Source organism: Myxine glutinosa, chromosome 1, assembly GCF_964187855.1.
Source record: "Myxine glutinosa chromosome 1, kmMyxGlut1.1, whole genome shotgun sequence".
Taxonomy (NCBI): domain Eukaryota; kingdom Metazoa; phylum Chordata; class Myxini; order Myxiniformes; family Myxinidae; genus Myxine; species Myxine glutinosa.
The window spans coordinates 373,597,430-373,669,518 of NC_136261.1; the positions used below are offsets into that span (position 1 = coordinate 373,597,430).

At 47.6% G+C, this 72,089-nt stretch overlaps 1 protein-coding gene across 1 annotated transcript; it reads left to right on the plus strand.

The window, feature by feature from the left end:
• The first annotated feature begins 9,662 nt into the window (after positions 1–9,662).
• Positions 9,663–56,806, plus strand: LOC137419405 (E3 ubiquitin-protein ligase TRIM50-like). The gene is made up of 8 exons (XM_078770180.1): positions 9,663–9,813; positions 19,149–19,598; positions 22,596–22,691; positions 24,139–24,372; positions 24,760–24,782; positions 35,231–35,358; positions 37,482–37,535; positions 56,147–56,806. Exons 2-8 carry the CDS (start codon positions 19,188–19,190, stop codon positions 56,671–56,673), a joined length of 1,473 nt encoding a protein of 490 aa, XP_078626306.1. The 5' UTR covers positions 9,663–9,813; positions 19,149–19,187; the 3' UTR covers positions 56,674–56,806.
• Positions 56,807–72,089: the final 15,283 nt, after the last annotated feature.

Below are 72,089 nucleotides of genomic sequence, written 5' to 3' on the forward strand. Positions count from 1 at the left end.
CCGCTGTGATTGCGCGACTTGTTTAGTCGGCGTGGCAAGTCTCATCAAGGTCGAACGCTCAGCTCGGGGCCCACGGAGAGGGGCGATTCAAATCAAGGCCGTGCGAGGCGCGCGAGGCGCCATTTGTTCCACAGGCGAGGAGATAAGCACATTCAGCATTGAGCGAGTTCGCCGGCCCCGCGACGAACGACAAACTTTTGCAAAGTGGCCTTTCTTCGAACACAAATGACACGTCGCCTCCTTAGCCAGACAAACTGACCTGAGATGGGTCCGGTTCCCGCAGAAATAGCACTTCACGATATTTCCTGGCTTGGGTCCAGCAGCAGCGGCCGCTGTCAAACTCGGGTCGGGGTCCTCGAGCGCATCAGGTGCCTCCAATTCCAGCGAGGATGCAGCATCCTCTAGCTCGGTGGTAGCTCTCTCCGGTCGTGTCGATCGGGATATCCCTGCAGTGACGTATGGGCGTTCATACACGTCGGCTTATACATGCGCTTCGGTGTACACGTGAGATAACCGAAGGGCTGTTTCTAGGGTCAAATCGGCTTCTTCAAGTAATCTTTGTCTGATGACCTGCGATATAATGCCTGAGACAAAAGCATCGCAAGCAAGGTCATCACAAACTTGTGCATGGGTGCGAGTCTCGGTGGTACAGTCCTTGAATGGTCAATGGTCTCCGTGGGTTCTTGTCGACGAGACGCTTGCAGATATCGGGTGTAGACCACACTCCGAGTTTTGATGTAAATACGTTTCAGCTCGGCCACAGCAGCATCGTACAGAGCGCACTGAGAGATAGACATGTACACAGTATGGTTCACCCTGGACTGCAACACCGCAAGCTTCGTGACAGCGGTGATTTCCTCCTGCGCATCCAGATGATTTGTCAGGAGCTTCAACCAGTGTAACAATTGTGCAGATGCGTCTGGCGCTTGGGGGTCCGCGCTGAAAATTGGAACTTGTATCAGCTTATGAGCCATGTTGTTCTCATTCAGGACGAAGAGACGATTCTGAATTAATTGTTGTAAAAATCAGATCTACAACATTGTCCCAATAGTAGGTTTAATTCAGAATCGATCTCTCGTAACACCTGTAAGAAATCAGCAAGAGTGATATCAGTATACCGTTATCATAGGAGTAATAATGAATTGGCAATTGGTACAAGCAACAAGCAGGCTTGGAACATCGAGCAATACACACCATTCGTTTATGCACTACCACACAGGATAAATGTCACAGGAATGAATCGGAGCGATGTCCGTCCGAGTTCTTATGGAAGCCCCTCAGTGGTCGGGGCCAGCATAGCACCTGGGTTCAACATAGACAAAATTTCATTACAAGCTGTACTTCCACAACAGACTACCTGTGACCATGGCTGGTACATTTGAAAGCTTGGACAATTGATCCTAGAGTGCCTAAGTGTTTTTGCTTCTGGTTCATAATTTTGTTGTCACTAATTACTTGTTCATCAATTTTATTTTTAATTCCCATTAAAGGGAACTGTTGCAAAGTTAAAACCGAAAACACAAGGGGATGTTACAGTGCTCGGATGTTGTGCAGTCTGAGGCCGGTGCGCATTCGCGGATCCACACTGGTGGGAATGGCAATGCTTATGAAAGGTGCTGGCAGAACCTGTTTCATTGAAGCCTGAATGATCCACCGATCTTTGTTCTTGACCTCCACTTGAAACACGTATCCAAGCAACAACACGTGACCGACGTCACACCGACCCCTCGTACGTGCTCCACTGAGTACCGTTCTCGTTACCTCCGCCACCGAAGGTGGATGGAGGTTATGTTTTCACCCCTGTCTGTTTGTTTGTCTGTTTGTTTGTGAACAAAATATCTCAAAACGTTGTGGACGGATTCGGACGAGTTTTGGTATAGATGTAGCGTATGTGACAAGGACAAAATCATGAGATTTTGGTGAAGATCCGGATCCGGCTTCAATAATTTTTTAAGTGATACTTCACCATTGGGAGGTAGGGCCAAAAACGATGCATGGCAAGATATCTCAAAAAGTTATGGATGGATGTGGACGAAATTTGTTGGACAGGTTGTGTGTGTGACAAGGACGAATAGATTCAATTTTGGTGAAGATCGGGATCGGGATCCGGATCCAGCTAGAAGAATTGTTTAAGTGATTCTTCACCATTGAGCGATATGGCAACCAGGCGGAGGTATGCTCTCTACTGAGTGCAGTTATATTTACCCTACGCTCGCGAAGCGAAAAGCGAGGTTAAGCATTCAGGTACGTACGTGTGCCGTACGTGTCTGCATTAAAACACTAGAACGCCACTCAGTAGAGCGCATACTCCCGCCGTAGGTTTAGTTGGAATAATACGTTTTGTTTAACATCCCCTCTCCCAAAAACAATAAATGAAAAAGAAAGTAAGCTCTAACTGTCAGAGAATTTATTTTGATATATCTCGGAATTAGAGGAGAAAAACATCATTTAAGAATAAGAATAAAAGCTTGAATGCAGTAAAACAGAAAAAATCTTTCCCAAAAGAATTTCCCAAAAAATTCCTGGATCTGGAATAATATCCTGAGCTTCACCAAAACCTAATCAATGCTTCCTTATCCCAAGGGCAATCATCCCACCAACTTTCATCCAAATCCGTTCAGAACTTTTCCAGATATCTTGTTCACGAACACACGAACATATGAACACACACACACACACACACACACGGATGGACACGATCGAATGCGTTACTCCCTGGCCGGAGTAATAAACCTGAAAATCGCAGAGCCAGAACCAGAATTATTTATTTGATCTGGGAAGCCCATGCGAGGTTTCTTCTTCTTCAGCCTCTCACAACCCTGGGTGATTATGTGATCTTAAAAAAAAAAAAAAGTTGGAATTTTGCCAAATCTGTTTTATTCGTTTGTTGGTATACCTCAGCCATTGACAAATCTGGAACTAAGTCTTTATAAGTTCATCAAATACTGACTCCACGAATGACATTCGCTGAGCTAAATGTTGATATCTCTTCTGAGGCAAAAAACAAACAAACAGTTTTAAAGCATTATACATATCAAACGATACATTTTATGAAACGGGGAAACCTAATACATGTAATATTATGAATCCAAGTCTCAACTGAGGAGATGACCAGTTTAATAAACAGCACAGCAAGCCACGTCACTCGGCCTCGTATCACTCATCCGGCCTCACAGCCCCCGCCATCCTTCGCCTAGGCCACGCCCTACGCTCACATATTCATATGACATCCCCCTTTCTCCAAAAAAAATAAAAAAATAATAATAATAGACAAGTTCATACAGAGCATCAAATGGCTGGAAACAAAAGGAGAGAGAAAAATAAAACAAAAAGCAAATCACAGTATTACAGGGTGAATTGCAATGCAGTTCAGGATGGCTATCCACTCACATATTTACCTTAGCTAGACCACTAGGAATCAAATATCCAGCCTGACAGGCCGTCTGACCATGCGACCAGATCGAGTTTGGGATGTTGGTGGTGTGGTAGGTGCTTGGGTATGTGGAGATGATGGTGGCTCTTCGTCAGCACCCAGGTGTCCCTTGGCAATGGCACGGTCAACATCGGTATCGTCGAGGGAATTCTGGAACATCTCGGACTCCGGCCGCCTTGGCTGGGTCTGTTGAGCGTGTCGGATGTGGCTGCGATTCCACCTCAGGATGTTTCCTGTTTCCGTGACGACTTCGTACGACCTTGGCTCAGAGCGGGTGGTGGACACTATTGCTGGTTCCCAAGTGTGAGACCGCCCAGCCTCCTCGAGAACCCGAACTCGTTGGCCCGGTTGAAGTGGCCCAAGATCGGGGCCAGCCCGGCAGTCAAAGTATTCTTTTTGGGATGCTTGCCGACATTCAAGTGCCTCTAGGGTTGCGTCCCGATTCGGTGAAATCTTTGGCACCTTGGTAGGCAGGTTGTATTTCATTTTCCTCTGATTCAGTAGCTCAGCAGGTGATGCGAGGTGGCTGTCGATGGGCGTGGTCCTCAAAATGAGGAGGGCCACGTGTGGGTCAGCACCAGAGAGCTTTGTTTTGTGTAGTGTGTTCTTTATGGTTTGCACTTGGTGTACTATGAAGCCGTTTGATTGCGGGTAGTGTGGGTTTGAAGTACGTAGGTTGAAGCTCCAGTCCTCAGCAAAAATTTTTTAAACGTGGCTGCTAAAATGGCCTCCTTTGTCGCTCATGAGAGTCTCTGGAATGCTCTGCTCTGAAAATACCAGCCGCAGAATACCAATTACGTCGTTACTCGTTGCCCCTGTTGGAAGTTTTCGAACAATGGGAAACCTGGAGTACACATCTGCGAGCAGGAGGTAGTCATGTCCATCCAGGTGGAATAAGTCTGCAGCCAGTGTTTGCCATGGCCTGGTCGGGATCTCGTGTGGGATCATTGGTTCCTGGTACTGCCGACGCTGATGGGTCTGGCAGATGTGGCAGGAGCCAATCCAGTTTTCAATGTCCTTGTTCACCTTGGGCCAGAACACGCAATTGCGTGCCCTGAGCTGGGTTTTGAGGATACCGAGGTGGCCCTCATGTAGCTTCCTGCGGGTTTCATGTTGTAAACTGGCAGGGATAAGGAGCCGGCCCCCCTTCCACATGACACTGTCTTCAACACTCATCTCATCGCGATAATTCCAGTATGGCCTCAGTTCCCTGGGCAGATCATGGCGCCTTTCCGGCCATCCAGTCATGATGACTCTCCTGAGCGTGATTAGGAGGGCATCTGCATCTGTGGCTTTCTGCACTTGTTGCATCCTCTGGTGACTGAATTGGAGGTGCTCCACTCAAGCTGGATAGTTGGTGCTTGCATTGGTGCCAGCAAGCGAGACAGTCCATCGGCTAGGAGCATGTCTTTGCCAGCTTTGTACTTTATGCGTGTGTCATACCCCTGAAGCCGCAGTAGCATCCGTTGCAGTCGGGGTGGGGTAGCAGTGAGGTTTTTCAAGCTGATCATTTCCAGGGGCTTGTGGTCACTCTCGACAACGAAGGGCCGACCGTATAGGTAAGTGTGGAAGCGTTCGCACCCGAACACAACGACTAGCATCTCACGCTCAATGTTGGCATACCGTTGCTCCACCTCGGAAAGGCTCTTTGACGCAAAGGCGATGGGCTTGTTATCTTGCATGAGGCAAGCCCCAAGGCATTTTGTGGAGGCATCGACCTGTAGTATTGTGGATTTGTGTGGGTCAAAGTAGGTTAGGCAGGTCTCCTGGCAGATGGCGTCCTTGACCTTTTGGAAAGCCTGGCTGTGGCTGGTTGTCCATTCTAGTTGCTCTGATTTCATCAGTTCCTGAAGGGGGGCTGTTAGGTCAGACAGCTTTGGTATAAAGGGGCCCATGCACGTAATGATACCAGGTGCCTTGCGAAGTTCACAGAGGTTTTTCGGGTCTGGTGTTACGCGGTCCTCTCGGTGACTACCTGGTCTCGGTGACCCCCGGACCGTGAGAGGAACTTCGCCAGAAAGATGTATTATATATGCGCTTTCGTAACGCAATCCATATGAATTCCACCCAAGAGAAAACTGATTTTCAATGATATATTTCAATGGTAATGATACCATACAATTTCACTGATACAATCAAGGATATATTCCCCGAGCAATCAACCATCAACAATTCACAATCAACAATCAATCCCCTAGATGATTAAGATGGCCATCTTACATACGTGTGTCCCCTTTTGTACTCACGACCCCCTTTGGTCTCTGTCCCTCACAATGTCTCTGGGCCCCTCCTGACCAAGATGATGGTCGGCTTCGCCGCACACGGGCGGTTGAACGAACCCCGGGCGGACGTGTTTCCACCGGGCATGTATCGTACCGGGAACCACGGCTGCAGCACCCCTCCTGGCCAAGCGAAGCGGGTACGGTAAAGCAGGCAAAGCAACGCACCGCTTGCAACGCGTTTTAGGCCCCAACGTGCGACCTGTACGCGTCTTTGTAGACGGTGCGGCGAGCGGTGCCAGACGCTGGGTCGGTGCACGGCCCCCACGGCAACTTGACGTGTCAACCGGGTAGGTACACGTCCCGGTAACTCCTCTCGCCAGACAGGCTTGGGAACGCAGCTTTTCCACGCGGCTCAATATCGATCCCACCTCGTCGGAGCGGGGCGAGGAAGAAGAATCCTCGTTGCTTCCCCGGACCTCGTGTCTTTCTTCTTCCGTTTCCGGTCTCTTTTTTCCCAGAAGGGCTCCTGACCCTCCAATCACAACAACCCTTAATCGACTACCCAGTGATAAGCAAAGACCTGAATTGTAATTCACATACCTTCACATAAATATGTAACACTGGTAAGCTCTGGATTGCGTCCAATTTTCCTGGGTCTGGGTGGGCACCTTGTTGGTCAAAGATGAGACCAAAAAATGAATCTGTAGCTTTTTGATGTTGCACTTGTTGCTGTTGAACTGCAGGCCGAATCTGGCAGCTGTTTTCAAGAGGTGGTGAAGGTTTCGGTCATGGTCTTGCTCCGTTTTGCCGTAAACGGCAACATCATCAGTAATGCCGATGACACCTGGGCATTGCTCAAGAAATTGGTCCATCTTGGCTTGGAACACGTCCTGGGACATCACCAGTCCAAACGGCATTCGCTGGAAGCAGTAACGGCCATATGGTGAGTTGAAGGTCATGAGCAACTGGGAGGGAGGATCGAGCTTGATTGACCAGTACCCATTTTTGGCATCCAGCTTGGAGAAAACGATTGAGCCTGCAAACTTGTGCGTCAGCTCTTCAAGCGTGGGAGTACGGTGGTGGCACCTCTTGATGGCACGGTTCAAGTCCTTCGGGTCCAGGCAGAGCCTAAGTTTGCCGTTTGCTTTCCGCACGTAGGTGAGGCTACTGACCCAGTCTGTAGGCTCGTCGACCTTCCGTATGATGCCCTGTCTCAGCATTATGTCCAGTTCTGACCTTACTTCGTCTAACATCTGGATGGGGCATCGACGTGGTGCGTGTATTACAGGGGGGCACATTGGGGTCTACCACGATGCGATACTGGCCTGGGAAGTTTCCAATGTTGTCAAATTGGTCTGGATACGTGCTCAGCAGGTCATCCAACGTGTTAACTGGCTTGTCACCCATGCAGTTCTTCTTCACCGAGCAGTGCAGGGTGAGGAGTTCAAGGTCCCTACAGGTGGGCAGGCCGAGGATTGCGGGGCCAGTGGCCTTGACTACGAAGAACTCTGCATCGACCCACTGGGTATTCCTTTTCTTTCAGGGGACGACAAGGGTGCCAAATTGCCGAATTTGCGAGCCATTGTAGGCCGTTAGTATTGTCTGGGGTTTCTCCGGAATACGACCAGGTAGCGGCAGCCCAGAGGAGTCGACATTTTTGGGATACAATTTTCTGTATATCCGAAGGGGCAAGGTATTTCCCTCTGCCCCAGTATCGACCTTGACTCTCAGGGAGTGAACACCAGCTCGGTCAGGTAGTGAAATGGCCAGGTCCGTGAAAATCTCTCACCGGGAATCCATGGTCTGGCTGTGGATTTTGATGGTGGTGTACCTCAACGTGTCGCAGTCCCCGTCGGGGTCTTCATCTCTCCCCAGGGTGTGGATGGGCTTTCGGGCGAAGGATTTGTGCCCTCTGGTGTCTGGGCGGGTTGTCTGCCGGCCTTGTTCTTGCCTCGCTCTTGAGAGACAGACGGCCTTCTAGTGGTTTTGCTTTCCGCATGCCTCACATGTTGAGCCCCATGCTGGGCATCGGTGTCGGGGTTTGGGTGGATGCTGTCTTCCACAGAAACGGCACTCTTTTGGGTGGTACCCAATGGTGTGGACAAAATTGGTTGCCTGTTGGGTCTGGGTAAACTGCTGCATGTGAGTGACAGAGGCCTCATGTGCCCGACTTATTTCCAGGGCTTGGTCCAGCGTGAGAGAGTCATCCTTCGCGAGGAGCTCTTTCTGTAGCTCCTGATACCACGTCCCCGCAATGAGCTGTTCTATTATGCACTCGTCCGCCTCGGGGGTCTTGAACTTGCATTTGTTCTCTTGCTGGCGACATCTGGAGATGAAATTGTCCACAGTTTCATCTTCGTCCTGCTTAAATCGCTGTAAACAGAAACGAGCCACACGGTAATTTGCCTGGGGTTTCAGCTCAGCTTCAAAACACCTGCCAAACAATCGCTGGCGTCACAGTGTTAGGCCTTGTGCCGTCGGCGTTCTCAAGGCCCCATGAACTGTAGCGTCGCAAGCCTTCCTCACCTGATAGCAGGAGAATGTGGTCGACCTGTTTGTCACCTGCTACATCCTTCACAGAAAAGTACAGCTGGGTACGCTTTCTGAATAGCTAGAAGGCTTCACCGAGGTTTGCGCTGGTCCAATCCACGCGAGGCATCATGGGTGCGTCCGTCATTGTGAGCTTGGCTACGAGTCCCGAGATGGGGTTCCAATCGGGTTCATATGTTCGCCTTTCGCTGCCACCATGTAATATGATGAATCCAAGTCTCAACTGAGGAGATGACCAGTTTAATGAACAGCACAGCAAACCACGTCCCTCGGCCTCGAGTAATCTCTCATCCGGCTTCCCAGCCCCCGCCCTCCTTCGCCTAGGCCACGCCCTCCGCTCACATATTCATATGACAATACACACTTTGGTGGTTTTAAAATGACAGAATATGTCTTTATTAGAAAAAAAAAAGAACATTGAAGACGACGCTGCTAAACAAATACACCGCTCTAACGCATAACCACGAGTTTAAACTACATTTAAAACAAATATGAAAACTATTTTCATATCACAATGTTAAATATAGAATATATAGAAGATAATGTTAAAAAAAAATAGCCCGATCTTCCAATGGTAAAAAAATCCTTCAAAAAATTCCTGGATCGGGAATAATATCCTGAGCTTCACCAAAAACTAATCAATTCTTCCTTATCCCAAGGGCAATCATCCCACCAACTTTCATCCAAATCCGTTCAGAACTTTTCCAGATATCTTGTTCACGAACACACACACACACACACACACACACACACACACGCACACACACACACACACACGCACACACACACACGCACACACACACACACGCACACACACACACACGAGTGAATGTATTACTCCCTGGCGGGAGTAAAAAAAACATTTTCTCGGCGACCTTTGGTCCAATTGACACGAATTTTTTTTTACCATGGAAGCGCCTCCTGTAGAATGTTTTTATTCATATTTATGACGTCACCTGTCACGTCGTACGGACGGCATCTTGGAAAAACGTTATACCTCTATCTCCCAAACTGCTCAATGGAAAAAATTGAAAGATTGCTCATTGTCAAGTAATCACCATGGGGATTAAGATATGTTGATGGTGATGTCATCGCTTCCTTAATGATGACTATGCATGGATGACTTAATGATAAATCTTGTTTGGAAATACGCCACGATAAAGCTAATTTAACATTTATATACACCTCAACGTGCAACCCCATTGACGGCAATGGCGGGCAAACTCGCTCGGGGGGAGACAACCCCCTTGGGGACGAGGGCAAATGATTGCACTACAACCTTCATTGTGTAAACCTTCGTCATCCTGTCAAGTTTGGTTGAGATTGGATAAGTATCGACAGAATGTATTGGCGTCAAAAATTAATCAGACAATATGATTATGATTATGATTATGATTATGCTGCTGCTGCTGCTGCTGCTTTGCTTGATCACGTGATAAACGCGTGGTTTGAAGATCACTGATCATGTGACCTGCCTTCCGGATGTGGCGACGCCGCCATGTTGGCTGCAATACACGAGGCATAGTTAACTCTGGGTTCCGTGTTCGTGTGGTTTATTCGGCGAGAAACAACACGTGACATGATTGCGTGATAGGTTTGTCACATCAGGTAAGTTTGCTTTACTCTCCTGTTAAATTTGGTTGGTGTGGGATGTGGTGATCGTGCTTCGGGCCTTTTCGCAAGTCGATCAAAGCAGGTTTGATAAATATTTAATGGCGAACCTGTCGTCTTGTACACCTGGCGAGACATCTTCCCTGTGGGGAGTGAGGAATGGGTGAGACCTTGGTGAGCTTTCTTCAAAGTGGATGGGGTTTGCAAAATATATATATTCGGTTTTTCTTTCACAAGAAAATAAACTTAAGGTGAAAAACATGTTAAAAACCTTGCTGATGTTATTAAAATAACCACGTGACGTGGTGAGATTTGAATGCGCCGTGGATCGCGCTCTCGTACTGCGTCATCGCGCTCTCGTTGTACGAGACTGCGTCATCGCGCTCTCGTTGTACGAGACTGCGTCATCGCGTTCGTCAGATGGGAGCTCCTCCCTTTGAGTTCACTTCGCGGGTTTACACGTTTCTCAAAGTTCAGCAGGAGAGGAAACGTGTCCGTACTCGTACCCGGGTTAAGGAATTAATTATTAATGAAAATGTTGTATGATAATTTCGTTTGTTTCACTCTGGTAATGAAGGAGTGTGTAGCGTGGAGAGAGTGCAATCGGGAAGATTCGTGTGGTTCTGCAGGATGACGTCGGTTTCAGCCCGCGGTCACGTGCTCCCTGGGCAACCACGCCCAGTTTCATGATTGTCTTTTGTAGTTTATGAAGAAGAACCAAAAAGATCAATGTGTAATGTTAAGATAACACGTGGTATGAGGATCTAGTTATTCATTCATGATAACATTACAATGTGAACATGGAGAGAGAAAGGAATGAAATTGTATTCCACAAAAGATGATTCCCGTGGAATCTCGAACTTTCCACCGTCTCACAATACTGTATACTTATTCAGAACTCCATTACAATCTCAACCTTCACTTGTTGAACTATTACAAAGCGGATCAGCTGATGGGGTGAGGGCGAGTAACCAACGTACAGTTGGTAGTTGTGTTGGTCACACGTGTTGTGCAGTGTCACCATTGTACAGTTGGTAGTTGTGTTGGTCACGTGCTCCCTGGTCGGGTTACACATATTACCAGAAAGTGTTGTTCTGGTGCAGCACCGGCCAAGGGCGAACACGAACCGATGTGATTGGGGATGTTAGTTTTGGGTGTTATTGCTTTCACCACCATAAGGGGATGGAGGTTTTGGGCTCATTTCTGTGTTTGTCTGTGAGCCTGATATCTCAAAAAGTCATGGACGGATGAAGACGAAACAAAGTGGACGAGTTGGGTAAATGACGAGAACAATCAGATTAGATTTTGTTTCAGGTCCGAATCCAGATCCGCCCCATCAGTGGATACAAAGTGTAAACTGTTAACTGTTCAACATAGTGGAGGTTTGCGCCCTACCAAGTGCTGTTCTAGTTGTGGAATGTGTTTCATATTGTTGATGGGGTTTGTTGGGGTTTGTGGGGTGAATATGTTGGTGGTGAGATGAGTTCATGTGGTGATGTGGATGTCGGTTTGTTTTGGGGGGCGCGGCATGGAGTTCGGGGTGCCATGGGTGCATGTTGTGGTTGTGGTGGTTGTGGTGGGGGTTTTATGGTGAGGCATGGGAGATGTTTTTTTGATGTTGAAACAATTAAAATGTCATTTCTTAATTCGACCGAAATTACATCTGTATTTCGTAACTGTTAAGTATGTGCATGGTGGGCGAATGAGTAAAAAGGTTTTCCAACACGTAGCAGAGGGATGAACCATGCACACGTGTGGAATCCGAATGGATGGGAAAGTGTAGTCACGTGAAAAAGTAAGTACACCCCATGTAAAGTTTTGACTTTTTCAACATATTTTAACACACAGCTATTTGATCTTCATTTCAACAATATTGATAGATAAAGGTGATATAATATAACAAATATCATGAAACATTTACATTTTGTAGTCCATTGTATAATTTAAATAAACATAAATGCAAATTTCGCATGTGGAAAAAGTAAGTACACCCTTGGCTCTAATAGGTGGTATTGGCCCCTTTGGCAGAAACAACCTCAAGTAGGCGTTTCTTATAACTGTCTACCAGTCTCTGACATCGACTGGGAGAAATTTTTGCGCACTCCTCCATGCAGAATTCTTTCAGCTGTGCGATGTTTGAGGGGTTTCTTGCATGCACAGCTCGTTTCAAATCCCCCCACAACATCTCGATGGGATTTAGATCCGGCTTTGGCTTGGCCATTCCAGAACCCTCCATTTCTTTCTTTTCAGGCATTCCTTGGTGGATTTACATTTTACTGGCATGTTTAGGGTCATTGTCATGTTGCAAGGTCCACCTTCGGTTGAGCTGCAACTTTTCGACGGATGGCCTCACATTATCCTCAAGCACCCTCTGGTACAATGAAGAATTCATAGTGGATTCTATGATGGTGAGCTGCCCAGGCCCTGATGCAGCAAAGCTGCCCCAAACCATAGTATTTCCACCACCATGCCTTACAGTTCGTATCAGGTTCTTGTGGTCAAATGCTGTCTTTGGTTTTCGCCAAACATGTCTTCTTGTACTGTGGCCAAATAGCTCTACCTTTGACTCATCTGTCCAGAGCACATTGTTCCAGAAGTGCTGGTCTTTGCCTCGGTGTTCATTGGCAAACTTTCGTCTTGCCCTGATGTTCTTTCTGGACAGCAAAGGTTTCCTCCTGGCACACCTCCCATGTAGATCAAATTTGTGCAGCCTCTTTCTAATGGTGGACTCGTGCACTTTGACATCAACAGTGGCAAGTGCTATCTGTAGGTCCCACGATGACATTCTGGGGTTCTTGGAGACTTCTTTCAGCATCTTGCGGTCTGCTCTCGGGCTGAACTTGCTGGGGCGGCCTGGCTTGAACAAGTTGGCAGTTGTTTGGAATCTTCTCCACTTGTAGATGATCTTCCGGATAGTCGAATGATTGAGTTCAAATTGTTTGGAGATCTTTTTAAGTCCCTTCCCAGACTCGTAGGCATCTATAACCTTCTTTCTGAAGGCCTCAGAGAGCTCTTTTGATCTTGGCATGGTGACGCCGCACACTTCAACAACAAAGAGCAAACCAAACTAAATGTCTGAGGTTTAAATAAGACAGGTTCCTCCAAGATCCTCTCTAACGATGTTCTAATCATTTGCACCTGAGCTGGTGCACCTGATTCTAATTTTACGTATTTGAAGTAGTGATAAATGTCGGGGTGTACTTACTTTTTCCACATGCGAAATTTGCATTTGTTTATTTATATTATACAATGGACTACAAAATGTAAATGTTTCATGATATTTGTTATATTATAAATATCACCTTTATCTATCAATATTGTTGAAATGAAGATCAAATAGCTGTTGGTTGAAATATGTTGAAAAAGTCAAAACTTTACATGGGGTGTACTTACTTTTTCACGTGACTGTACGTCATTGCGAGCCGACCCCAACGTTGTCCACAGATCTTGAATGGACCTCGGAGAAAGGAGGGGCTATAATGTGATTGGCGTTAAATGGAGTCATGTAGCGTAGTTATTTCATTTTTAAATATTCAGCATAAAGCGTTGTGGTGTTTCTGAATGAAGCCGAACATGTTTGGATATGTCTGCACTGGGTCAAAGGTCACTCTTCCATTTTGTAATGTCTAAATCTCTCTCATTTGTCCCACATTAATCTTTTCATCGTTCCCTTCGTTCATGGTTTACATGGTACGTGCAGCAAGTCACCGATCTGGCCTGACCTTACCTCCAGGTGCTGAATGAGTCTGAGCTGCTGTGATTACAGGTCTCCTGGGTCAAAACTAGGATCCAGGATTTCGACGACACCTTGTCGTTGCTCTCTTATCTATCTGTTTGTGGTGATTATGTTGAGGTCAAAGAGATTTGCTTACCTTGGCAGTGATATTCATGTCTCCATGTGTTGTGACCCAGAGGTTGATAGATGTCTGGGTTGAGCCTGGGGAGTCATGCATTCACTGGATCATAGGTTGTGCCGCTGTCAGTACTTATGCAGTGAGGACAAATTCCGAGTCTTTAAGTCGTTCCTGCTTCCAGTTTTGCTCGACGGATGTGAGATTTGCACTCTGACCAGGAATCTGAGACAAAGACTTAACGCCTTCAGAGAATCATTGGTCTCTTCGGAGAATCATTGGCTATTGCTGGTCGGCTTTTATTTCAAACTAACTATTTCATGAGAGAGAACACATGAAATTTGTCGCCTGTGTCGTCCGTGAGCGTCAGCTATGGCTGTATGAACATGTCACTTGTTTTCCTGAAGCTGATTCTGCTCACCAACTTCTCTCAGCGATGGAGCCTCGTGAGTGGAGGACGTCAACAAGCCAACCATTTGCCTCATAGTGGGGCAACTGAGCATAACAATTGTGCATTTTGTGAGGAAAGCACCAAATTTGGCACACGAGTGGACGATCATATTATGAAAAGATCTGGATATTGGGCCATCTCAGATTCAGAGATTTGATTTTTGCAAGATTTCGATTCGATTGGGATCGAAGAGAAACACCTTCGTCTTCTGTACAGTGAAGTTGCCAGCCCTGAATTCTCTGGCTACATCTGAGTGCTTCATTGGGAGTGCAACTTCTGCCGCCCTGACCACCATCTCCGCGGTATGAGTCGGGGACCGGAGCGAACTGCCTGGACGCCATTCCTGACCATCAACCTGACCATCTGCCATCCCCGTGTGAGTGTCTGAGTGTGAAACGGGCCCGTGCCCTGGGATAAGTTAAGGCTGTATTAAGCTGCAGTGTGTGTTCTTCTTCTCCTTCCTGTTCAAATTGTAAATAAACCAATTGTTATTCCTTGTTTCTTCCTAATTCGACCGTATCGGTGATTTCCTCCATTGGGTAAGCATGGCACGATCAAAACCGCTCGGATTGGGTATTAGTTCTTGTTAACGGCTCGGATCACGGTTCGCTATCGCTCGGCATTTCCACCTACAACCGTGATTCGAGCGGGGCTTATTTCTTTGCTTCCTGGGCGGCGTGGTACTTAGGTAATAGGAATTCGGCCTACCACCCTATTCAACGCCGTCCGGAAGGAACGTCATAGCCCGGGATCCTGTCGGCTAGTAAAAGACAAGGGGACTAATCCCCCCTTGGTAAGGGGAAAGGCCGACCAGGAGATCCGCAACAATATAAACCTATCTTGGGATACTGTTACGACGTAATACTTACGCCAGTAATGGCGTGCTTGCTTGAAAAACGAAAGACAAATAAACATTCAAAGACCCACTACTAAAGCATTGCCCAGAGAACCAGCTTCGTGCAACGCGACCAACAACGCTCAATTTTGCGCACTGAAAACACCCTTAAAAAGGCGGAGTGGCGGGAAAAAAAAGTGGGTGGAGTTTGTCCAAACAACTCCGTCCGCAACATTAAATTTCCCAGTAAATCGATGCTTTCCGTGTGCACATCACTTTAAGCTACCTTTATCATGCCGTTTTCTGAAGGGCCTTCCAATGACCAAAGCATAATGTGTGATAATAAAAGAAGGAGAGGTTTAAGTCCGGAAAGTTTAAGTTAATAAATATATGGCAATTCCAGTATGTAGGTAGTTGTATGGTAATAAGTTGACCAAACGGTTTTTTTCCATTTTCTCATAAAATATCAAATTATAAATTTTACACTCTTCTATGATCCCCCTAAACATGGCCATTCTGAACATTTTGAGCACATCAGAAAATCTGTAGCTCCAACGGTTTCAAAGATACAGCTACTGTTGAAACCAAAGCATTCAGAATCATTGGAATCTCCCGGGATGAAGCTAACTCCAAGGGCCTCTCACTCACTCACCGCAGGTAGGTTGGTGGTCTTTCCGTCTGCTACCGACTCCTATCTGGCCTTGCCCACCCCCCCCCCAGCTCTCTCTGGGCTCTGTCCCCCAAATATTCCTACAGGTCGCACAAGATCTGCCTGCAACCCTCTTTTGGTTAAACTGCCAAAATCAAGACTCTCTGCTCACCTTCACTCCTTCATTCCTCTTTTCTCCCACCTCTGGAACAAACTCCCTCACTCTCTTCAATCCCACTCCACCCTCCAAGTCTTTAAAACAGCTGTTCACCACCATCTCTTATCTTCCCCCATCCAAAACCTTGATCTTTTCTACCGCCGCTAATTTCACCCCAATTCCACTTTTTGAAATACCAACTTCTGTCCTGGAAGTCCTTGGTGTCCTTGTGCTTTATACTTCTCCCTCCCCCCCCCCCCCCCTTCCCATGCCTCCTCCCCCCGGGCCCTCTCCCTTCCACACATCTCCCTGCTCTCGGATGTTGTGTTTGTGTGCTTCCCCTTTTCTCTCCATCTTGTCTTCCGCTCCCTCTTTTTATGTATTTTGTTTGTCTGGTCGATTTGTTTGTGAAGTAAATGTTAGCTCTTTCACGAGTCTCGATTCAGTATACAAAAAAAAAAAACAATGTCGGAAGTAGCACTTCTGATGAAAAAGGGCGTGGTCATTTTCGGGCTTTTCGTCCCGGATAGAGATTTTGGCACATATCCCAAGTTGTTCCTTGGAGTCATATTGGCCTATAACAGTTGAGTTATCCTCTCCTAAATTATGTGCATCCATGTCCAAGCCAGGTCCTCTACTAGTGGTGTTTCCATGTTGTGACAGCCCGTTTAACAACTACATTGAACCTGTCGCTTTTACGTTTCGTTATCAGAAGGAAGAAATAAAAATTTCCCGCAATCCAATCCTAAAACTGAAAAAGAAACAAAGTCCTTGCCTCTCTCGATGATCGGTACAAGCGCATTCAAAAATGGTACAACAAGCGCACGGCCACTCCACCAGACTAAGTAAACATCAGCAAATGCAACACCAATTTCATTTATCCCACCTTTGGTGTCATCGGTGTGTGTAATGAATTATTCATGCTAAGGAGAGGGTATTGCATTTGAGTGTTTGTTACTTGGATTTTTTTTTTTTTTTTGCAAGTATCTGGATCACGTGTGTGTGTGTGTGTGTGTGTGTGTGTGTGTGTGTGTGTGTGTGTGTGTGTGTGTGTGTGTGTGTGTGTGTGTGTGTGTGTGTGTGTGTGTGTGTGTGTGTGTGTGTGTGTGTGTGTGTGTGTGTGTGTGTGTGTGTGTGTGTGTGTGTGTGTGTGTGTGTGTGTGTGTGTGAGAGATATGTGTGGGGGGTGTGTCTGCACGGGCTGTAACCTTTGTACCATTTCAGCTTTTGTCATGGAAATTTTCAACAAAGTTTTATTATAAGAATACGGAGGAGACAAATTAATAATTTGGACAAAAGGTCAAAGGTCAAGGTTGTATAAAATCGTCATTTCTCATCCGATTGGTTTGAAATTTGACCAGGTTTTACATATTGGGTCATTGAAGCCTATTCCTCGAGATCAAAAGGTCAAGGTCGCCTAAATCGTCAATCTTTTGTAATTTTACCTCTGCCACCCAAGGTGGATGGAGGTTATGTTTTTACCCCTGTCTGTTTGTTTGTCTGTGATCAGGACATCTCAAAAACTTGTGGGTGGATTCGGACGTAATTTGGTGGAGAGGTTGTGTATGTGACACGGAGGAAATTGTTACATTTTGGTGAAAGTTCGAATCTAAGAATACCATCACACCATGGCATGAGGGACCCCCTCCTTCCAGGATAGAGCCGGAATTATTGGTCTAGCATAACTAGTCGTGTTTCAACATGAGTCAAAATTTGAAGTTGATACTTCTTTTCCACCCGGTTACCATCGGAGTGATTGGCCTATTATTGGCTTATTACTGACACACACAAACACACATACTCCAAATTGAGGGTCTTGTATTGATGCCAGGACCAGGACCAGGACCAGTCAGACCCTCTTTTTCAGAGCATGAAGGGCAAAGTGGAAAAGCATCAGGACATGCAGAGAGGAAGAATGAAGGACGGGTCATGGAGCATTGCCACTCACATACTTCAGATCATCTTGTTAAATAGAAAGATAAACTAAGAGATCGAAGTATAGCTCTGCTGATTGCATGCTTGCCATTGTTCTGTCTGTTTTGTCATCGATCCCAATCGATGTTCGATTTCAAGAAAATTGCTCTTCTGGTGCGGCCATGACATGGTGGGAGTGGGGCGGGGTGGGAGTGGGGCGGGTGGATTGGGGGGAGGGGGGTTGGGGTGGAATGGGTGGATTGGGGGGGGTGGGGTGGGAGGGGGTGGATTGGGGGGGGGGGTGGGTGGGGGTGGATTGGTGGGGCGGGAGGGGAGGGGTGGATTGGGGGGAGGGGGTTTGGGGTGGAATGGGTGGATTGGGGGGGGGTGGGGGTGGGAGGGGGTGGATTGGGGTCGGGGGGTGGGGTGGGAGGGGGTGGATTGGGGGGGGGGTGGGTGGGGGTGGATTGGGGGGTGGGGCGGGAGGGGAGGGGTGGATTGGGGGGGAGGTGGGAGGGGTGGATTGGGGGGGGCGGGTGGGTTGTGGGGGTTTTGGGGGGGTGGGGCGGGAGGGGTGGATTGGGGGTTGGGGAGGGGTGGATTGGGGGGTGTGGGGTGGTGTGGGAGGGGTGTATTGTGTGGGTTGGGGGGGGGGGTGTTGCCTCGGCCTGTCATCATTCTGAGGTCTGCAAAATGAGTACCAGCTCACTGGAATCGGAGCAATTCATCAGGGGCACAGCCACGCTCCCAGCAATGATGCAATCAGCAGCCTCAGCCTACTCGCGAAATCTATATTATAAAAGGAGCCGTCTGTCTTGTTTGTTTGTTTGTTTTTCATGTTATAACTTGAGAACAAATTGATGGATTTCAAGAAATCCAATTACGTAGGATTCGAGTAACTCCCGGGAAAAAACGTTTTCTTTAATGAGTTCATGGACACGCGTGTCAAAACTGCAAATGCCAACACGTGACGGTTATCCCTGCATGGAGAGCAGGATCTCCCAGAAATCCTTTGTTTGTTTGTTTTTCTTCCCCCATAGATTAGCCATTGCAGCAAAGATTGGTGTTTCCATCAGCGAAGCGACGGGTCTTATATTCTCGGAATAATAATAATAATAATAACTCAGGAAAATAAACTTTATTTTTTGTTCTTAATACAGGAAAATAATACTTTCTTTTGAATCCAAACAGCACAAAAACAATGCACAAACATGTTAATTAATTGTACAGTATGGACAATTTTATAGTTGAAGTGCCAAACCATATTTTCCCCATTACCTCCTAAGTTTGCGGTTCATGGGGATTTTCACCACCTCGTGAACGACAAGGCATTCCTGTATAGACTTTAACACTGAGTGGGGTATCGTGTTCTATGAACTCTCTTGTTTCTGAGGTAGTTGTGCTCCATAGTAATTTACCTGATGTTTTCTTACCTTTAAAGTTTTGTTTTTATAACTACCCCTCTCGATCTACAGGTTTCAACTCTGTTCCACCTCCTTCTCTGATACAAGAAAATGGCGTTTTCTTTGATGACTGGCGTTTGTGCAGATGAACTTCAATGCATTGTGTGCCTTGAACTGTACGAGGAGCCAATTACTCTGCCATGTGGCCACTCATTTTGTAAAGTCTGCATCGAGCAACACTGGGAAAGCAGGGAAGAGGCCACAGTCTGTGATTGTCCGAACTGCCGTGAGGTATTTCCGATAAAACCAGAATGTCAAAAGAATGTGGCCCTTGCCAAATTGGTAGAGAAGACGAAGTTGGTGCCAGGAGTAAACGTGGAGGAGCGAAGATGCACCGAACATGGCAAGCCAATACAACTCTTTTGCAAGGATGATGAAAGCTTGATGTGTGTGATGTGCCTGGATGGACAACATAAGAACCATGAAGTTGTTCCTGTGGAGATTGTTCATGATGAATTCAAGGCAAGTAAATAAATGAAAATGTTTTTTATTTCATGTAAATTTTATCCATTTGAATTTATCTCCAAGAATATAAAATCCATTCTCAAAGGAAGTTGAAAGAACAAAGTGCCAAAAGATGTAAGATATTGATAAATTGCAAGTTCTGTAATCATGAAAATTTCTCATAACTCAGAACATTCCTCACAAGTGGAGGTTATTTTATAGAAAGATTACGTTCTTATGATACTTTCCCCCACACTGCTGTAGATCAATTGGTTGTAGAATGAGCAAAGTATAAAAAACTTTTTAAAATTGAACAACTGACAGAAAACGTGGTTATTGATTTTACAGGTAAAAAGGTAGGCTTGAGAGGTCACCAAATTAACAATTTTGTGCTGAGATTGTTCATAGCCTTGGGCCTAAGGATATAGACCCAAATCTCTGAAAAAGCTTGGAGATGAAATGTCAAGCGATACTCAAGAATAATGTGTGTGAACAGCATTTTGAGCTGTTGAATAAAGGGAAGTGTGTGTTAATAAAAGATACAGGTTGAGGTCAGGTCAGGTCAAAGATACAGGTCAATTCTGTATCTCCTGGACATGGCTCAAGCATTTATCCAAATCTGGTATTGTCTCCCTCTCTTCCACTTTCATAGTCATGCCTGAGTCTCAATGGGATCCACTCCCAGTTGAAAATCTAAGGCCCCAAACCAGTCTCAGGTTAAAATTTTGCTTATAACTCCACCCTCTGCTGCAGCACCACTCATCCTCCACACAGGCAGGCATCAGCTTCTTCCCTCTCTGAACATGTGTGAAAAAAGAAGAAGCTGGAGCAGCACTTGGAATTGTAAACCCTGGCGAATGTCATTGTCTCACTTTGTCTCTTTAAAACGACCAACTGGAAAAACCTCCAATCCACTCAATTTAAGCAACACTTGCAATTCAGGTCTTCAAACGTGTTAACATCTCCATTATCCACAATCCTTCCTGGAACAACTAAATATCTGAGTTGGCTTGGAAAGCCAATGCCTCATTGCCTCAATTTTAAAAATTATAATTTATAACAACCCACAAGGCTTACAGCTGCAGCTCAATGGAGTACAGTAATACCCCGGCCTACGTCATTAATTGGTTCCATAAGCCGTGACGTAACTCGGTTTTTGACGTAAACCGGGGGTAATGTCTTAAAAATGCCTTAAAATGAAGACAAACACCGTAATTCGTAAAACTAGAGTAAATAACTGGAGGAGGCTGCGGCTTCGCCCTGAATCTGTGCCGCTCCCCGTCGGGAGTCCCTCCGTTGTTTTCTATCGGTCGGGTCTTCTCCTCGAACGGTGTGACCGGCACGGACGTGTCGACCGTGAGCTGGCTTGTGTGCCGATTGGCTCCGCGGCCCGCTTCACCACGGCGTGCTTTACCCAACGTGTCCGAGCAGTTTCACCGGTGGTCGTGTCGTGTCGTCTGTGACGAACGAACGAGCTCAGGGTTCCGTGAACCCGGCAGCCCCGGGGATCGACGCTCGCCTCCGAGTCGTAAGGCGTGCCCCGTCTTTCCGTGAGCGGCCGAAGTTGCTTGCTTCTTTATTTTTGGACAATGCGATATATGCAGAAACGACGACGTACAGGCAGGCATTTGCAAATCCATGCACACGTGTACATGCACACGTCGATCGGTTCTTTACAAGGATATGCATCAACAACAACTTGCTACTCCCTGCACCACAGATGTCAATTTCCATACAATTTACCTGCTCCCTCTACCTAACTTTAAACTACCCTCCCTGGGTATTAGTGAAGGGGTCCATCCTCCCCCATCCACTCCTTCGCACCATGCACTCTACACCACTCAATCCACACTACTCACTCCACACACCATTTATTCCCACACACCAAGTATTCTCTCCATTTATCCACTTGCACCCCATGCAAGTCAATCACTCAACACCATTACACATGTCCTCAATACACCACTCATACACTTTGTCCACATGTCCACAACCTTCATCACTCATGATGTACCAATGTTTGTTCATGGCATAAAAAAACTCAAGGTCTAAGGTGGTCTGTGGGGCCCCACCCAAAATTGGTATTTGCTCTTTTTTCTGAAACTACACATACGATGTTGATGAAACTTGGCCACAAACTTCATATCTGATGCCTAATGAAGGTGTATTGACTGAATCAAAATCTGAGCATATGAAGGGGATTCACAGGGGAGAGGGTTGTGAGGGTTGACTCCCCCCAGGCCCCCCAAATACGAATTCGCTCTCTTCTCTGAAACTACACACAATTTCAATGAAATTTGATCACAACCATCATCACTCATGATGTACAAAAGTTTGTTCACCGCATTAAAAAATATCGTGGTCTGTGGGGAGTTTGAGTGACTGTGGCTCCTGATCCAGGTGAGCTTCAGGACCCGCGGTCCTATTTTTGCTTGGCTCATGGGGGCGATCCCCAAAATGTTGGACATAGAAATTTTTTGACTCCGGTAGTAATTCTTGGGAAAAATGCCAGGGGTATGGAAACGGCCACTTTATATGGGATGTGCCATATGGCAAAGTATAGAAAAGAAGGGACATTTCATAGCTTGTAGAAAATGGCAAAGAATAGAAAAGAAGGGACATTCAAAAACTCATGTGCACGTTGGTCTACCCTTATGTTCTGAGGAGGAATCAAGTAATATTCCAGAAAAGTTCATATGAAGGGTGCCAATTTCATTCATTCAGCTGCATGAAGAAGTAAATGTATTTCATTTGCCAGATGTAGGGCGCCCCTTTATAGTCCACCTCTGCTTCTTTTAACTATCAATTATTTACCATGATAATAATGTTGATGAGCTCTCTTCTCGTACAGTTGTATAAATAAAGAAGAGTTGATATTTAATTTTGAATCTATAAATGTCTCGTCTCCACTTTTTTTGCAAATATATTTTAAAATCATTTTGTGCAGTTTGTGCCTCATCGTTTCCACATACAGATGAACAAATCCCTTTACCTCGACTTATTTATTCTGTGCAGGGCGTTTTGGCTGCAAAGTGTCCTGAACTATCAAAGGCAAAGCAGCACCTTGAATCCCAACTCCATCAGCTGAAGCGGGAGGTTGAACAAACACGGGTATGAAGTACCAAGGAATGGACGTGATTGAAGGAAAGAGAATTAGTATCTGGAAAAAACATTTGTTCTCCAATGGGTGACATCACCACAGCTCAAACTACACAATATTACTTTCATCTCAGCCATCTCAGGCCACCTCTGGCCATCTACACACACGAGCCACCAACCACCTGACTCAAAACAATTTCAATCCATGACCATTAATGTCAGATTTATTTTTAAATCCAACTGACCAGACTTTTTTTGAAAGTTGTCTGCTTAAAATGCTTTCAAGTTATTGTTTAAAATGCTCTTTTTGGATACAAAAGTCAGCTCATAGAAGAGCAATAAACAGAGTGAAAAAAGGAAATGTATTGACGGTGGGGCAGTGGGGCAAAAGGTGGAATATGAAAAAGTTAGGGAATTAATGAATGGGCAAAAAAGAAAAAATAACAAGATGTGAAAAACACATTAACCTGCAAGACGATTGGTTTGGGGAAGTGGGGAGTGGTGGTGAAAAGTGGTGAAAATAGTGAAAGTGGTAAAATATTGCAGGTTTGGATGGTTCAGGATGACGGGAGAGGGTAGTGGGATGCCAACATCTCGCCGTGGAGGGTAGAGCGGGATTGAACTTTTTCATGAAGATTGTTTCACAAGCCAGAGAAAAGAGTGGAGGTAGGCAGGTATCCTGTAATATTACTGCCCACCTCTGTGCAATTCCCTGGAAACAAACTCTGTCCATATCTGAACAAGTGTTGGTGTTTTTTTGTGATCAGGAAATCTGAAATTTTATTTTATTTCTTTCACTTTTAAAGATTTATACCTTTTCTGCCTAATTCTGTCCATCACATGCGAACTAGTTAAAATCTCCCTCATCTAGGTTGGGTAAATGTTGAAATTTTCCATCAACCCATCAACTCACCCCAATAAGTGTTGTGGATAAGTGTCCTGTCCAAAACATTATGTCCTTCTAAACGTACTCCTGCAATATGTCCTAATCCTTCAGTCGTAATTCTTTGTTGTCCTCCGTCGCACCGCGGAGCGAAAGGGGGACTCTGGTTTTCCCGTCCGTCCGTGTGTGTGGGCGTGCGTGCGTGCGTAAGCGAAGGACGGCATTCGAATTTCGTGTGTGGGTGCAACCCACGTCAAAATCCAAGATGGTCGCCGCCATGTATGTCTGACGCCATGTACGTCTCAACCTTGTGAGGAATATCTTGAAAAATAAGCGAAGTACCAACTTCTAATCTGGTGTGTGGGTGTATCGAGGCATAAGGAAGAACGCTATTGAAAATTGGGTCGCCCCGTCAAAATCCAAGATGGCCGCCTTGCGTCTTCCACTTTGTCAACTCGCATCACTTCACCGACGGGGGACCGAGGCGTAACGCTTGTTCTCTTTAGTTTTAACCTCCTTTCTGATTGTTTATTCTTGACTTTTAATTCTAATCACACAATGATTGATTTATTCCAGGATTCAGGCAAAGAGACTGTGGACAGGATGGAGGAAAAGCGATTGGCATTGTACCAATATGTGGATAAATCCGTGGATCTGATGAAGAGTGGGGTGATCAAAAGGCAAAATGAGAAGATTTGTCTTCTTCAGAAGCAGATGGACAAGGTGAAGGAGCAGTTGAACTCTTTCCATGAAACAAATTTCACATTGAAAGCAGCACTCCAGGATCTTGTGACTGTTTCTTTTTTACAGGTAGGCATTCTGCTTCACCTTTTACAAAAGTGGTCATGTTTAATTGTCAATGTTTAATTAATTTTTAATTTTTTTAGAAGAGGAAAAAGTTGACATAATAAACTTTCAGGACATGAGAACCGATTGAATGCTCGGACTTGGGGTATTGCACGGAGAGTGAATTAATGGTACATTGTACTTCAGAAGGACAATAACACAACATGAATATACCATCAGATGTGGAGATATCGTCCTTGACACAGACCCTGGAAGTTCATTTATCACTCATGTTTCGGGATTATAGTTCCACATTTACCACAATATTTATGAAGCATTATTTACATTTATGAAGAGAGCATTCATTAACGAAGAAGTCTTGAGGCAATTCACTGTTTTTTTCCTTTTCAGGGTTATAAGGATGTCATAAAAAGGTGAGACTGTGATGGTGTCCATCACATTGTTTGACACATCATGCTTTTTTCCTCCTCTCTGTTCCTTCTTCATAACCATCATTCATTTTCAATCATCTCCAGATATATTTTATTTTCTACTTCTTCCAAAAATATGTAATTCACAAAAATGTCTCAACTCGTTCCCATTTGATGATCCTTGTTATATAATGTAACCTGAGTCCACATTATATTTAGTGGGGCGGCTTAGCCCAAATATTCAAAAGAATTGTGCATTTTGTGAAACAAGCACCAAATTTGGCACAAATGTACATTAATATGTTGCGAACATTTTCAGATATTGGGCCACTTGAAATTCCGTAATTTTTTTTTTCAAATTTCGTAATTTCAAATTTTTCGGGTGACACCGTCACAATTTCGGTCTTCGAGGCCGGCCGATATAGTGGGGCGGCTTAGCCCAAATATTCAAAAGAATTGTGCATTTTGTGATACAAGCACCAAATTTGGCACAAATGTACATTAATATGTTGCGAACATTGTGTGGTCAGCAATTTCAGGCAATCAGTCAGGTCAGTCAGGTCAGTCATGTCAGGGAAGGCAATTTTTTTTTTTTTTTTTTTTTTTTTGTATACAAGATCGAGGCTCGTGAAAGAGCGAACATTGATCACACAGAAAGACAAACAGACACACAAAACAAATAACATCGGGAGCGGTAGACAAGATGGGGAGAGAGGGGGAAGGACACAAACACAACATTTGAGAGCAGGGACCGAGACACATGGAGACATCGAGAGAACTGTGGGAGGGAGAGGGTTTTGGGGGGGAGGCATGGGAAGGGGGGGGGGTGGGAGAGGTATAAAACATATGGACACTGCCAAGACTTCCAGGAAAGAAGTTGGAATTTCAAACAAGGTGGATCTGGGGTGAATTAGTGAGGGTAGAAAAGATCAAGGTTTTGGATGGGGGAAGATAAGAGATGGTGGTGAACAGCTGTTTTGAAGACCTGGAGGGAGGAGTGTGATTGAAGTGAGTGTGGGAGTTTGTTCCAGAGGCGGGAGAAAAGAGGAATGAAAGAGTGAAGGTGAGCAGAGAGCCGAGATTTCGGCAGTTTAACCATCAGAGGGTGGCTGGCAGATCTTGTGCGACCTGTAGGAATATTTGGGGGACAGAGCACAGAGAGAGCTGGGGGAGCAAGGCCGGAGAGGAGTCGGTAGAAGACAGAAAGACCACCTACCTGCCTGCGGTGAGTGAGTGAAAGGCCCTCAGAGATAGCTTCATCGCGGGAGATTCCAATGATTCTGAAAGCTTTGGATTCAACAGCGTGAAGCCGAGCCAGGTGTGAGGCAGGAGCACCAGCCCATAGGGGAGAACAGTATTCCATTGAGCTGCGGATGAAAGCCTTGTATGTGGTGAGGAGCTCAGGTGTGCCTAGGAAGGACTTCGCACGACGGAGGATGCCCAGTCGGCGACTGGCTTTGGAGGCCAGCTTGGAAATGTGGTTTTCCCAAGAAAGATCATAGCAGATGGTGAGACCCAAAAGCTTGAGCGACAGAACTTCTTGGAGAGGATTGTTGAGAAAGTAGATGGGAGGGTTGTCCAGTCGATCTTTTCGGAGAGACATAGTAAGAGTGTGAGATTTGTCAGGATTGAAAGACATGTTCCACATGTTTGACCAGTCTGTGATTTTGTCCAGGTCTTCAGAGAGTGAGGAGGCTGCAGACTGCCGATCTGAGGGAAGAGGAATGGAGCGGCAGAGAGTGGAGTCATCAGCAAAGAGATACAGAGGATTTTCCAGAGAGTCGGAGAGATCATTGATAAAGACCAGAAAAAGCACAGGGCCCAGCCTTGGGGAACTCCAGCCTGAATGGGAAGGGGAGATGAGAGAAATCCATTCAGGGCCACACGTTGACCGACCAGAGAGGAAGTCCGCAAGCCATGCATGGAGATTTCCATGGATACCATAGGAGGAGAGTTTGGTGAGCAGAGCTGGGTGCCAGACCGTATCGAAGGCACGTGATATGTCAAGGGAGACGGCTCTGATTTCCTGTTTGGCATTGAGGACCTCCATCCATTGTTGAGACAGCAGAAGCAGCATGTCCAGAGTAGAGTGACCTGGTCTGAAACCAAATTGATGATCAGAGATCAAGCCATTGGAGAAGAGGAAAGATTTCATATCCGAAGCAATGATGGATTCCATGACTTTGCTGATAATTGGGAGCAGGCTGATTGGTCTGTAGTTGCAAGGATCTGTTTTTGCACCTTTTTTGTGTAAAGCGGTAATGTTTGCTGATTTCCAGGATGCTGGCAGATGACCTTGAGCAAAAGATAGGGTGAAAAGAACAGAGAGAGGGTGAGATAGAGCGGCAGAGCAGGATTTTAGGACCCGTGGGCTGATGCCATCTGGTCCAGTTGCAGAATCAGAGTCGAGGTTTGACAAAAACTCCTCCACCTTGTCAGGAGAGAAGGTCACAGAGTCCAGGAGCAGTTTGGTTCGACTGGGAAAGGTGGGAACAGAGAGAGATGGGTTTGGGACTAAGGATTTTGAGGCAAACACAGAGTTGAGGCATTCGGCTTTGTCACGTGCGATGTCAACTGTGTGGCCATTTGAGGTAAGGGAGGGGATGGAGGGGGAACAAACACCAGAAACGGACTTGACCAGACGCCACCAGGATTTGGAGGAAGGAGACAGGTTTGAGAGTTCATTCTTGAGTGAGGAGAGATAGTGCTTCCTGGCACTCCTGAGGGTAGACACACACTTGTTCCGAGCTTGGTGGAAGGAACTGAGATTTCCTTCAGTTGGATTAGCCTTCCAAGAGGCAAAGGCAAGTTGTTTCAGGGCAACTGCCTCACCACAAGATTCAGTGTACCATGGACGGGAGGAAGGGTAAGACAACTGAAGGCGAGATGGGATAAATCTGTGCATGAGAGAGATCAGTTTGCTTTGGAAGTATTCCCAGGAAGAATTGATGTCAGAGGCAGTGGAGATGGGAGACCAATCCAGACGATTGATGGCTGCTTGAAGACCGTCCCAGTCGGCCTGAGTGAAATGCCAGACTCGTCGACGCTGAGGAGGCTCTCTGAGAATGGCCAGAGAGATGTCGACTTTGACAAGCACATGATCAGAAGAACCGATTGGAGCAGAAGAAGAGCAGCAGACATCAGCAGGGAAGTTAGTCATAACCAAGTCTAGAAGAGAAGATACTCCATTGGCTGAGATCCGGGTCGGGAAATTGACAGATTGTGTCAATCCCAGTGAGTCACAGAAGTCCTTTGCTGAGGTGCCATGACTGGTGAGAGAGGAACCCACACCCAACCAGGTGGCATGATGACAATTGAAGTCACCACATATGAGGAAGAGAGAGTTGGGATGAGTGGATAGAAGTTGGTCCATGTTGTCAGACAGTGAAATGTAGATGGAGTCATCACTGTTTGGGGGACGGTACAGAACACATATGAACAAAAGGTGGGAGCGGAGAGGAAGCCGTAGCCAGAGGTACTCCTGGGGGTGAGGAGGAGAGAGGGCAGTGCAAGGAGAGTGAGGAAGAGTTTTTGATAAAGATAGCCACCCCACCACCAGGCCGAGGCTCAGGTCTATCATACCGGAGGAGGGAGTAACCAGGAAGAGATATTAAGGAATCAGAGACATCTTGAAGGAGGAAAGTCTCTGTTAAGCAGATCAAGTCTGGATTGACAGAAGCAACCTGTATGGAGAGATCAGTCAGGTTTGAGCGAAGGCCCCGGATGTTTGAGGTCCATACCGTTAATGAAGAGAGAGGGGGAGCATCGGGTACAGGACAGGGGAGGGGAGGAGTAGGGTAAGATGAAGGATGAGAGGGGGAGGTAGGGAGAGCAGTTGTTTGTGTGTCAGCGATTGCAGAAGTGTTCCAAGAAAGGGAAGGATGAGGAGGATGAAAGGTTTGAAGGTGAAGGGATGAGGCACAGTGAGGGGTTGTTTGAGGGGGGGCAGAGGAAAGAAGAAGGTTGGGGGGGGGGGGGTAGAGGTATGAGATAGAAGGGAGACGAAGTTGGGAGGAGGCAGCTTTGAGGAGGAGGGGGGAGGAGGGAGAATTGGAGAGGAATGGTATGGGGGGAGATTTGAATGGGAGGGGTTGGGGGGGAGTTTTGAAGGGGAGGAGTGAGGGGGGAGTTTAGGAGGGGAAGGGCAAGGGGGGAGTTCAGGAGAGGACGGGCAAGGGGGGAGTTCAGGAGTGGAGGGGCAGGGGGGGGGAGTTTAAGAGTGGCGGGGCAAGGGGGGGGTTTAGGAGTGTAGGTGCAAGGGGAGGGATTTGGATGGGAGGGGCAAGAGGGGAGTTTAGAAAGTGGATGATTAATGAAAGACGAACATTGAAAACAAATTGGGTTTGTTGTGATTTTCAAGTTAGCAATCCGGTTCAGAATGATGGAGGAGGGATGGAATGAATGTGAATTTAGACCAAGTAGTGAGGGAGACGTATAAGATATTGAATTTCTTTTTTTTGAGGTGGAATGAGTTGGAGAGGAAATTGAGAAAAGCCTTTTAAATAGGAAGAAAAACAGCGTGTTGTAAAATACCACTGAGTAAAACACTGAAGGGGAAAGGTTATACATATTTAAATAATATTTAAACAGAACCGTGAACAATCTTATGTGCACAAAAATACCAACGGGGGAAGAGCCGAGAGGGACCACCACGAGTCACGTGAAGGGCAAGCGGTGGATGGCAAGGAGTTAATGGGGGCGGGGCGAACAGCACACCTGGACAGAAAATACAGGATGAGTCAACAGTACACGTGGAGAAAGGAAAATAAATGTTTTTGGTTGTTTTTTTTTTTTGTTTGTTTTTTGGGGTGGGGGGGGGGGGGGGGGAGGTGGGGATTTAGAACGTTAGACAGAGTATTATGTTCGGGGTAGAAGGGAAAAAAACTAAGAGCCAAGCAAAACACGATAAAGATAACAAATACCGACGGGGGTACAACTACAAGGCCGCACACGAGGAGCAGAACACGATTAAATAATTACAAGTTACAGGAAATTCAAACCAAAAGTAACTATAATCAAAACAATAACGCATGGACGATAAAATAACGAGTTGAAATTTGACAATATATCTGGGGAAATGGGGGAGAAACACGTGGTCGAAGAACGAACGAACGAACGAATAAGAATGAATAAACGAATGAGAACAGAGAAGGAAATGGTTTTTTTTTTTGATTTTTTTGAGTTGTGATTTACACAAGGAAGAGGGCTATGGGGTGAAAAGATTGGGAAAACAGAGAACGAAAGTTATTGGATCACAAAAACACGGACCGCTGAGAGAAAAACAAAGCCTCAAGGTTGTACAGTGTTCACTGTACAACTACAAGGCCTCAAAACCCGACCCGAATTAACACGATTTTCAATACAGGTATGAAAGATTTGCACCGAAAATCTTCGTCGGGAGACAATATATACACCATAAAATAAATAGTTATAACGAAAATACAAATGAGAACAATTACTTAACTTCGATTTCGATGGATAGCATGGAGAGCTGAGAATAAACGAACCCTCGCCAGCAAGACCGGAAACGGAAACGGAAGAATTATTTAATGTTGCAACAAAGGGCCTATCTGTGGTGTCTACAGGTGTGCATTGCCATACGGGACACAGGTTTGGCTACCAGGTGTGACACACAGGGACATTATTCTTTATTCCCTATTCTATTTATCATTCGAACCTGGTGTTGGCTTAGCGGTTGGGGTGCCGGCTTGGGATCCTACGATCCTGAGGTTGAATCCCGGTCGATCGCTGAATTAACACCAGGGGGATTGACTCAGCCTGTCATCCTTCCGAGGTCGGCAAATTGAGTACCAGCTTGCTGGGATGAATGATCCCGGTGTGTACCCCGGTTTAGAATAGGTACACCGTATCCCTGCTCATCGTAAGAGGTGACTTAGGGTTGGCGTCAGGAAGGGCATCCAGCCATAAAAACATTGCCTCAAACAGGGAACCATGATTGTCATGGGGCCCGCAAGGCTAACCCCCGCTTTAGCGGGGAAAAATGGCCTCAAAACGATCATTCATTCATTCATTCTATTTCACCCACAAGTTGTTTTTTTTTTTGTTTTTTTTTTGTATACAGAATCGAGGCTCGTGAAAGAGCTAATAGATAAAAAGAGGGAGCGGCAGACAAGATGGGGAGAGAAGGGGAAGCACACAAACACAACCTTTGAGAGTAGGGACATCGGGAGATGTATGGGAGGGAGGTGGCTTAGGGGGAGGAGGCGTGGGAAGGGGGTGGGGGAGGGTGGGAGAAGTATAAAACACAAGGACAACAAGGACTTCCAGGAAAGAAGTTGGTATTTCAAAAAAGTGGATTTGGGGTGAAATTAGCAGGGGTAGAAAAGATCAAGGTTTGGATGGGGGAAGATAAGAGATGGTGGTGAACAGCTGTTTTAAAGACCTGGAGGGAGAAGTGGGATTGAAGAGAGTGAGGGAGTTTGTTCCAGAGGTGGGAGAAAAGAGGAATGAAGGAGTGATGGTGAGTAGAGAGTCTTGATTTTGGCAGTTTAACCATAAGAGGGTTGCAGGTAGATCTTGTGCGACCTGTCGGAATATTTGGGGGACAGAGCCCAGAGAGAGCTGGGGGAGCAAGGCCGGAGAGGAGTCGGTAGAAGACGGAAAGACCACCTACCTGCCTGCGGTGAGTGAGTGAAAGGCCCTCGGAGTTAGCTTCATCGCGGGAGATTCCAATGATTCTGAAAGCTTTGGTTTTAACAGCGTGAAGACGAGCTAGGTGTAAGGGAAGTGCACCAGCCCAGAGGGGAGAGCAGTATTCCATTGAGCTGTGGATAAAAGCCTTGTATATGGTGAGGAGCTCAGCTGTGCCAAGGAAGGACTTCGCATGACGGAGGATGCCCAGTCAGCCACTGGCTTTGGAGGCCAGATTTGAAATGTGGTTTTCCCAGGAAAGATCATGGCAGACAGTGAGGCTGAGTGACAGAACTTCTTGGAGAGGATTATTCAGAAAGTGGATGGGAGGGTTGTCCAGTCGGTCTTTTCGGAGAGACATTGTAAGAGTGTGAGATTTGTCAGGATTGAAAGACATGTTCCACTTGTTTGCCCAGTCTGTGATTTTGTCCAGGTCTGCAGAGATTGAGGAGGCTGCAGACTGCCGATCTGATGGATGAGGAATGGAGCGGCAGAGAGTGGAGTCATCAGCAAAGAGATAGAGAGGATTTTCAAGAGAGTCAGAGAGATCATTGATGAAGACCAGAAAGAGCACAGGGCCCAGAACACTGCCTTGGGGAACTCCAGCCTGAACAGGAAGAGGAGATGAGAGAAACCATTCAGGGCCACACATTGACTATGACCAGAGAGGAAGTCCGCAAGCCATGCGTGGAGATTTTCATGGATACCAAAGGAGGAGAGTTTGGTGAGCAGAGCGGGGTGCCAGACCGTATCAAAGGCACGTTATATGTCAAGGGAGACTGCTCTAATTTCCTGTTTGGCATTGAGGACCTCCATCCATTGTTGAGAAAGCAGAAGCAGCATGTCCAGAGTAGTGACCTGGTCTGAAACTAAATTGATGATCAGAGATCAAGCCATTGGAGAAGAGGAAAGATTTCATATCCGAAGCAATGATGGATTCCATGACTTTGCTGATAATTGGGAGAAGGCTGATTGGTCTGTAGTTGCTAGGATCTGTTTTTGCCCATTTTTTGTGTAAAGCGGAGATGTTGGCTGATTTCCAAGCAGATGGCAGATGACCTGGAGCAAAAGAGGGTGAAGAGAACAGAGAGAGGGAGTGAAAGAGCGGAAGAACAGGATTTTCGGACCCGTGGGCTGATGCCGTCAGGTCCAGTTGCAGAATCGTAGTCGAGGGTTGACAGAAACTTTTCCACCTTGTTAGGAGGAGAGGACAGAGTCCAGGAGCAGCTGGGTACGACTGGGTACGGTAGGTACAGAGAAGGATGCATGGGTTTGGGACACAAGATTTAGAGGCAAACACAGAGTTGAGGCATTCAGCTTTTTCACGTGCGGATTCAGCTGTGTAGCCATTTGAGGTAAGGGAGGGGATGGAGGGGGAACAAACATCAGAAACAGATTTGACCAGATGCCACCAGGATTTGCAAGAGGGAGACAGATAAGAGAGTTCGGTCTTGAGAATGGAGAGATATTGTTTCCTGGCTTTCCTGAGGATGGACACACACTTGTTTCGGGCTTTGTAAAAGGAAATGAGATTTCCTGCCGTTGGATTTGCTTTCCATGGGACGAAGGCAAGTTGTTTCTGGGCAACAGCCTCACCACAAGATTCCGTGTACCATGTATGGGAGGAAGGGTATGACAACTGAAGACGAGATAGGATAAATCTGTGCATGAGAGAGAGCAATTTCCGTTGGACGAATTCCCAGGATGAGTTGATGTCAGAGGCGGTAGAGATGGGAGACAAGTCCAGATGATTGATGGCTGCTTGAAGACCGTGCCAGTTGGCCTGAGTGAAATGCCAGACTCGTCGACGCTGAGGAGGCTCTCTGAGAATGGTCAGAGAGATGTCCACTTTAACAGGCACAGGAACAGATGAGCCGATTGGAGCAGAAGAAGAGCAGCAGACATTCTCAGGGAAGTTAGTCATAACCAAGTCCAGAAGAGAAGATGCTCCCTTGACTGAGATCCGGGTCGGGAAATTGACAGATTGTGTCAGTCCCAGTGAGTCGCAGAAGTCCTTTGCTGAGGAGCCATGGCTGGTGAGAGAGGTACCCACACCCAGCCAACTGGCATGGTGACAATTGAAATCGCCACATATGAGGAAGAGAGAGTTGGGATGAGTAGATAGAAGTTGGTCCATATTATCAGACAGCGAGATGTAGATGGAGTCATCACTGTTTGGTGGACGGTACAACACACATATGAACAAAAGGTGGGAGCGAAGGGGAAGCCGTAGCCAGAGGTATTCCTGGGAGTGAGGTGGAGAGAGGGCAGTGCAGGGCGAGTGAGGAAGAGAGTTTTTGATAAAGATGGCAACCCCACCTCCAGGACGAGGCTCAGGTCTATCATACCGGAGGGGGGAGTAACCCGGGAGAGATACTAAGGAATCAGAGACATCATGAAGGACGAAAGTTTCTGTTAAGCAGATCACGTCTGGTTTGTCAGAAGCAACCTGTATGGAGAGATCGGGCAAGTTTGAGCGAAGGCCCCGGATGTTTAAGGTCCATACCGTTAATGAAGAGGAAAAGAGGGAGCGTCAGATACAGAACAGAGTGGGGGGAGGGGTAGGGTAAGATGTGGAAGAGGAGGAGGAGGTAGGGAGAGCTGTTGAAGGTGTCAGATTTCAGAATAGCTTGCAGAAAGGGAAGGATGGGGGGACAAAAGGTTTGATGGTGATTGGGTGAGGGACAGTGAGGTGTTATTTGAGGAGGGGGAAGAGCGAGGCAGAATGCTGGGGGAGATGAAGGTGAGAGTTGGAAGGGGGAAGAAGCGGGGAGGACGCTTTGAGGAGGAGGGGTGAGGGGGTAAATGGAGAAGAAATGAGGGTATGGAGATTTGAAGGGGAGGCGTTAGGGGAGAGTTTAGGAGGGAAGGGACAAGGGGGGTATTTGAAAGGGATGGGAGATGCGGGAGATTTGGACGGGAGCGGTGAGGGGGGAGTCTATTCAGGGAGGAGTGAGGGAGAGTCGAGGAGGGGAGGGGTGCGGGCCGCGGGGGGAGTTTAGGAGGGAAGGGGCAAGGGGGAGATTTGAAAGGGATGGGTGATGGGGAAGACTTGGAGGGGAGGGGGAAGATTTGAAAGAGATTGGTAATGGGGAAGATTTGGAGGGGAGGGGCAAGGGGGGAGATTTGTTGTGGAGGGGAGGGGTGATGGGGAAGATTTGGAGGGGAGGGGTGAGATTGGATTTTAGAAAGTGTACGATTAATGGGAAACTAACATTTATTGCAAAATGAGTTTCTTGTGACCTTCGAGTCAAAAATACGTTTAAGGCCGCTTGAGGGGGGGGGGGGGGGGGGGGGGGTGGAGTGCAGGGGAGTTTAGGGAATGTATGAAAGAGGCACTGTAATAGATGGAATTTTTTTTTGGAATGAATAGATATGGTGAGCAAGTTGAAAGCATCCTTTTAAAGAAGAAAAAGATGTTATAATATATGACAGAATACAGTACTTCAGGGGAAAGTTTAAACCTTTGTAAATTGAGCAGTGAAAACTATCTGGGGAAATGGGGGTGTGAAACACGTGGTCGAAGAACGAACGAACGAATAAGAACAATGAACAAACGAATAAGAACAGAGAAGGAAATATATATATTTTTTTGAGTTGAGATTTTAAACAAGGAAGTATGTGGTGAAAAGACTGGGAAAACTGAGAGAACGAAAGTAATTGGAGCACAATCGAAGGACCGCTGAGAGAAGTTTATCGATATCTTCTATATTTGAGGCTTTTGTAATATCATTTTACAAACCTTTTTCTCCTCCAATGACCCCCTGACCTTCCTGAAGTTTTTTCCTTTTCATACCAAGGCTCGAGTCAGTGTCACATTTTCAATCTCTGAAGATGGCACAAACCACAGTGTTGGACTTCTCCAAGGAGGAGAAGAATCTGGGCTCATTCATTGAACTCAATGAGAACTTTCTGAAGAATATAATGAGTGAGTGACAAAAATGTGCTATTTTGTAAGGAGAATAATTATTTGGGGAACATGAGATGCGAGAGAACCAGGAAGGACAATAGAAAAGGGAAAAGTATATAAATGACAAAGATCATCGTCTTCCTCTCATACACAACTTTCAAAAGGACATAATCTGTTGGGGCACCTCAGCGGTGTTTGGGGCACCTTAAAGGATACCGTACAATACCTTCAGAAAGTATTCACATCCCTTGGCTTTTTCACATTTTGTTGTGTTATGGCCTGAATTTAAAATGGATAAAATGTAGATTTTTTTTGGTCACTGATCTACACATAATACCCCATAATGTGGAATTAATTTTTTTAGAATTTCCTTTTACAAAATAATTAAAAATGAAAAGCTGAAAATGTCTTGAGTCAACAAGTATTCAATACTTTTCCTATGACACTCCAAATTGAGCTGAGGTGCATCCAATTTCCTTTGATCATCCTCAAGATGGATGTTCAACTTAACTGGAGTCCACTATGGCCAATTCAATCGATCAATCAAAATGGTTTGTCGAAAGCATGTCTGGCAGCGAATGGCTGAATTGCACATGCATACATATTCATAATTTTCATTCAAAGATTGCTTACAAGATAAAAGTTTATCAAATACAATTCATGCTTTGACAAAAAAATGTGAAATTAAAAAATAAACATGGCACTTTTCAAACAGAGCTAATGGAGCTCAATTGATTGGAAATGATATTATAAAGAAACACACCTTTCTATACAAGGTCCCACAGTTGACAGTGCATGTCAGAGAAGAAACTACCATAAAGTCCAAGGAACTGTCCGTATAACTCTGAGATAGAATTGTGAGGAGGCGTAGATCTGAGGAAGGGTATCGAGCAATTTCTAAAATGTTGAAAGTTCTGTCCGACCAAACTGAGCAACCGGGCAAGAAGCACCTTGTTCAAGGAAGGTGAACAATAACCCAATGACCACTGTGACAGAACGAGAGTTCCTTGGCTGAGATGGGAGAACTTGCTGGAAGGATAAGAGTCTGCAGCACTTCACAAATCTAGGCTTTATGGCTGGATTTGTGAAGCCAGACAAAGCCACTCCTGAGAAAAAGGCACATGACAGCATGCCTGGAATTTGCAAAAAGATACGTGAAAGACTCTGCGAGTGAGGCAAAATAATATGAGGTCTGATGAGACGACAATTGAACTCTTCGGCCTGAATGCAAAGCGCTATTTCTGGCGGAAACAGAGCACAGCTAATCACCCATCTGACACCATCCCTACTGTGAAAAACGGTGGTGGCAGCATCATGCTGTGGGGATGCTTTTCAGTGGCAGGGACTGGGAGACTTGTCAGGACAGAGGGAACATTGATTGGAGCAAAGTACAGGCAAATCCTTGATTAGAACCTGCTTCAGAGAGCAAAAGACCACAAGAGATTTTGGTGCTGTGAGGGCTGGTATAAATATATTTTCTTTGTTTCCTTTGCCTGTTTCCAGGGGGACAGGGCAAGATAAATTATACTTGATTTTTGCATTTATTGCTTGAAGGTAAGGTGTGTGTGTGTGTGTGTGTGTGTGTGTGTGTGTGTGTGTGTGTGTGTGTGTGTGTGTGTGTGTGTGTGTGTGTGTGTGTGTGTGTGTGTGTGTGTGTGTGTGTGTGTGTGTGTGTGTGTGTGTGTGTGTGTGTGTGCGTGCGTGCGCGTGCGCGCGCGCACAGCTTGCTTGTATTAACAGGAAATGAACGGAACTAAACACCTCTCGGTCTCATCCACAGATATTTCTCGTATTTCCTATTTTTCCAGGAGTCTGATTTTCATCCAAGAGCATAACAATTATGGTTAATCGTCTATGATTTGCCACTCATTTAAATGCTGAAAATCATGTTTAAAAAGACTATTTGAGTGACACACTTCTCCTTAGCAGCGGCAGGTTAAAAGTGCCTTGATGAGCAGAAGCAAGTCCCTGAAAATTCACACACAGCACATGCGGGAAAGGCCTCGTTAGCATTCATACATTGTTCAAATCTGTTCATGTTTATAAATTGTTCCTTAAAGCAAAAAATATTTACTGTATAAATAAACAGCAGGGTGTCCACATTGATTGTGATGTTGCTTTATCTTTCCTTCTTTCAACAGAGCCAGTGGAGCTCCAAATGTCTGATCTGGACCAGAGCAGCTTGAGAAGTCTTTGTAAGTGAAATGAAGGGCAATGAGACATGGAGGGTGAAGGGATTGAAAAGAATGATATTTAACAAGGAAATTCATTGTCCTTCTTTGGTTTTTCTTTTTCCATGATCTTTCAAAATTCCCACTTTCTTGACTTTAATTCGTTCGCTTACCTTTGATTTTGTTTCCCTTTTTTATTCATTCTGATACACTTTTTTCTTTTCTCTCTTAATTTGCTTATATGTTCAACATAGTTAAAGCTATCTTGTATTTTGAAAGTTCACTTTTGAAAATTTTTCCACAAAATCATCAAGGACAAAATATAAAGAAATTTTAAACAGATAATGCATCACCCAAACTAATTTCACACAAAGAATGCATTTTCATCTGATCATGTGCTTGTGAAGCACCCGGTGTGTACCCCGGTTTAGAATAGGTACGCCATATCCCTGCGCATCGTAAGAGGCGACCAAGCGCTGGCGTCAGGAAGGGCATCCGGCCATAAAAACATTGCCTCAAACAGGGAACCATGATTGTCATGGGGCCCGCAAGGCTAACCCCCGCTCTAGCGGGGAAAATGGCCTTAAAACGATCATTCATATTCATTCATTCATTCATGTGCTTGTGAAGATCAACATCTCTTTGGCCATTCTCAGTAAACAGGCAATCCTTACATCACTGCCTCATTTACACTTAATCAATTATTGCTTCAAGCTTCGACAAACACTCCACTGGTTACAACAGTACTTGATTACTCTTGTAGTCGAGCCACATACGGAGACTCTACAAATTAGCAGCCTGAATACAGTACATGATCATCAACAGTACATGATCTCAGTACCTGATCAGTTCTCAGTACATGATCATCAACTTTTTACAAACTGCAAGGACATCTCTAATAACAACGTTATATAATTATCTACATTTGTGATTGGTCACTCGAAGTTGATAAAAAAGAAAAGTAGGAAAGACAACTGAATTTGCAATAAGTCCCTGAAATTACATCGGAGCTTACGACAGTGCATTCAGAAAGTATTCAGACCCCTTCCCTTTTTCCACATTTTGTTATGTTGCAGCCTTATGCTGAAATCGTTTAAATTCATTTTTTCCCACATTAATCTACACTAAATACCCCATAATGACAAAGAGAAAACAGGATTTTAGAAAGTTTTGCAAATTTATTCAAAAGGAAAAACTGAAATATCACATTGACGTAAGTATTCATACCCTTTGCTATGACACTTGAGATTTAGCTCAGGTGCCTCCCATTTGTCTTGATCATCTTTGAGATGTTTCTACACCTTGATTGGAGTCCACCTGTGGTAAATTCAATTGATTGGACATGATTTGGAAAGGCACACACCTGTCTATATAAGGTCTCACAGCTGACAATGCATATGAGAGCAAAAACCAAGCCATGAGGTCAGAGGAACTGCCTGCAGAGCTCAGAGACAGGATTGTGTCGAGGCACAGATCAGAGGAAGCCTACAAAAAAATTTCTTCATAATTGAAGGTTCCCAAGAGCACAGTGGCCTCCATAATTCTTAAATGAAAGAAGTTTGGAACAACCAGGACTCTTCCTAGAGCTGGCCGCCCGGCCAAACTGAGCAATCGGGGGAGAATGGCCTTGGTCAGAGAGGTGACTAAGAACCGGATGATCACTGGCTGAGCTCCGGAGATCCTGTGTGGAGATGGGAGAAACTTCCAGAAGGACAACCGTCACTGCTTTATGACAGAGTAGCCAGACCGAAGCCTCTCCTCAGTGAAAGACACATGAAAGCCCGCTTGGAGTTTGCAAAAAAGCACCTAAAGGATTCTCAGACTGTGAGAAACAAGATTCTGTGGGCTTTTTTTATTCGCTTGTTTCTGTTATTTTTTACAATGTGGAATAACACAATGGTTTGGTGCCCAATCTTGGAGCAAAAGTGTCAAGATACACTACCGGTCAAAAGTTTTAGAACACCTCAATTTTTCCAGTTTTTATTGAAATTTACGCAGTTTAATATCCAGTGAATAACCTGAAATGGTACAAATGTAAGCAGTAAACTGCTCGAGGTTAAAAAAAAGTTTAGGTTAACAAAAACGGGAAAATAATGTAAATTGCGCAGTTTTATTGTAAAAAAAAAAAAAGGCTTTCTTCAGGGAACAAGTAATGGGTTATCAACTTACAGCTGCTCTGCAGCAATGTAAGTAAATTAAGCCTTGAAAGTTGATGCAAACAATTCGTACAGGTGTCCCAACCTCTTGATTACAAGCTGATTACATGCTGATTACTTGATTACAAACCCCCTGTCTGTATAAAAGCAGTGTTTTAACAGACTTATTACACCCTCCGAAGCATTATTTGGACAATATTGCACTGCAGGAAGTAGTATATTGGAAACTGGAGGAAACTGACGGGAAGAGGTCTGGCAGACCCAAAGCCACAACAGAATCAGAAGACAAGTTTCTGAGAGTCAACAGCTTGCGTGATAGGCGGCTCACAGGACAACAGCTTCAAACACAGCTTAACACTGGTCGAAGTAAGCAAGTCTCAGTTTCAACTGTGAAGAGAAGACTTCGAGCTGCAGGTTTGACAGGTCGAGTGGCAGTAAGAAAGCCATTGCTAAGATGGCAAAATATGAAAAAGAGGCTTGCCTGGGCCATGAAGCACCGCCAGTGGACTACTGAAGACTGGACACACCTCCAGGTGTGTCCAGGTGTGAAAGCCTGGAGGTGTGTTTAGGCTATGTCAAAACTACTTTCGAGGAAAAGAACAAGAGGGCAGGCCTCAAATCATGGAATGGCCAGCACAGTCTCCAGACTTAAACCCCATCAAGCTGGTTTGGAATGAATTGGACAGAAGGGTGAAAGCAAAGCAACCTACAAGTGCAACACATTTGTGGGAACTTCTGCAACAGTGTTGGGAAGAACTTCCCAAACAATATTTGATTTCCATTGGAGAAAGAATGCCACGAGTGTGTTCGGCGGTTATATCTGCAAAAGGTGGATACTTTGCTGAGTCAAAAATTTAATTTAAATTTTGTTAAACAAAATGATTCTATGATTTTTTTTTTTGTTATCTCCAGTTGTTTATTTGTTCTATGCTCAATTTGAGAGTACATTGAGACATAAAACTGCGTAAATTTCAATAAAAACTGGAAAAATTGAGGTGTTCTAAAACTTTAGATTGGCAGTGTATCTTAATCAGCAATGTCAAACACTGTACATGTGTTCCTATATTGTTTTACGTAAGCCTGACTGTATCTTGCAGCTCTGTCTTATTGCTCGTTTCTCAAAGAGTAATGTCTTAATCCAGCCTCAGGCCACACAATGAACTGCACTTAGAAATGCCCAAAATAACTGTTGTGGTTTCCCTCTAACCAATAGGATGAGAACAGAGGGGAGGGGCAGAGCCTTTCGAGAGGAATTTATGGATGGCTGGACGTGAAAGACACTCTCGTGGTTTTTACTGTTTTGCTTACTTGAAGTGTCAACAAAACTTATTATACACTCGAACTGCAACTATCCTCAACAAACTACGATGAGAGTACGAAAACATACTCCAACTTTCGTTTTGTGTCTGTGGGTGGGGCCAACATTTTTTTTATCCGCGTCATCCCGACGTTCGTACGTAGAGTCGAAAGTGCCAGCACACACTCTGATAATAGTTTTGTAAAATTAACCTCATTGAAGAACTTTATCAAGACAAGATATAAGTATTTATCTGTAGTATCCAAATCCTGGTTCTGAGAAATCAGAAGACCTCAGTAATACTTGAGTAGATTCTGTCCAGACAAAAATAGTCACTATAAATCATCAGAAAGACGTTAGGCAAACACACTGTACACGTGACACGCTTTTTTATCTGAGCATGTGCACAGCAAGGTTCAGGTTTGATCGAGTAGGGAAACTAGGATCTTTATATTTAAATATCAATTAGTTGACCATTGACCAGTCCAGTCAATGCAGTATGCCAAAACAAAGATGAAAGGAACACGAAATGTCAATTCAAATATTTATTCAATTCAGAGTTCGAGTGGATCCCTTGTTTAGGGATCTAAACGCTAATATCCCTAAACGTTTAGGGATATTTCTGCTGATATTTGATTCCACATTATCACGCACAACGTCGACACTGAGGCAAATGTGTCTAGTGGCCCCGCCTCCATCAAGCTGAATGACCGTCATAGCCACGCCTACCCCGGTCCTATTCTTTTGTAAAGGAATGTAGTTTTACGTAGTTTTCGTGGAATCATTTCAAGCTATTAGAATTATAATACCAAAGGATGTCACAGGAAGTAAAACTCAGTCGGATCGTGGCCGAACGAATCATTGCCATTGATATTGGCTGCTCAGAAATATGCCGTCTGAAGAAGATTAGGCGTATTATGAACAACAAGATGTGAGTGGTTCGTGTGCAGCCACCCGCTGCTGGTTGCATCATTTTTCTGTGGGTGCGGCTGCCGCTGATGCAATGCGTCTCTCCAACCAGTTATCTGGTACTCATTTTTGCCAACCTCAGAAGGATGACAGGCTGAATCAACTCCACCAGTTGAATCAACTTTCGCTCTTTCACGAGCCTCGATCTTGTATACAAAAAAAAAAAAAAAGTGTTAATTCAACGGGATTCAAACTCGGGACCTTTGGATCCCAAGCCCGCCGCCCAAACTGTGAGGCCAACACCAGGTGATAACGACAAGATGAATTCCAGGAATTCAAGATGAATTTCACCATGTTTTTTTTGCTTTGGCCATGGTCTGCAGAACTGAAAAGTGATCCCTACCTTGACAATCAGCTGAACAGACCAGGTAGGCGCTCATATGTAACCGAAGTGACTTTTTAAAGAAGATACTCCAACTTCAGTTTTGCACGTCGCAGATGGGACCGACATTTTTTTCCACGCCATCCCGACATAGAAAGTACCAGCGTACTCTCTGATATATACATTAGTAAAAAGCTTGTCAAAAATGATGGGTAGGAACAATTTATTCAATGGTGCAGCCTCGTGAGCGTGCCAAAGTCTGAAGCCTCGGCCTAGTGTCAGGTGTACTCGTATGTTTTTTTTATTTATTAGACATCTTACGGATGTAAATGAAAAACTCGTTTTACTCTGCACACATTGCACGTCAGGTGCAGCAAATTTCACCTCCCTGCCCCTTGTATTTATTATTATTTAAAAAAAAAAACCCTAACCCTAACACTGCCCTTGAGGCTTGTTTTGCAAGCCACTACCTACACCTCCAATAGAAGAGACATAATTACTATTTCATGGAAAATGTTTTTCATGATTGTTTTGTCCTCAAAAATAGACCATAGTGAAGACATTCGTTTTAAAAGATTGGCCTTTAAAACCTACCCTTGTGAAGGGGGACAGACATCTGGAAAAACCCACAAACTGACAATGTGGTTTATATGGTAGATAGAGATGTCTGTACTATTTTGAGATATGGGAATAATAAAATCACAAAAATCCCATTTGATTGTAATGGGGTGAAATTGATGTCATGGAAACCGTTAACATTTAAAAACAGCTAAATTGATTGTTATCTCCACCTCCAAAGGTAAACGGATGTTAAGCTTTCACCCGTTGGGCTGTCTGATCGTTTGTCTATCCCGTTGGGTTGTCTGTCTGATCGTTTGTCTATCTGTAAGCAGGATATCTCCAAGGCCGTCTTAACGCACGGGCACACTGGGCAGTTGCCCAGGGGCCCCACGATTCTAGGGGCACCATTCTGCCATATTGTTCATGAGAGATCTCTGGGCAGAGTGGATAATTACTCGACTTCTTGCTGGAAAGGCCTGGGATTAAGTTACGAAATAAGACTGGAGCAGATTACATTTCATTTCTGGTGCAAATGGTATAATATGCATTAACCTTATTTCATTAAGATTTCCACTCATTTATTCACTGTGTAAAATACAAAACAACTTTCACTGCGCATCCCGATTGCCATTTGTTGAATGACGTCACGCAGTTCTTGTTGAAGTTGTTGAGTCTAATTATCTACAAATAATCCGGAAGAATTCCCATGTTTTAAACGTGTGTCATGTTAAGGTGTATAGAGCAGCTTAACATGTCCTTCCACAGCATGGCATTATGATTAAAAAATAAATAACAAAAATAATGATAACATTGTAACAAAGCATATATTAATTAATCTAATAATATTAATAACAATAATTATATTAGTATTATTTGCCAACAATAATAACGAACGTTGAAACTCCCCTCCCCCACCCTCTGCGCACGTCAACGAAACAAGTTTCACTGCGCATCCCGATTGCCATTTGTTGAATGACGTCACGCAGTTCTTGTTGAAGTTGTTGAGTCTAATTATCTACAAATAATCCGGAAGAATTCCCATGTTTTAAACGTGTGTCATGTTAAGGTGTATAGAGCAGCTTAGCATGTCCTTGCACAGCATGGCATTATGATTAAAAAATAAATAACAAAAATAATGATAACATTGTAACAAAGCATACATTAATTAATCTAATAATATTAATAACAATAATTATATTAGTATTATTTGCCAACAATAATAACGAACGTTGAAACCCCCCTCCCCCACCCTCTGCGCACGTCAACGAAACAAGTTTCACTGCGCATCCCGATTGCCATTTGTTGAATCTTGAATGACGTCACGCACTTCTCGAATTTATTCCAGCAAACGCCATCAGCATTTCACAGCGCCAACTATTTGTCTTGTCACTCTTGTGAATTGTGAATAGTGAGCATCTTCCATCCTCATGTAATCGGGTATGTACAGTTTAAATTCGTTGTCAATTATAATGCATTAACAACCAATATTTGCCGAAATGATTCTCAAAGTGGGCGGGAAAGGGCCCCAGCGGATTGCTCTGCCCAGGGCGACATTGCTCTGAAGACGGCCCTGAATACCTCAAAAGGTTATGGGCGGATTCAGACAAAACTCGGTGGACGGATTGTGTAGGTGACAAGAACAACCCGATGACATTTTGGTTCAGGTCCGAATGCAGATCGGCCCATCAGAGGGATACAAAACGTAAACTCGCTGATGCGTGTACTCCAGCTCCAGCGAGTGCCATTCCAGGTTTATCTGCTTTGATGTTTTCGCCGTTTTGATTTTTGTTAAACGAATTCAGTGATTTAATCTGCAAATCTTATTCAAATTTCACGTCAATCGGATGTAAATTGACCATTTTAGATAAGTTTGACCTTGACCGCTTGAAAACATGGCTGACGAAAGGTGATCGAGCAAATCCACTGATTTCAAAGTGCTGATGGAGTAGAATGTGGTGATGCAAACCAGAAGAGTCTCAACAACGACTCTGTGCCAAGTTATCGAACACAAATTATATCAGGAAACATGACGTTGCTGTGACCTTGACCTTTTGACCTCAAAAACAATAAGCTTATAACCTTTGACGAGCCTTAGCAGTTGGTTAACTTTCATTAAGATCAGTGTGGAATGACGGATAACAGACAGACAGACAAACAAACAAAAACATAATCGGTACACAAATATACAGTACAGCACTGTACCTGTGAACCTTTGATTGTGTAAATAGCAAACACTTCTCGAATTGCACATAGTACTCGCATAATAATAATAAACGGGACATTCTCACCATGAATACGGAACAAGATCATTTCATTCTTTCCAAAAAGAAAGTTTTTCATCCTTCGTGTTTTCTCAGCATTTGTTCATTTCTTGTTTCGATTCATTCGTTCCTCGTTTTCCCACCTGTGAAACCAACTTCCACACTCGCTTCAATGTCATTCTTCCCTCCAGGTATTTAAGACACCTGTTCACCACCATCTCAATCCAAAATCGATCGTCCCCAATCCAAAACCATGATCTTTCCTTTCCTCGTTATCCACCCCAGTTCCTCCTCCTTCCAAATTTCCATCTTCACCTCCTTGGAGTTTCCTTCTGTATCCATCTTGTCCACACCTTGGATCACCTTGTCCATCCTATGCATCCGCTCCTGCCTCACATTCATCCCCATACCCATTGTTTATCCAAGTCTCCCTCTATATTGGCCTTCAACTATACCATTGGTGTTTCCCCCCTCTCTCCACTGTTCCTTGTGCGTCCTGTCACGTCCTCATTCGTTAATCACACTCACGCTTCAGTGTGATTGGTTCAGGTGTAAAATTGGTCCCATCCCATCCCACCCGCCCCCCCCCCCCCCCCCACTTCCCAAATCCCGCGACTGCAATAACTTCAGGTGAAGAAGAATCCCCTTATGGTGAGATCAACAACAACAACAACAACAACATGCATTTTAAAGGCCATTTTCCCTGCTAGAGCGGGGGTTAGCCTTGCGGTCCCCATGACAATCTTCTCCATTTTGCCCTATTTTCTGCATCTCTCCTTGTTAACCCCCTTGCCCGCATTTCTTCTTCCACCATCTTTAGCCAAGTCTTTCTCGGTCTTCCCCGTCTTCTACTTCCTTCTACATTCATTTCCATCACTCTTCTCAACCAGTCGCTTTCATCCTTCCTCAACACATGACCAAACCATCTCAACCTGTTCCTCTTCACAGCATCAATCACAGGCTCTATTCCCATCATCTTTCGCAATTCATCATTTGTCTTCCTCTCTCTCAACGATACTCCGCACATCCGGCGAACCATTCGCATTTCCACCCTTTCCAACCTTCGTTGCTGCTCTACGTTCATTACCCATGTCTCGCTCCCATAAATCATAACACTTCTCACACATGCAGCATACACCTTCCCCTTCAGCTTCAACGACACTCCCCTCATCATCAGCACGCCACTCAATTCCCGAAACTTCTTCCATGCACATCTCACTCGAGCAACCATTGCGGAGTCTGATCCACCTTCTCCATTCAGCATGTCTCCGAGGTAGCAAAATGTTTTCACACCTTCCAGCTTCACGCCGTCTCCAAGATCCAACTCAACATTTCCTCCATCTGCAGCTCCCTCTGTACACACCTTACATTTGAATGTAGCTGCCACACTGGTTAATGACCCTCTCAGACCACTACATTTTTGATGAACCCACTCAGCGCACATTGTACACTGAATGGAGTTCACTCCGTCACCCTTCCTACACACAGCACAGACCCACTTCCCAGTTCTTTCCACCTCACCACATGCTTTACCACTTGCCATCACCTTCGTCTTTCCGATATTCACCTACAGACCTTTTGTCTCCATACATTCCTTCCACGTGTTCATCTTTTCCTTCAGTCCATCCATACTTTCCGCAATCAACACCAGATCATCTGCATACAACAACTCCCACGGTAAACCCTCCTTTACGTTCTGAGCCAGCACCTCCATCACAGCTACAAATAGTAGTGGACTTAGTACCGACGCCTGATGCACTCCCACCTTCACCTCAAACTCACCACTGTTCCCGTCCTTCGTCCTTACAGCTGTGCGCGCTCTTTTGTACATTGCCATCACTACTCTGATCAACCATTCCTCCACTCCTAACTTCCTCAATGCCCATGTCAATACTTTGCGTGGAACCCGATCGAATGCTTTCTCCAGATCAACAAACCCAAGAAACAACTTCCTCTTCATGTAATTCTCCTGCAACTGCCTCACAATGAAAAGCGCGTCTGTCGATCCTCTTCCTGGCATGAATCCAAACTGCATTTTGTCGATCTTCACTTTCTTCCTTATCCTCCTCTCCAACACCCTTTCCAATACCTTCATTCCATGCTCCAATAACTTTATCGCTCGGTACGAGCCACACTCCAGAGGGTCACCTTTCCCCTTGTATAGAGGGACGAGGGTACTCGGTTCCCAATCCACTGGAATGCGGCCTTCTTTCACCACCAGATTACAGATCTCTGTCATTCTCTTCACACCCCAACTTCCTGCTGCCTTCAACATATCTCCCACAACTCCCGTCGGCCCTCCCGCTTTTCTACCCTTCATTGCTTTTATCGCTTCCTCAACTTCCTTCTCAGTTATCTTCTCTGCCGGTCCTAAAACTGGGTTACTCTCTATGTTGCCATCCCATTCATTCTCTGTATTCAACAGCATTTCCATATATCTTTTCCATCTTCCTTTAATTCCATCTGGGTCGACAACGATTTGTCCCACTTCATCCTTCAAGCAACTCACCCCCATCACATCACACCTCTCTTTCGCTATCTGCTTTGCAATCCTGAATACTGCTTTCTGACCCTCTCCCGAATCCAAGCGTTCTCCGAACATTTTCCTACATGCCTCCTGCGCCTTTGCTACCTCTTTCTTTGCATCCTTCCTGGCTGCCTTATAACTTTCATGCTCTGCTGTTTCTGCTCCCGTACCCTTCGCCTTCTGCCACTCCTTGAACTTCTTCCTCTTCTCGTCAATCCTCTTTCCAACTTCATCATCCCACCACCATGTTTCCGAGTGCCTCGGTGGTCCTTTTGTCCATCCACATACCTCACCAACGGCTCCCAACAGACTAGCTTTCATTGACATCCAACCACTTTCAAGCTCAACCACATCATCCTTGACCCGACTCAGCCTCTCTTTTAATGCCTCCCTGACTGTCACTTCTTTCAACCTCCACACCTTCATTCTCGATTGGTACTTCACCCGCCGAGCTGTCCTCGCACCCTTCACCCTTACGTCGCAGACAACCAAGTGGTGCTGTGAAACAGCCTCTTCCCCCGGGATCACCTTTGTGTCCCGGAGGTGCCCCCTATCTCGCCTACGCACCATCAGGTAGTCAACGGTTGTCGTCGACCCACCTGACGTGTATGTAACCAAGCTTATTATCCTCTTTCTGGAACTGAGTATTACAAATCAGCTCCATCAGCAAACTCCAAAATCCTTTCACCTTCTCCATTTCTCACACCATATCCGTAACCCCCATGAACTCCATCAAAACCATCCATACTCCTTCCCACATGTCCATTTAGGTCTCCTCCTACCACAACAACTTCCTCATCTTTCACGTTTTCCATCAGCTTCTCTATCGCACACCAGAACTTGTCCTTCTCTTCATCGCTTCTACCAACCTGCGGAGCATATCCCGAGATGCGTTCACCAAGAGCTTTCCAATCATCATTTTCACCATCATCAACCTATCACTCACTCTAGTCACACTCACCACACTGTCTACAAACTCCTCAGAAAACAGGACACCAACACCATTCACACCCTCCAGGCACCCTTGCCACACAAACTTGTATTTCTGTCCCTGCCTACCCTTCACCATTCTCACACCACTTCCCTTCCATCTCGTCTCTTGCACACAACATATGTCCACTCTTCTTCTGACCAATACTTCCACCACTTCTCCTGATCTCCCTGTCATTGTCCCTACATTCCATGTCCCAAACCTCAGAAACCGATCTCCACTTCGGGCTGTACCCTGCCCACATGTAGTTGTAATTGTCGTGGTTCTATTTTTGAGGCAATTTTTTTTATGGCCGGATGCCCTTCCTGACGCCAACCCTCTTAGTCGCCTCTTACGACACGCAGGGATACGGCGTACCTATTCTTATCCAGGGTACACACTAGGAAAATTCCCTTATGGTGAGATCAAACAAGAGATTTCAGTAACTTCACGGTGAGCTCCAGATGAAATGATTAGATCATCTCAACTCATTCACAAGATGTTACTTCTGTTGTTGTTTCGAAACCAGCCTTTGGCTGCTGGTTGCGTCATTTTCTGGAAGTGTGGTTGTGCCGCAGACGCAGTGCCACTGTTAACAGTAATTACAAGGGCACTCGGTAGTGGGCATACCCCTGGTGGAGGGCATACCACCGGCAGAGTGCATACCTCTGGTAGAGTGCATAACCCTGGCAGAGTTTCTACCTTAGGCAGAATGTATAATCCTGGTAAAGGCCATACCTCCAGCATACCGCTGGTAGAGTGCATACCTCCGGTGGAAGGCATACCCCTGGTAGAGTGCATACATCCATCAGAGTGAATACCCATGGAAGAGTGAATACCTCCAGTAGATGGCATACTTCCAGTAGGGTGTATACCCCTGGTGGAGTGAATACCCCTGGTAGAGTGCATACCCCTGGTAGATTGCATACCCCTGGTAGATTGCATACCCCTGGTAGATTGCATACATCTGGTAGAGTGCATACATCTGGTAAAGTGCATACATCTGGTAGGGTGCATACCCCTGGTAGGGTGCATACCCCTGGTAGAGTGCATACATCTGGTAGGGTGCATACATCTGGTAGGGTGCATACCCCTGGTAGGGTGCATACCCCTGGTAGATTGCATACATCTGGTAGATTGCATACCCCTGGTGGAGTGCATACCCCTGGTAGAGTGCATACCCCTGGTAGAGTGCATACCCCTGGTAGGGTGCATACCCCTGGTAGGGTGCATACCCCTGGTAGTGTGCATACCCCTGGTAGTGTGCATACCCCTGGTAGTGTGCATACCCCTGGTAGGGTGCATACCCCTGGTAGAGTGCATACCCCTGGTAGAGTGCATACCCCTGGTAGAGTGCATACCCCTGGTAGAGTGCATACCCCTGGTGGAGTGCATACCCCTGGTGGAGTGCATACCCCTGGTAGAGTGCATCCCAGGCTGATTAATTCCATTTTTGCCCCACTGATCAGATCCAGATTCGAACTTTCACCAAAATCGAATCGCCTCTTCCTTGTCACACACCCAACTTATCCACCAAGTTTCGTCCGAATCTGTCCATAACTTTTTGAGACATCGTGCTGTATATCATTGTTCGCCCGATCATTGAATGGTGAGGTTGGTGTTGGCTGCACGGTTAAGATGGCTGGCTTTAAATATTCGGGTCCTGAGTTTGAGCCCCGACCATGATGTTGAACACCAGGTGGGCTGACACAGCCTGTCATCCTTTTAAGGTGGGCAAAATGAGTACCTGCCAATTGGTAATGGGGGCATTGCATCAGTGCACGTCCTGCCCCCAGAAAATGATGCAGCCAAACAGCCACAAGCTGCATCTGAACCACCACCAATCAATGAAGAAGAATCCCGAAAATAATTCTCGTATCCGGATCCGGATCTTGACCAAAATCGAATCGATTATTTCTGGTCACCTACCCCACCGGTACACCGAATTTCGTCCGAATCCGTCCATACCTTTCTGAGATATCCTGCACACAAACAGACAGGGTAGAAAACATAACCTCGGTCGACCTTCGTTGGTTGGAGGTAACAATAAAATTCCTTTCACGCCATTTCATTGGCGAAGGAGTGCAGTACTGGCCAGATCGCCAATCCGACGCAGGATACTCGAATGGTTTATTACTCCCAGTAAGCTGGTACTCACCTGGTCCACCTCGGAAGGATGACAGGTTGAGTCAGCCCACCTGGACCGGGTTGCTCGAAGCTCTCCAGTGGATAAATATGTGATATCCTTCCAGAAACCGGGCCCAGGTGTTATTTTAACGGAACGACAGGTGCTCAATCTCAGGACCTTAAGATGTTAAACCCGCCACCTTGACCGTTAAGGTAACACCAGGTTTATGTTACCCCATAACCCATTCACAAGATGTTACTATTTCCATGAAACGTCATTGTCGTGAAAATCAAGCTCAGACACGACTTGACCTCTGGGTAGGTTTTAATATCATTTAGATCTGCAGTACATCCTGTAAGAATACATGCAAGCAATAGGCATTAAATCAGAGCATTTCATGAGCAGCAAAGGTTGAATACAGGTGCGTACCGGTGGCATAACTATAAATGAGCTTGTGATATATATAGCAGAATCGTTACCTTTCTATGGAAGCCCAGAGGAGCTATAGAGTTACATTTCGATTATGGATGTACATCTCCTGTCTGCGCTGAAATGGCAGTCTCTTATATATAGAAGCCGCGAAGGTGTCGCGTAGCGGCCATGAGGAGGATAACATCAGTGTCGTAACTTGGATGTCGATTTCATCACATTCTCCCCGCGCTTAGATCCTAACTAGGCGGTAATGAACAGCTGACACATACTGATAATTCAGCAGAGGGATACATAGGAATGCAAAGAACGAAATACATCGGAAGGATGTTACTGCCAGTCGAACGTCCAGGGGCCAGCAATCCCGATGGCAGGGTTACTGCATTTCAACCTGTTAGCCTGGTTAGCATCAATCCCCAGATATAGATGTATCGAGGAGGAAATCCCAATCAAGAAGATATCGAACCGAGCAAGCAGTGTTCATCCCAGGGAGAAGACGATGAGCCCGTGGGTAGCAGTAGTCTTACTGTGGGGTAGTCGGCACAGTAGCTAGATGGATAAGGTGTACCTTTGCGTTATGCAACTCATTACATAAGGTGTGCCTTGTCGAAGAGCGAATGTCCATTCGTCGCAAGGCAACACATTACAGGAAGATGTGTCGATGTGGAAGATGTGTAAATCAGTAAGCCTCTTTACAGTAAGCTGTAACAGCCGTGGCTCCCAAGGGTACATGGTCGATCCACATAAGATCCATGTCATGGAATTGCCGAGGGAGAGAACCGACGAGAGCCATAACGAGAGTTACGCGATACCTCGGAGTCCCCCAGTGTTGAAATCACGAGACTCAAGCGCTCTCTGTTGGCAGCGCGTACGGATTACAAGCTCCGGCGAATAGTTTCAAGCAAAGCGTTTGCCTCGAGTGCCCTCCGTAGGCTGCCCGAACGACCGGCATGACTGATTACGACGACGCACAAAACGTCCGGAACGCGTCCGGAGCGGAGCGTGCAGAACCTCCGTGATGCATACATAGCTAGGCAGAGCCATATCGAGCAAAGGGCGCAGACGCTCCTTATCCGGAGAGACGGAGCCATAGGTCACGGTGTACCCCAAAAGGTCTACCGAGCGTAGAGAGTATTGACACTTCGCCGCATTCATGGTTAAGCGATATCTCCGCGCGACCTCGAGGAAGCGTTTCAGATTCGCGTCGTGATGCTCCTGGTCATACCCACAAACCGTAAGATGGTCCAGATAGACAAAGACATCGGACAAATTCTCGCGAATTGAAATGTCCCATACACAAACCGAGAGAGAGTCCCGGCTGGACAAACCATCCACGGATGTCCGACCGAGCCATCCATGCAACGCCTTCATTGCATGGCACGGATCCAGCCGGACCGCGGGTGGATCGACCAGCCACGGACGCAAAGACGCAAAGACGCAGAGACCCAAAGACCCAAAGACACAAAGACACAAAGACATCCATTCCGGGGATCGCAGCCACGGACGCAAAGACGCAGAGACCCAAAGACACAAAGACACAAAGACATCCACGGACGTCATCCTGGGTCCCCACGAGGGGCGAGGTGGGAGGCGTTAGACCGGACGGCATCCGGGGGAGCAACAATAACCTCCAGGGATCCGGGGAGCAACAATAACCTCCAGGGACCCCCCCCCCCCCCCCACCGAGGTGGCAGCAGCGCGCTGCATACCGAAGTCAGACGACCTTCACAGTCTGGGTCAGTCGGAGCCACAGTCAGTCTGGGGCAGAGGGGAAATGGAAGCAGACGAGGCGTCTCGCAGTCTCGAAATGTGCGTGGACACGAGCCAAGAACTCTGTCCGATAAACAACAAGCCCAGAGTCAAGGGCGAGCAGGCAGTACGGTGCCCCCGTTACTCGCGCAGGTGACAAGGGAGTCGGGCGCGACGCTCAGTCACCATTTCACGAGGTCACCGTGTACTCCCTAAACGGCGCGGGCGCGCGACCTTGAGGTAGAGCCGCGTTACGTAGTTTACGTCGTTTACGTAAAGGACACCTTGGTACGTAGTTTACCAAGGTACATGGAAATGTAAACGAATCCCCGATGAGATCGCGGGACGCACGCAATTACGTTAATGACGCTGTGAAGCAAACGCGTGATTCAGGCGCTGACGTCATCACTTGGTTCGGGCGCGTGCGGGCGGGGTTGACGGCGAGTTCTAGCTGAGCGGTATCCCCCCAGACGGAGTAAAGTAGCACTCCGAAATCTAAAGTCTCACGTCCATTGGGCAGCAGCATTCGAGCGGGCTCGAGATCGGTATACGGAATACGAACCCGGCCGACGAGCGAAAAGTATTATCTAGGGCGCACCGCGTACGAGGGAAACCGAAAGTTGAGCTCGGCCCGTTGAACCAGTGCGGCTTTGCCGAGTCGAGGGTGAGCCCGCCGAGTCGAGGGGCGAGCATGCTTGGCAGCGATAGACTGCACGACCGGAAGTAGCGTCTCGTTTGTTTTGCTGTCGGGTCAAAGGAGCGCATACATATCACGCCCTGAAGTAGCGTCTCGTTTGTTAGCTTTCGGGTCAGAGGATCGAATACATATCACGCCCTGAAGTAGCGTCTCGTTTGAGGTGCATTGAGCACGAAGGATGAAGAGGAGGCCATTTGGTCCGTCAAGCCTGCTCTACATCAACACCACATTAATTCAATCCAACAGTTTATCAAATTAAATTAATTGGGTGAAACGCGGGGTGTGGAAAAGGAATGAAAGCAGTCGGTGTACAATGGTCGCAGGTGTTTAACGAATACGCCGTTTGGAGATCGGGAACAACAAATCAGGTAAAACAAAGGACGAAGAAGAACGATCATCGTATAGGATACACATGGTATACGATCATCTATCATAAGCATAAGCCCGAGTGTCGTGAAAGGCTATGAAGGTCCCGCTTGACGTCCTTAGAAACTCATCCGTGCTGCGACGAGACCTCGCGTGGTGCCAAGCGAGCCTCCATTGAGGCGATTCCGGGCAGCGGAGTTCGCCGGCCTCGTTGAGTAGCCACATGTAGGTGGGATTTCGACGGCCGCGATCAGAATCGCCGGCCTCACAGAGTAGGGCCTGCGAGAGGAATCGCATGCGAAAGGGGCCCATCCAGCGAAGATGCGGCGCGCGCAACTGGCGCGTCGCGCAAAGTAGGGATTCCATCCAGCGATGGTGTGGTGCGTGATTCGCGCGTAAGAGGGGTTCCGACGAGCAGCGATAGGAATCGCCGGCGTCCCAGAGAGGGCCCGCGATGGGTGCCACGTGTGGCTTCGCGTAGGAGGTGATTCCGAGCAACGATCGGAATCGTGGGCCTCGCCGATATCGTGGGCCTCGCCGAGTAGGGCCCGCAAAAGGGAGCAAAGTGCGGCTTCGCGGCGAGGAGGTGATCGGAATCAGAATGGAATCGCGGGCCTCCCAGAGTATTAGCACGCGATGGGTGCAGTGCACGACGATTCGCGTGGAGGAGGTGGTTCCACCGAGTAACGAGTGGTCGGAGTGAGCCGGTCGGGAGAGGCACGGCGTGATTCCGACGAGCAGTGCGCGATTCGCGCGGAGGAGATGGGCCACCGAGTAGCGAGTGGTCGGAGTGAGCCGGTCGTGAGAGGCACGGCGTGATTCCGACGAGCAGTGCGCGATTCGCGCGGAGGAGATGGGCCACCGAGTAGCGAGTGGTCGGAGTGTGCCGGTCGTGAGAGGCACGGCGTGCTTCCGATGAGCAGAGCGCGATTCGCGCGGAGGAGATGGTTCCACCGAGTAGCGAGTGGTCGGAGTGTGCTGGCCGTGTGGAGGCATGGCCGACATGGGAGTCGTGATCACTCGCGTGGGAATCTCATCTCGGGCCGAGGCACGCAAATCTAGGATGATTCTCTCGGACGGAGCCGTTAGCGTTTCGCGCAACCGAGGCTAGATTCGTACCTTCGGCTCCAAGCGGGTCCGTTGTTCCGACGGGGTTGCGGCCCAGGACATTTCCCAGTGGCCTCCTTCAGCAGGCGCCTTGCCGGAGTCCGTCTTGCCTGCTCCGGCGTTCGGGCCTCAGGAGAGCAGTTTGCGTTTCTTCTCCGAGGCGAGCATTGCAGGAGCGTGGGCATTATCTTGATTCCGAGCGATGTCAGGAGAAAGTTGGACTGTAACACGGACAGCTTTATCGCAGCGGTGGGCTCTGTCTCATGAGCCGCAAAGTAATTCTGCAGCGTGTTGAGCCAATGAGCAAACGCCGACGCAGATCCCACAGCTTGAGGGTCGGCTCCGAGAATCAGTACCACGATCATCTTGTGGTCAGCCATTCCGGCGATCTAAATGATATTAAATGTCGTGTAAATCAAGCTCAGACACGACTTGACCTCTGGGTAGGTTTTAATATCATTTAGATCTGCAGTACATCCTGTAAGAATACATGCAAGCAACAGGCATTAAATCAGAGCATTTCATGAGCAGCAAAGGTTGAATACAGGTGCGTACCGGTGGTATAACTATAAATGAGCTTGTGATATATATAGCAGAATCGTTACCTTTCTATGGAAGCCCAGAGGAGCTATAGAGTTACATTTCGATTATGGATGTACATCTCCTGTCTGCGCTGAAATGGCAGTCTCTTATATATAGAAGCCGCGAAGGTGTCGCGTAGCGGCCATGAGGAGAATAACATCAGTGTCGTAACTTGGATGTCGATTTCATCACAAGATGTTACTATTTCCATGAAACGTCATTATTTTTATTTTAAAAGAAAATCGAACGAAGGCGAAAATTAAATCACTGGATGTTCGGGGGAGGGTTTTGTTATATGGGAACAGGAGGATGTTCGGGGGAGGGTTTTGTTATATGGGAACAGGAGGATGGTCGGGGATTCCTAACCAGGTAAAGAAAGGTGAATTGTGTTTCGTAAAGAAGGTGAAATTAAAAATGTATTTAATATTTCAAATGTTATAAAAGAGATTAATGTGTTTGTGTTTCTCTCCGTTTGTCTAACGAAGTCTTTGACCCCGCGTCGTTGTGTCTCCAGATGGACGGACCCCGAGTCTGGACCCAAACTCTGCACATCCACTGATCAAGATCTCCCAGGATCTCAGGACGGCGACTCGAACCGAGACCCACAATCATCACCCGGAACATCCTGATCGGTTTGATTTTTGGTTGCAAGTTCTTTCCTCTGAGAGTTTCTCCTCGGGTCGTCATTACTGGGAGGTCGATGTGAGGTCGAGCAGTTCGTGGGGAATCGGAAGTTGTTTAAACTCCATGGGGAGGAAAGGGGAAGGGAAAGAGTGCAGGTTGGGAGAGAATCCCGAGTCTTGGTGTTTACAGAAATATCAAAACAAATACTACACACGGCACAACAATCGAAGAACCCTCCTGTCCGTGCCGGGGGATCCTGAACGGTTTGGGTTCTTGTTGGATTGTGAGGAGGGAGAGTTTACGTGTTTTGGGGACTCGCGGGTTCTGCACGTGTTCAGGGGGAACTTCCTGGACCCCGTTAAACCCGCGATTTCGGTTTATGATGATGGTGACTCCGTGCGGTTTTGCTCGTTTTAATGGTTTCGTTCATTCCGTTTTGTTCATTCATTCCATTGTGTTCGTTCATTCCCTTCTGATTATTTACTTTGTGATTATAACAATGTATTTACAATCTGATTGTTGATTTGTTAATAAAGTTTATAAAATTAAATACATTTATTGTTTTTCTAATTTAGTGTTTGATGAAAATGCATTTATTTCCTTCACATTCCTCACATATTTACAACAATATCTGGGCATGACGTATGTCTAATGATTTTGGGATGAGAGAAAAAGTCATGGGACGTGGTTTTCTGAATTGTTGGAGTGAAAAAACCCCAAAGAATCACATCAGACTCCATCCTCATCCTGTCAGACTACCGTCTCCACCAACAACACACAACTATTAATTATTTATATATTTATACACACGACACCACCATATACCACAACTTCGATGCACACGTGATGGTTGTACCCCCCAATGGAAGTCGTGGGTCAAATCTTCACCTTTCTTCCTGCTGCCCGGATTCATCAAGTGCTGATCGGTCCCCATGGACCGGCCCTTTCCCTCTTGTCTCTCTCGCTCACTCTCACACTCTCTCCCTCTCTCTCTCACACACACCCTCTCTCTCCCTCTCTCGCACACACAATTTCTCTCTCACTCTCCCCCTCTCTCTTCCTCTCTCTCTCACACTCTCACCCTCTCTCTCTCACACTCTCTCCCTCTCTCTCTCTCACTCTCTTCCTCTCTCTCTCACACTCTCACCCTCTCTCTCCAACACTCTCCCCCTCTCTCTCTCTCACTCTCTCCCTCTCTCTCTCTCACACTCCCTCTCTCTCACACACTCTGTCCCTATCTCTCTCACACTCTCTTCCTCTCTCTCTCACACTCTCACCCTCTCTCTCCAACACTCTCCCCCTCTCTCTCTCTCTCTCACTCTCTCCCTCTCTCTCTCTCACACTCCCTCTCTCTCACACACTCTGTCCCTATCTCTCTCACACTCTCTCCCTCTCTCTCTCACAATCTCCCCCTCTCTCTCACACTCTCTCCCTCTCTCTCTCACACGCTGTCCCTCTCTCACTGTCTCCCTCTCTCTCTCACACTCTCTCCCTCTCACACACTCTCTCCCTCTCTCTCTCTCTCTCTCTCACACTCTGTCCCTCTCTCTCTGACACTCTCTCACCACCAAGTGACAACACACCACACGAGCTGCTTGCCTCTGAAACACACCAAGCTAGCTACTTCCTTATGCAACACACCAAGCTAGCTGCTTCCTTGTGGAACACACCAAGCTAGCTGCTTCCTTATGGAACACACCAAGCTAGCTGCTTCCTTATGGAACACACCAAGCTAGCTGCTTCCTTATGGAACACACCAAGCTAGCTGCTTCCTTATGGAACACACCAAGCTAGCTGCTTGCTTATGTTATACAACAAGCAAACCTCCTTGCTTTGAGAACACACCAAGCTAGCTGCTTGCTTATGGAACACACCACACGAGCTGCTTGCCTCTGAAACACACCAAGCTAGCTACTTCCTTATGGAACACACCAAGCTAGCTGCTTGCTTGTGGAACACACCAAGCTAGCTGCTTCTTTATGGAACACACCAAGCTAGCTGCTTCCTTATGGAACACACCAAGCTAGCTGCTTCCTTATGGAACACACCAAGCTAGCTGCTTCCTTATGGAACACACCAAGCTAGCTGCTTGCTTATGTTACCTAACAAGCAAACCTCCTTGCTTTTAGAACACACTGAGCTAGCTGCTTGCTTATGGAACACACCAAGCTAGCTGCTTGCTTATGGAACACACTATGCTGGCTGCTTGCTTATGGAGAACCACACTAGCTGCTTGCTTGTGGAACACACCAAGCTAGCTGCTTGCTTATAGAACACACCAAGCTAGCTGCTTGCTTATGGAACACACCAAGCTCACTGCTTGCTTATGGAACACACCACACTAGCTGGTTGCTTGTGGAACACACTATGCTGTCTGCTTGCTTATGGAACACACCACACTAGCTGCTTGCTTGTGGAACACACCAAGCTAGTTGCTTGCTTGTGGAACACACCAAGCTAGTTGCTTGCTTATGGAACACACCAAGCTCACTGCTTGCTTATGGAACACACCACACTAGCTGCTTGCTTGTGGAACACACTATGCTGTCTGCTTGCTTATGGAACACACCACAATAGCTGCTTGCTTGTGGAACACACCAAGCTAGCTGATTGTGTTTGGAACCAAGCAAACCTGCTTGCTTTTTGAACACAATGAGCTAGCTGCTTGCTTTTGGAATGCTACAAGCCATCTGCTTGCTAATTGGGACATTTGTTAAGAACATTTAAAAGAATGCATTTTATGCGGAACTTCGCGAATACTAAATGCCAAGTCATCACATGTTGTGACCAAAATGGGGTAAGTAAATAAATAAATAAATCACACGACACCATCTTTCCCCCTCCATTCGGTCCAACGAAAACGGTGAGAGGAGTGAAGAACGAGATAATTTGCTTGTCCTTGTCCTCAGTGCCAAAACTCTGCACACCGAGGACGCTCTATTTCTTGATCTTTGACATGATGTTGCCTTGAGTGCTCAACTTCGCGCACAGACAAAGCGGAGTCAAACAGATCACCAAATTCAACACCACCGGAAGCTCTTTTGGTGCCTTGAGTAGTTGGTTGTTTTTGACGTTTATTGCTTAATGATATACCATTTAAATTACATATTGGAGAATATACATTCCATATTATATCACCTGCTTTATTTTATAGTGCTGCATGTCATACGGGTATATCTTTTGAGAGAAACTAAACACACTAAAAGCAGTCAATACACCGTCGATATCCAGGTTCAAGGTTCGATTTACTTACCACGCATGTGCAGCATCAGTAATTTCCATTATCGTTACTAGCAACGGAACCCACCCTACGGGCGGGGCTTCAATTGGGAGGCCCAAATGAAAAGGCAAAATATCAGAAATTGAAGGCTTTTTTATTTTAAACGATTCATATACACATCCGTTGAATCGTATCACACGCAAATCATCAAAATCTAAACAGTACACGACGCCCATTTTGAAAAAAACTTGAATTCTGTAAAACGGAAGCGGCTGCTCCACGTCTTTCTCAGTTGCCCCTTTATGTGTGAAGAGTGCGTGCCGAATCTGTAACACAGAAGCGGCCGCTACACCTGTTTCTCAGTCGCTTTGCACACGCTGCCGTGTTTCTTCGCAGCCGCACGTTTATGTAGGAAGAGTTCATCAGGAGTCGATCTACTCTCTACTGGGTACGTAGAATTTCAACAAAAGCCACATCACTGTTTATATCGGTAAATATTATTCCATCGTGTTTGGAAAATTGGAAAACTTGGAAAATTGGAAAAACCATATATCCTATTTTACTCCAGGGGTCCCAGGATTACCGACCCAAAATATCCTTGCGATCGGTTCAGCCGTTTTTGCGGTACCTTCGAACGGACGGACTGACATTTGGTGAATTATAGTAAGATAACAAATTACGATTATCGCCCAGAACTAATTTCAACTAATCCCCATCTTTGTTGCACAAAAACTGTCTTTGAGGGACTTATACCCCGACGTGCAATGGCCTGATACTGCAAATACCAGCAGTTGCTTACTATCAACACTTTCCTGTTCCCCATCCTGTCATTGGTACTAAATGTTTTTTTTACAGGTCTGGTGAAAAATGGCCTAATGGCTCAACCTCAATGGTTAAAGTGGTTGGCTTAAGAACCTCGGGTCTTGAGTTTGAGACCCTGTTGTGCCGTTGAATTAACACTAGGTGGGTTGATTCAGCCTGCCTGTCATCCTTCTGAGGTCAGAAAAATGAGTACTAGAGGAATGATGTAACCAGTAGCCAAAGACTGCATACGAAGCAGCACCTTTTTGCGCATGCGCAAGATTGGAGGTCACGTTTTTCGAAGCTGTTCCATGCGCTCACGCTTTCGAAGCTAAGTAATTTTTTCACAATTGTGTTTTTGTCGAGACTGTATCTATCTTTCGGTGTGTGTACCTATAGCGTGTCTTTAGGAAGATTTTCGGTGTTAATTTTTCATACATGTATACACAATCGTCGGTTATTTTGTGTCGCGTATTCTGAGGCCTAGTACTAGTAGGCTTAGGCTACCGTCTCCGACCTTGTGGTTTTGTTTTCTCTCAGCTGTTTGTCGAATGCGCTGCAATTACTTTCGTTCTCTGTTTCGTCCCGGTCGTTCACCCCATACTTCCTTGTTTAATATCTCAACTCCAAAAAAAAACCAAAAAAATATTTCCTTCTCGGTTCTTATTCGTTTATTTGTTGTTCTTATTTGTTCGTTCGTTCTTCGTTCACGTTGTTCGTGATCACGCATGTTTAATCTTTCCCCTGAAGAACTGTATTCTGTCATATATTATAATGTGGCGGACACGAAAGCCCACTGGCGTGGTGACATCATTCCGCGCACCAAGTGGGCGGCGGCCACGCCCGAGGGGTAGGCGTGGCCTCAGGATATACACCGGGTGCGCAGCCTGGAGCGCGCCAGTGCTACAGTGAGCTCTTTTAATAAAGACTCTTAAACTCACCGCGTTGTCCGCTTCCTTCTTGTTGTGCAAGCAAGCGCGCGTAGCACCGTGGTTCATTTGGTGACCCTCCGACGTTCTGGTCAGCCGTCGCTGACCACCCGAATACGCCATCGCAATGGCAAACAACGCTGTCCAAATGAAATTCCCCGAGTTCTGGGAGACGCAAGCCGAAGTCTGGTTCCTGCAGGCAGCAGCCCAATTCCGACTTCGAGGCATCACGGTGGACGAGACCAGGTACTGCCACGTGGTCGCTTCCCTAGGGCCCGGCACGGCCGGCCGCGCCGTGTCGGTCCTGAGGAACCCACCGGCCGACGGCAGGTACGAGGCGATCAAGCGTCTCCTCGCCATGTTCGGGCTCACGGTGGACGCTTGGGCCGACCGCCTCCTGGACCTCCCCGAGCTCGGTGACACGCGACCGTCGGTCCGCATGGACCATATGCTGTCGTTGTTGGGCAACGAAACAACGCCCGGAATAGAGCGTCCGGGGTTTCATTTTGAGGCGGACTCGTGCTGCCGGCACGAGTCCGCCTCACGTTGGCCGGTTCTGCGACGACAGAACCCCGGGCTCTCGCTGCAGAGGCCGACAGGTTCTTCGCGGCTTTGGACACCCAGGCGTGTTTTGGCGCGGCCGTCGCGGCTATCGGGGCTGATGATGATGCTGATGTACCACACCTCGTGGATCTCGAGGCTGATGCGCATTTCGTGTCCGCCGCCACGCCACACCCACCACCGCCGCCACCGCGAAGAAAACACGGCCTCCGACGCCGCAGCCGCCCACCTGGTGTTTCTTCCACGCCAAGTTCGGCCACGAGGCTCGGCAGTGTCGCCCGCCGTGCTCATTTGGCAGGTCGGGGAAACGGGCGAGCCGACGCTCGGTGGCGGCTTTGAGCGTCGGCAATTCAAACAGCCTCCTGTACATAACGGACACCTTGTCCGGGCGCCGTTACCTGTGCGACACGGGAGCGCAGGTGAGTGTCGTTCCTGCCGGTACGTCCGACAAGCAAACCGCGGGCCGAGGTCCCGCGCTGCTTGCGGCCAATGGTACGTCTATACGCACGTACGGAAAACGCTGTCTCTCTCTGCGGTTCGGAGGGCAGGTTTTCCGTTAGTCGTTTGTTACGGCCGACGTGCCTATGGCACTGCTCGGCGCGGACTTCTTATGTGCTAATGGATTACTGGTGGATGTAAAGCGCAGAAGGCTTGTCCAGGCTGAGACGTTCAGCTCGCTCGCGTGCGCGCTGCCCGGCTCGTTGAGCAGCTCAGAGCGGCTCATCGAGCGGCTCGCTGAGCGGCTTGCTGAGCGGTTCAGTTCCGGCCAGGTTCATCTGTACGCTTCCGGCAGCGGACGAATTTGCCCGCCTCCTCGCGGGTTTCCCGGCCCTCACGCGGCCCACTTTCTCGGCGGGGGCCATCAAGCACGGGGTGGAACACCACATCCCCACCGCCGGGCCACCGGTCTACGCCCGGGCACGCCGCCTCGAGCCGACGAAGCTCGCCGTAGCTAAAGCGGAGTTCGCTACGCTGGAGCGGCTCGGCATCGTGCGGCGCTCCGAGAGCGCGTGGGCGTCCCCGCTCCACATCGTGCCCAAGCCCGGCGGGGGATGGCGACCGTGCGGGGACTACCGGCGCCTCAACGACGCCACCACCCCCGACCGCTACCCCGTCCCCCACATCCAGGACTTCTCCGCCCGGTTGGCGGGGATGTCCTTCTTTTCAAAGGTGGACCTCGTACGCGGCTACCATCAGGTCCCTGTCAGGCCGGAGGACATCCCGAAGACGGCTGTCATCACGCCATTCGGGCTTTTCGAATTTCTTCGAATGCCCTTCGGTTTGAAAAATGCGGCTCAGGCGTTCCAGCACCTAATGGACAGCGTCTTGCGCGGCTTGGATTTTTTGTACGTCTACCTGGACGACATCCTCGTCGCCAGCGCGTCCCGCGAAGAGCACCTTCATCACCTCCGCACGCTCTTCGAACGCCTGGGCCAGCATGGCCTCATCGTGAACCCCGCCAAGTGCCGGTTCGGCATCACCGGCATCGACTTTTTGGGGCACCGCGTCACCAGGCACGGGGCCGTTCCCCTACCGGCCAAGGTGGAGGCGGTGAAGGGGTTTCCGCGCCCCCGCACGATCAAGGGGCTCCAGGAGTTGCTGGGCATGGTAAACTTTTACCATCGGTTCCTGCCCCGCATCGCCCAGCTCCTGCGCCCCTTACACGAGGCCTTCGAGGGAAGCCGGGCAAAGGTGACGTTACCTGGACCGAGCAGATGGACGCGGCGTTCTCGGGCGCGAAGCTCGCCTTGGCCAACGCCACCATGCTCGCGCACCCGGCGCCCGATCCACCGATCGCCCTCACCTCCGACGCCTCGGACTACGCGGTGGGCGCGGTGTACGAGCAATGGGTGCGTGGTGCCTGGCAACCGCTGGCGTTCAGCCGGCAGCTTCGCCCGCCCGAACGCCGTTACAGTACCTTCGACCGCGAGTTGCTTGGGCTTCACCTGGCGGTCAGGCACTTCCGCCATCTGCTCGAGGGCTGTGCGTTCACGGCCTTCGTCGACCACAAGCCGCTGGTTTTCGCGATGGGCAAGGTCGCCGAGCCGTGGTCGGCCCGGCAACAGCGTCACCTCGTGGCCGTGTCCGAGTACACGACGGACATCCGGCACGTCGCGGGAAAGGACAACCCGGTGGCCGATTGCCTTTCCCGGGCCGTCGCCCACACAGTCCACCTTGGCATCGACTATGCCCGGATGGCGGCGGACCAGGCCGCCGACCCCGGGGTCCAGGCTCTGCGGACAGCCATCACGGGCCTCCGCGTCACCGAGGTGCCCTTCGACGGCACGGGCACGGCCCTCGTTTGCAACGTCTCCCTCGGGCGGCCTTGCCCCATCGTGCCCGCAGGCTGGCAGCGCCAGGTTTTTGACGCCATCCACGGCCTGTCCCACCCGGGCACGAAGGCCTCCCAGAGGTTGGTCGCCGACTTTGTCTGGCATGGCCTCCGGAAGGCCGTCCGCGGCTGGACCAGGACATGCCTCGCGTGCCAGCGCACGAAGGTGCACCGGCATACCCAGGCCCCATTGGCCCGGTTTACGGTGCCGGCACGTAGGTTCGACCACGTGCACGTGGACCTGGTGGGACCTCTGCCCCCCTCGCGGGGTTTCACCCATGTCCGTACCATGGTGGACCGCACCACCCGGTGGCCGGAGGCCGTGCCTTTGGTGGCGACGACGGCGGCAGACGTCGCGCAGGCGTTCATCGCCACCTGGGTCGCCCGGTTCGGCGCCCCCTCGGACATCTCGTCCGACCGCGGCCCCCAGGTTACTTCGGAGCTCTGGGCCGCGGTTGCGCGGGGGCTCGGGGTCCAGCTGCCCCGAACCACGGCCTACCACCCCCAGGCCAACGGCCTGTGTGAGCGGTTCCACCGCTCGTTGAAGGCCGCGCTCCGGGCCACCCTCCGCGACGGCGGCTGGGTCGACAGGCTCCCCTGGGTCCTGCTGGGCCTCCGGACGGCGCCCAAGGAGGACCTGCGTGCATCCGCGGCGGATTTGGTCTTTGGACAACCGCTGCGGGTGCCGGGCGAGTTCCTTCCCGACCCCACGGCACCTTGGTTCGCTCCACGCTGCAGGAGACCGCCCGGAGGTTCGCCCCAGTGCCGACGGCGCACCACGGGCACCCACCCACGCACGTCGCCCCAGAGCTTCGCACCGCGGAGTATGTCTTCGTCCGGCACGACGCCCACCGGACACCACTGCGGCCCCCGTACGACGGGCCTTTCCGCGTGCTGGAGACCGGGGTGAAATACTTCACTTTGGACATCGGCGGTACTCCCGACCGCGTTTCGGTGGATCGACTCAAGCCGGCCCACCTCGACGTGGACCACCCACCGCCGGTGGCCCGGCCCCCGCGTCAGGGCCGCCCCCCAGCGGCGGACCCCTGGCACTGCCGGCACGCCGCCCCCCGGTCCGGCACCAATCCCGGGTACAGCCGGGGGCATCCCAGCTGGCATCCCTGCACCCCGGACGCCGCCGGTCGCCAGAGGGCGCTTCGGCCGGGTCATCCGTTTGCCCCGCAAACTGGCCCTCCAGGTGCACGGAATTCTGGGGGGGCGCGTGTGGCGGACACGAAAGCTCACTGACGTGATGGCATCATTCCGCGCACCAAGTGGGCGGCGGCCACGCCCTAGGGGTAGGCGTGGCCTCAGGATATACACCGGGCATGCAGCCCGGAGCGCGCCAGTGCTACAGTGAGCTCTTTTAATAAAGACACTCAAACTCACCGTGTTGTCCGCTTCCTTCTTGTTGTGCAAGCAAGCGCGCGTAGCACCGTGCTTCAATAACACCTTTTTCTTCTTCTCCTATAAAAGGATGCTTTCGTCTTGCTCACCAAATCTATTCATTCCAAAAAAAAATACCACCTCTTACAGTTCCTCTTTTCTACATTCCCGAAACTCTCCAGCACTCCACCCCTCCTTCAGCGTCCTCAAACGTATTTTTGACTCGAATGTCTCAAACTCATTTTGCAAAAAAATGTTCGTTTCCCATGAATATTACTTTTCAAAATCCAATCTCACCCCTCCCCTCCAAATCTTCCCCATCCCCCCTTCCCTCCAAAACTTCCCCATCCCCCCTCCCCTTCAAAACTTCCCCATCACCCCTCCCTTCCAAATCTACCCCCTTACCCCTCCCCTCCAAATCTTCCCCATCACCCATCTTTCAAATATTCCCCCTTGCCCCTCCCCTCCAAAACTTCCCCATCACCCCTTCCCTCCAAAACTTCCCCATCACCCCTCCCCTCCAAAACTTCCCCATCTCCCCTCCCCTCCAAATCTACCCCCTTGCCCCTCCGCTCCAAATCTTCCCCATCACCCATCTCTTTCAATTCTTCCCCCTTGCCCCTCCCCTCCAAATCTTCCCCATCACCCATCCCTTTCAAATCTTCCCCCTTGCCCCTCCCCTCCAAATCTTCCCCATCACCCCTTCCCTCCTAAACTTCCCCATCACCCCTACCCTCCAAAACTTCCCCATCACCCCTCTCCTCCAAATTTACCCCCTTGCCCCTCCCCTCCAAATCTTCCCCATCACCCATCCCTTTCAAATCTCCCCCCTTGCCCCTTCCCTCCCCTCCCTCCTAAACTCCCCCCACACCCCTCCCCTCCAAAACTTCCCCATCACCCCTCCCCTCCAAAACTTCCCCATCTCCCCTCCCCTCCAAATCTACCCCTTGCCCCTCCCCTCCAAATCTTCCTCATCACCCATCTCTTTCAATTCTTCCCCCTTGCCCCTCCCCTCCAAATCTTCCCCATCTCCCATCCCTTTCAAATCTTCCCCCTTGCCCCTCCTCTCCAAATCTTCCCCATCACCCCTTCCCTCCAAAACTTCCCCATCACCCCTTCCCTCCAAAACTTCCCCATCACCCCTCCCCTCTAAAACTTCCCCATCACCCCTCCCCTCCAAATCTTCCCCATCACCCATCCCTTTCAAATCTCCCCCCTTGCCCCTTCCCTCCCCTCCCTCCTAAACTCCCCCCACACCCCTCCCCTCCGAGACTCTCCCTCGCTCCTCCCCTCCTAGACACCCCTCTCAACCCTCCTCCTCCTCAATGCGTCCTCCCTGCTTCTTCCCCCTTCCAACTTTCACCTTCATCTCCCCCAACCTTCTGCCTCGCTCTTCCCCCTCCTCAAATATCACCTCACTGTGCCTCACCCAATCTCCATCAAACCTTTTGTCCGCCCCATTCTTCCCTTTCTCCAAGCTATTCTGTAATCTCTGAAATCTCTGAAATCTCTGACACACCTTCAACAGCTCTCCCTACCTCTTCCTCCTCTTCCACATCTTACCGACCCCTCCACCCCCCTGTTCTGTATCTGATGCTCCCCCTTCCTCTTCATTAACGGTATGGACCTCAAACATCTGGGGCCTTCGCTCAAACTTGACTGGTCTCTCCATACAGGTTGCTTCTGACAAACCAGATGTGATCTGCTTAACAGAAACTTTCATCCTTCATGATGTCTCTGATTCCTTGGTATCTCTCCCAGGTTACTCCCTCCTCCGGTATGATAGACCTGAGCCTCATCCTGGAGGTGGGGTTGCTATCTTTATAAAAAACTCTCTTCCTCACTCGCCCTCCACTGCCCTCTCTCCATCCCACCCCCATGAATACCTTTGGCTATGGCTTCCCCTTCGCTCCAACCTTTTATTCATATGTGTGTTGTACCGTCCACCAAACAGTGATGACTCCATCTACATCTCGCTGTCTGGTAATATGGACCAACTTCTGTCTACCCATCCCAACTCTCTCTTCCTCATATGTGGTGATTTCAATTGTCACCATGCCAGTTTGCTGGGTGTGGGTACCTCTCTCACCAGCCATGGCTCTTCAGCAAAGGACTTCTGTGACTCACTGGGACTGACACAATCTGTCAATTTCCCGACCCGGATCTCAGTCAACGGAGCATCGTCTCTTCTGGACTTGGTTATGACTAACTTCCCTGCAAATGTCTGCTGCTCTTCTTCTTCTCCAATCAGCTCATCTGATCATGTGGTTGTTAAAGTGGACATCTCTCTGACCATTCTCATAGAGCCTCCTCAGCGTCCACGAGTCTAGCATTTCACTCAGGCCAACTGGCATGGTCTTCAAGCAGCCATCAATCATCTGGACTTGTCTCCCATCTCTACCGCCTCTGACATCAACTCATCCTGGGAATTCTTCCAAAGTAAATTGCTCTCTCTCATGCACAGTTTTATCCCATCTCGTCTTCAGTTGTCATACCCTTCCTCCCGTCCATGGTACACGGAATCTTGTGGTGAGGCTGTTGCCCAGAAACAACTTGCTTTCGTCTCCTGGAAAGCAAATCCAACGGAAGGAAATCTCATTTCCTTTCACAAAGCCCGAAACAAGTGTGTGTCCACCCTCAGGAGAGCCAGGAAACTATCTCTCCATTCTCAAGACCGAAATCTCTTATCTGTCTCCCTCTTCCAAATCCTGGTGGCGTCTGGTCAAATCTGTTTCTGGTGTTTGTTCCCCCTCCATCCCCTCCCTCACCTCAAACGGCTACACGGCTGACTCCGCACGTGATAAAGCTGAATGCCTCAACTCTGTGTTTGCCTCTAAATCTTGTGTCCCAAACCCATCCCTCTGTACCCACCGTACCCAGTCGTACCCAGCTGCTCCTGGACTCTGTGTCCTTTCCTCCTGACAAGGTGGAAAAGTTTCTGTCAACCCTCGACTCTGATTCTGCAACTGGTCCTGACGGCATCAGCCCACGGGTCCTAAAGTCATGTTCTTCCGCTCTTTCTCTCCCTCTCTCTGTTCTCTTCACCCTCTCTTTTGCTCAAGGTCATCTGCCATCTGCTTGGAAATCGGTCAACATCACTGCTTTGCACAAAAAGGTGCAAAAACAGATCCTAGCAACTACAGACCAATCAGCCTTCTCACAATTATCAGCAATGTCATGGAATCCATCATTGCTTCAGATATGAAATCTTTCCTCTTCTCCAATGGCTTGATCTCTGACCATCAATTTGGTTTCAGACCTGGTCACTCTACTCTGGACATGCTGCTTCTGCTTTCTCAACAATGGACGGAGGTCCTCAATGCCAAACAGGAAATTAGAGCTGTCTCCCTTGACATTTCACGTGCCTTCGATACGGTCTGGCACCCCGCTCTGCTCACCAACCCTCCTCCTTTGGTATCCATGGAAATCTCCACGCATGGCTGGCGGACTTCCTCTCTAGTCATAGTCAATGTGTGGCCCTGAATGGGTTTCTCTCATCTCCTCTTCCTGTTCAGGCTGGAGTTCACCAAGGCAGTGTTCTGGGCCCTGTGCTTTTTCTGGTCTTCATCAATGATCTCTCTGACTCTCTTGAAAATCCTCTCTATCTCTTTGCTGACGACTCTACTCTCTGTCGCTCCATTCCTCATCCCTCAGATCGGCAGTCTGCAGCCTCCTCACTCTCTGCAGACCTGGACAAAATCACAGACTGGGCAAACAAGTGGAACATGTCTTTCAATCCTGACAAATCTCACACTCTTACGATGTCTCTCCGAAAAGACCGACTGGACAACCCTCCCATCCACTTTCTGAATAATCCTCTCCAAGAAGTTCTGTCACTCAAGCTTTTGGGTCTCACGATCTGCCATGATCTTTCCTGGGAAAACCACATTTCAAATCTGGCCTCCAAAGCCAGTCGCCGACTGGGCATCCTCCGTTGTGCGAAGTCCTTCCTTGGCACACCTGAGCTCCTCACCACATACAAGGCTTTCATCCGCAGCTCTATGGAATACTGCTCTTCCCTCTCGTCTGGTGCTCTTGCCTCACACCTAGCTCGTCTTCACGCTGTTGAAACCAAAGCGTTCAGAATCATTGGAATCTCCCGCGATGAAGCTAACTCCAAGGGCCTTTCACTCACTCACCGCAGGCAGGTTGGTGGTCTTTCCGTCTGCTACCGACTCCTATCTGGCCTTGCCCCCCCCCCCCCCCCAGCTCTCTCTGGGCTCTGTCCCCCAAATATTCCTACAGGTCGCACAAGATCTGCCTTCAACCCTCTTATGGTTAAACTGCCAAAATCAAGACTTTCTGCTCACCTTCATTCCTCTTTTCTCCCACCTCTGGAACAAACTCCCTCACTCTCTTCAATCCCACTCCACCCTCCAGGTCTTTAAAACAGCTGTTCACCACCATCTCTCATCTTCCCCCATCCAAAACCTTGATCTTTTCTACCCCTGCTAATTTCACCTCAAATCCACTTTTTCGAAATACCAACTTCTGTCCTGGAAGTCCTTGGTCTTCTTATGTTTTATACCTCTCCCCCCCCCCCCCCCACCCTTTCCACGCCTCCTCCCCCCAAGCCCTCTCCCTCCCACACTTCTCCCTGCTCTCAAATGTTGTGTTTGTGTACTTCCCCTTCTCTCCCCATCTTGTCTTCCGCTCCCTCTTTTTATATACTTTGCTTGTCTGGTTGATTTGTTTGTGAAATAAATGTTAGCTCTTTCACGAGCCTCGATTCAGTATACAAAAAAACAACAAAAAAAAAACAGTGGTTTACACAAAAAAGCAAACTTATTTCAATGAACGATGTCGAACGATGAAGAATTTATTGGAGATAGGAAACACTCAGCGACACTTGAAAACACCGACATGGCACTGAACAAAGCAATGCAAATGGTGACTAGCTCTTCCCTCCACTTTGTACACGTACAATTAATCACAAACATTTCCAAAACCCTGTCTCCAGAAGCTACTCACAAATGTCCTGGTTATTTATCTGGACAGACTCAAACTGTGCATTATATACCATGACATGGCTGCCTATCCAGAGCAGCTCGACATTCTCTGATCCCTGAAGAAATCTCACGGATGTACAAAGAAAGTTTGAAAAGTTTTAGCCTTAAATAAAAAGTCAAAAAAAAAAACTGAGATTTTTGTCCAATTTAAAAAAAATTTTTGATAATCTAAAGCTTGTTTTTTTTATTGCAGCTTAAATTAATGAATAATCACGTGTTTTCTTTTCTTTCTCGGCATGTCAAATAAATTTTCACACAATCATAATGCACAAGGGGGTCTATATCTCTTGTTGCAGTTATACACCAAGAGGAGGTTGCACTTTAACCTCTTCCCTTCAAACACAGTTTGAAGAATCTCTTATAAATATCATGTCAATCGGTTCCGAACCAGGTTCGGAAAAGTCCGGCAAAAATGCAAATGGCGTCTTCTGTCATCGAGCCGATATATGTAGCTTTTCGATGCTTCGGTTCCGAAATAAAACATTTGTGTTGGTGTTAAAGCCATTGACCAATAGTAGGATTACTGTTTATCGCTCTCACTGAAAATATCGTCAACAACGTACATATAGAATATAAATATAGGTACGCATTATGTAAACTCATCAAACATCGCAAACATTCTGACTTGGCCGAAATCATGTCAAGCAACTCCAGCATCATTGCGATTTCAACCCTTTAACCTTGATATATCAGGTAGGGAAGCACTCTCAGCCCACTCCTGTTTATCATGGTGATGGAGTTGGTAAGCAGGAAGGTAAACATGAGGGGTAGTATGGGATGGATGTTGTATGCAGACGATCTGGCTGTTTTGTTGCGGAGAGAAGGAGGGAGATGCAGGAAGTACTGGGGGAGTGAAATGAGGCATTTGAGAAACGGGCTGTTGAAAATGAGCATGGAGAAGATGGAGGAGATGTGGGTTGGACAGCAGAGAAAATAAATGAATTTCAGGTAAGAGAGGAAGGATAGCAGACAAGGAAATAGGTTTGAGTGTGGGTCGAAGAGTGACTCGGGATGGTGATTCAGAGGCAAAGGTGCGGAGGAGGATTCATGTGTGTGCAGATGTGGGGAGGAGGGTTGAAGGTGTAATGGCAGACACAAAGATTTCAAGGTGATTGAAAGGAAAGGCTCTGATATCGTGTGTCATGCCAGCCTATCTGTATGGTCTGGAGACAGCAGCATTGACAGAGATAACATCAGAGGATGCAGGTTTACGAGCAAAACTCGGTCAGGAGGATTGCGGGAGTGAAGAGGGGGGCTAGAAGGAGAATGGAGGAACTGAGGGAGAAAATTGGTGGGCAGATGAGCTTGATGGGGAGATTGGTGAAATGCCAGCTGAGATGGGCTGCACATTTGGTGTGGATGAGGGAAGACAGAATAGAAAAGAGAGTGGATAGGTTGAGGGAGCAAGGTAGAAGGAAAAGAGGTAGTCCACGGTTGAGATGGGAGGATAGTGTGAAGAGGGATTTCAGAAAGGTGGAGGTGGTTGGAGAGTGGAGATAGTTGGCTGAGGACAGAGGAGAGTGGAGGAGTATCGTGGTCTAGGCAGGGCAGACGCTTGGTTCCATCGGACCTCACCGCCCTTACAAATGGAAGAG

What these genes read in the sequence shown, in the direction of transcription:
- LOC137419405 (XM_078770180.1), top strand. Translation starts at nt 19,188, where the DNA reads ATGGCGTTTTCTTTGATGACTGGCGTTTGTGCAGATGAACTTCAATGC. An exon ending in TATAAGGATGTCATAAAAAG is followed by an intron (nt 24,783 to 35,230) that starts GTGAGACTGTGA and finishes TTTCATACCAAG; the next exon opens with GCTCGAGTCAGTGTCACATT. An exon ending in GAGCAGCTTGAGAAGTCTTT is followed by an intron (nt 37,536 to 56,146) that starts GTAAGTGAAATG and finishes TTGTGTCTCCAG; the next exon opens with ATGGACGGACCCCGAGTCTG.